General features: G+C 57.6%; 4 protein-coding genes across 9 annotated transcripts in view; 3 read left to right on the top strand and 1 right to left on the bottom strand.

Annotated features, from left to right (window-relative positions):
• Positions 1-14,800: 14,800 nt before the first annotated feature.
• Positions 14,801-16,490, top strand: TRH (thyrotropin releasing hormone). Its single transcript, XM_045534139.1, has 2 exons — positions 14,801-14,990; positions 15,883-16,490. Exons 1-2 carry the CDS (start codon positions 14,801-14,803, stop codon positions 16,398-16,400), a joined length of 708 nt encoding a protein of 235 aa, XP_045390095.1. The 3' UTR covers positions 16,401-16,490.
• A 9,915-nt stretch (positions 16,491-26,405) lies between these two features.
• On the top strand, positions 26,406-41,002 carry RBSN (rabenosyn, RAB effector). The gene is made up of 12 exons (XM_045534732.1): positions 26,406-26,574; positions 28,276-28,416; positions 29,586-29,686; positions 30,626-30,671; positions 30,783-30,944; positions 31,508-31,749; positions 32,852-32,922; positions 34,914-35,000; positions 35,655-35,757; positions 37,037-37,141; positions 38,332-39,282; positions 40,445-41,002. Exons 1-12 carry the CDS (start codon positions 26,427-26,429, stop codon positions 40,586-40,588), a joined length of 2,301 nt encoding a protein of 766 aa, XP_045390688.1. The 5' UTR covers positions 26,406-26,426; the 3' UTR covers positions 40,589-41,002.
• A 3,480-nt stretch (positions 41,003-44,482) lies between these two features.
• MRPS25 (mitochondrial ribosomal protein S25) lies at positions 44,483-53,071 on the top strand. The gene is made up of 4 exons (XM_045534138.1): positions 44,483-44,669; positions 46,779-46,885; positions 49,969-50,056; positions 50,334-53,071. Exons 1-4 carry the CDS (start codon positions 44,536-44,538, stop codon positions 50,524-50,526), a joined length of 522 nt encoding a protein of 173 aa, XP_045390094.1. The 5' UTR covers positions 44,483-44,535; the 3' UTR covers positions 50,527-53,071.
• Positions 53,072-57,757: 4,686 nt separating this feature from the next.
• NR2C2 (nuclear receptor subfamily 2 group C member 2) overlaps positions 57,758-68,366 on the bottom strand; it is a 106,106-nt gene continuing 95,497 nt past the window's right edge. For 5 of the 6 annotated variants that reach the window (XM_045534134.1, XM_045534132.1, XM_045534133.1 and 2 more), the window contains 7 exons: positions 67,094-67,227; positions 65,596-65,773; positions 64,601-64,722; positions 62,082-62,221; positions 61,088-61,225; positions 60,005-60,110; positions 57,758-58,265 (listed from right to left, as the gene is read on the bottom strand). In XM_045534134.1, the coding sequence (XP_045390090.1) occupies positions 58,091-58,265; positions 60,005-60,110; positions 61,088-61,225; positions 62,082-62,221; positions 64,601-64,722; positions 65,596-65,773; positions 67,094-67,227 (993 nt within the window). In that variant the 3' untranslated portion in view covers positions 57,758-58,090. The remainder of the gene's footprint in view (positions 58,266-60,004; positions 60,111-61,087; positions 61,226-62,081; positions 62,222-64,600; positions 64,723-65,595; positions 65,774-67,093; positions 67,228-68,366) is intronic. The other variant, XR_006730602.1, reaches the window with a different exon arrangement.

Here is a 68,366-nt window from a genome sequence, read left to right as displayed (position 1 = left end):
CTGTCACCCGGGCTAGAGTGTCGTGGCGTCAGCCTCGCTCACAGCAGCCTCAGCCTCCTGGGCTCAAGCGATCCTCCTGCCTTGGCCTCCCAAGTAGCTGGGACTACAGGCATGCGCCACCACGCCCGGCTCATTTTTTTTCTATATATATTTTTAGCTGTCCAGCTAATTTCTTTCTATTTTCAGTAGAGACGGGGTCTCGCTCTTGCTCAGGCTGGTCTCGAACTCCTGACCTTGCACGATCCTCCCACCTCGGCCTTGCAGAGTGCTGGGATGACAGGCGTGAGCCACTGCGCCCGGCCAATTTTTTTCTCTCTATATTTTTACTTGTCCGGCTAATTTCTTTCTATTTTCAGTAGAGACGGGGTCTCGCTCTTGCTCCGGCTGGCCTCCAACTCCTGTCCTCGCGCGATCCTCCGGCCTCGGCCTCCCAGCGTGCCAGGTGGATTCTGTTTCTCAAAAAAGCAGCAGCTGATTCAGGAATTCAGACCTCTCCTAAAGCCGAGCACGTCACACCTTAGCCACAACTCCTTTGCACGCGTGGGTCACCTTTTTCTCTGTGACAACCGCCACAGGAGGAGGCGGCAGCCTGCCACCAGCCTGGCTGGGACCCACCAAGCCCAGTGCACACTGTGTCACCAAAAGCCACAACAGGGGGTGGCGAGAAGAAATAAGGGGTCAGCCCCCAGCCCAACCCCAAGCAGGGGGGCTGCTTGAAGACCCCCCCCCCGGCAGATTGGTCTTGGGGGGGGGACTGTCACCCACCAGGTTGCTAGGGAACCAGTGACCCCAACCACCTCCTGCAGCGACACTTGCACACAGCTAAAAAAGCGCCGATTTGCAAAACAGAAACGCATCTCCGGCCTTTCTGGGGGGAACATGCAACTCGCTGCGCCCCCTTTTTCCTTCCTAAAGGGGGTGAATAAAGGGGTCACCGCGAGGCCACCCCCCTGCACGGCGACACCCGCCCCTCCCCCTCCCCAAGGCCAAGTTCAAACACAAGGCGCAAGACGGGTCTCCCGTGGCAACGGCTGGGACCCCGCGGCCGTCGGGGGGCTGCGCTGACCCCTGACCCCGGTCCCCAGGAGCCCCGGGGGGTGCCGGGAGGAACCCCGGGGTCCCGGCGACGGCGGGCCGACCCGGGGGAGGCGACAGGGCCGCGGGGGATGCTGGGGGTCGCGTCCCCGACCTCCCACCGGGGGGGACCCGCGTCGCCGTCGCCGCCCACGGCCGAGGGGACCCGGGCGGCCGCGCGCACTCACCGGGGGGGCGGCGAGGAGCGGGTGGCGTCCCTGTCGCCGCCGCCGCTGTCGCCGCGCCCGGTCCATCCCCCCGGCCCGCCCCCCGCGCCGCCTCCGCGTCCGCCGCCGCCGCCTCAGCCCCCGCGGGAGCGCGAACCGGCGCCCGGGAGCCAGAGCGCGCGCGCGCCCGCCGCCGCCGCCCACAGCCTCCGCCCCCGGCCCGCGGCGCACGCGCACGCACGCCGCAGGGGGCGGAGAGCCGGCGCGGGCCGACGTGGCCACGCCCCTTGCCCGCCCACCCACGCGGTCGCCGGGGGAACGGCGCTTCGCCGCCTCAGGGGGCGGAGCCGGTCTTGGGAGACGTGGCCCCGCCCACTCACGCGGTCGCCGGGGGAACGGCGCTGCGCCGCCTCAGGGGGCGGAGCCGGTGTTGGGAGACGTGGCCCCGCCCACACGCGCGCGGTCGCCCGGGGAACGGCGCTGCGCCGCCGCAGGGGGCGGAGCCGGTCTTGGGAGACGTGACCCCGCCCACTCACGCGGTCCCCGGGTGAACGGCGCTGCGCCGCCGCAGAAGGTGGAGCCGGCCCTCGAAGACGTGGCCCCGCCCACACGCGCGGTCGCCGGGGGAACGGCGCTGCGCCGGCGCAGAGGGCGGAGGGCAGGCCAGGCCTACGTGGCCCCGCCCACTCACGCGGTCGCCGGGTGAACTGCGCGACGCCGTCGCAGGGGGCGGGAGTCGGCCCTGGGCGACGTGGCCACGCCCACCCACGCGGTCGCCGGGGGAACGGCGCTACGCCGCCGCAGGGGGCGGAGCCGATGTTGGGCGACGTGGCCCCGCCCACACGCGTGGTCGCCGGGGGAACGGCGCTTCGCCGCCGTAGGGGGCGGGGCCACGTCTCCCAGGGCCGGCCCTGCCCACCCACGCGGTCGCCGGGGGAACGGCGCTGCGAGGCAGCAAGGGGGCGGAGCCGGCCCTGGGAGACGTGGCCACGCCCACCCACGCGGTCGCCGGGTGAAAGGCGCTGCGCAGGCGTAGAAGGCGCTTTGCTGCTCCACGTCAACTCCGGGCAATTAGCGCCGGAAGCGGATCCTCTGTCGCCCGGGAGTGACGCCCTGGAGCCGGGCGCGACTGAGCGGATTTGCACGCGGCCATCTGGGCCCCAGACTCGCTCTCCCGACCTGCAGTCGCCGGGCCTTCCCTGCACCCGGCCCGGCTGCTGGGGAAGGGCAGCCGCTGCCATTATTTTGAGTCGCATATTGATTATTTTGCATCAGATATTATTTTGCATCAGATATTGCTTTTTTTGCATCAGATATTGATTATTTTGAGTCACATATTGATTATTTTGCATCAGATATTATTTTGCATCAGATATTGATTATTTTGCATCAGATATTATTTTGCATCAGATATTGGTTATTTTGCATCAGATATTATTTTGAGTCGCATATTGATTATTTTGCATCAGATATTGATTATTTTGCATCAGATATTTTGCATCAGATATTGATTATTTTGCATCAGATATTATTTTGCATCAGATATTTTGCATCAGATATTGGTTATTTTGCATCCCATATTGATTATTTTGAATCACATTATTTTGCATCAGATATTGATTATTTTGAGTCACATATTCATTATTTTGAGTCACATATTATTTTGCATCACATATTGATTATTTTGCATCACCTATTATTTTGCATCAGATATTATTTTGCATCAGATATTGATTATTTTGCATCAGATATTATTTTGCATCAGATATTGATTATTTTGCATCAGATGTTATTTTGCATCACATAGATTATTTTGCATCAGATATTGATTATTTTGCATCAGATATTATTTTGCATCAGATATTGATTATTTTGCATCAGATATTATTTTGCATCAGATGTTATTTTGCATCACATATTGATTATTTTGCATCAGATATTGATTATTTTGCATCAGATATTATTTTGAGTCAGATATTGGTTTTTTTGCATCAGATATTGATTCTTTTGCATCAGATATTATTTTGCATCAGATATTGATTATTTTGAGTCACATGTTATTTTGCATCAGATATTGATTATTTTGCATCACCTATTGATTATTTTGCATCAGATATTATTTTGCATCAGATATTGATTATTTTGCATCAGATATTATTTTGAGTCAGATACTGGTTTTTTTGCATCAGATATTGATTATTTTGCATCAGATATTATTTTGAGTCAGATACTGGTTTTTTTGCATCAGATATTGATTATTTTGAGTCACATATTGATTATTTTGCATCAGATATCCCCACTGAAGGGACTGCATGAAGCCACCGGCCCCTCCCTTTATCAATTCCCATTTTTCTAGCACATTTTCCCGTTCCTCGCCAGTGCATGGAGGCTTCTTCCGTGTTGGAGGAGCCGGCAGCACCACGTGGGGACGAGCAGAGCGTCCCTGGCCTCACTGTTTGGTTGGTTCCTGGCGGGAATTCACAGAATCCTGTTAATGGAAAACCCGGGTTTGTGACTCAGTGGCCGCAGGGGGTGTGGACGGTCCCCGGAGGCGGTAAAATGTCATAGACAGCTGCAGCCTCCGGCATTCCTACCCCCCTGCTAAGGACCGAAGTACCCCCCTCTCCTATCCCTGGAGGATGAGGCTGATTTCAGGGGGTCCCAGAAATTGGTGGTTTGGAAAAAAAAATTTTTTTTTTTTTTTTTTTTTGAGACAGAGTCTGGCTCTGTCGCCCGGGCTGGAGTGCCGTGGCGTCAGCCTCGCTCCCAGCAACCTCAGACTCCTGGGCTCAAGCGATCCTCCTGCCTCAGCCTCCCGTAGACCTAACACTCATGAAGTCTGAGATCTGGTAGGGCAGGAAACCGTGAATGGGAGAATCGGGCAAAATTAAATTTTCAATGAGTAAAAAGGTCTATGTGGTGCTAAGAGAACATTTATGGAAAGGGAGTCTCTGATGAATATCGCTGACAAAAGTCTTGTATCCAGAACATGTAAAGAACTTACAACTAAATAATAAGACAACTCAGTACAACAATGGGCCAAAGGTGTTTTAGTATTCATTTCACAACACATAAAAATGGCCAGTAAGCGACAAAAAGATGTTCAACATCTTTGCTCACCTAGGGATTTTTTTTTTTTTTTTTTAAGAATCATCTGTTGGCCGGGCGGGGTGGCTCACACCTGTCACCCCAGCACTCTGGGAGGCCGAGGCGGGAGGATCGCTCGAGGTCAGGAGTTCGAGACCAGCCTGAGCAAGAGCGAGACCCCGTCTCTACTAAAAATAGAAAGAAATTAGCCAAAACAACTAAAAATATATATAGAAAAAAAATGAGCCGGGCGTGGTGGCGCATGCCTGTAGTCCCAGCTACTCGGGAGGCTGAGGCAGGAGGATCGCTGGAGCCCAGGAGGCTGAGGCTGCTGTGAGCGAGGCTGACGCCACGGCACTCTAGCCCAGGTGACAGCGAGACTCTATCTCAAAAAAAAAAAAATCTAAGTTTCTATGAAAGGGATTCCAAGCGTGGGGGCGGTGGGGTCGCCAGATTTAGCCAACAAAAACGCAGGATGCCCCAATGTGGCCGCCCCAGGTGGGCAGAAGGTGGATGTCAGGCGGGACCGTGCAGTTTGGTCCAATTCTGATTTCTACCACCAGAGGGAAGCAGAGCTGCAAAGTTGGAACCCAGGGAGTCCAAAGATGTCATTAGCCGGGCATGGTGGCACCTGAAGCCCCCTCTACTCCAGAGGCTGAGGCAGGAGGATCGCTTGAGCCCAGGAGTTGGAAGCTACAGTGAGCTCTGATTGTGCCACTGGGCTCCAGTCTGGGTGATACAGAGAGTCCCTATCTCAAAAAATCTATATGTGTCATTGTCCCTCTGCCTCCCTGGGGTGGCTCCATTCTCTGCCAAGCGTCCTTCTCCGGGTGGCAACACGGCTACTCGCAGCTCCAGGCAAACGCCCTAAAACAGCCCAACCGACTCCAACCCCCGCCCCCAAAGCGTTAACTCAGCAAACCAAAATGTGACGTGAACCCCCGGACACCATCTGATCCGGTCTGCCTTGGCTTTCACAGCTGGGGAAACTGAGGCCCAGCGGGGAACGAATGGCAGGCAGCATCGCGGCGGTGACGAGAGAGATTCTGGAGTCACACGGACCTGGGCTTGGATCCCAGCTTGGTCCCTCTGTCCCTTCTCACCCTGCTGGGCTGTGTCCCCCCGCCCGCCAGGAAATTGACACCCTCCCCCCGCGCCTTCGGGCTGCTTAATTGTGTGGACGTCCATGCTGCCACCAGCCAAGACCTCGCCCGCTTGTCACAGCCGTGTGGCCGTGCCTGGCTGGGAGGTACATTCATTTACAGACTCAGCTTTTATCGGGGACTTTAGGACCGGGGGGAGGAGGAAGGGAAGCAGCAGGCACGATTGATCCGATTCATCCGATTTGTCCCCCTGGGGTGCAGCTGGGCTTCGGGGCCAGGCTGCCGCTGGGAACAGCCGGCCTCCACCCGCCCTCCGAGAGCTTGGCAAATGTCACCTCGCCGCAGCCTTGGGGGAGCAGGAATCCTCAGCCCCATTTCACAGATGGGGCACTCGAGGCCCAGAGGGGCGGCACGACTTGGTCAAGTTCACTCCGAGAACAAGCAGAGCCAGGGGGCTCGAGACCCTGTGTGTTTGGTCCCCCGTCCTGTGTGCCTGGCAGTGATCGTGGCGTTGAAAAGCAGGATGTTGACGATGACAACAGCAGCTTCCATTGATTTTGAGCTATCGGGAGCCCAGGGTCGCTCCAAGCCCCGTCTACGGACGTCCTTTGTCTCCTGCCAACTCTGGGAATGGGACGAACCAGTCCCCTGTTTGATAAGGGACCCAGCTGTGCTGGGCGCTGAAGGTGTTTGTCCAAGGTCACACAGCTGGCTTGGTAGGCAGGTCCCTGCCCGTCTGTGGGTCTCGGTGCCATTTCAATGCCTCAGCCAGGCCGGGCGCGGTGGCTCACGCCTGTCATCCCGGCACTCGGGGAGGCCGAGGCGGGAGGATGGCTCGAGGTCAGGAGTTCAAGACCAGCCTGAGCAAGAGCGAGACCCCGTCTTTGCTAAAAATAGAAAGAAATTAGCTGGACAGCTAAAAATATATATAGAAAAAATGAGCCGGGCGTGGTGGCGCATGCCTGTCGTCCCAGCTGCTCGGGAGGCTGAGGCAGGAGGATCGCTTGAGCCCAGGAGGTTGAGGCTGCTGTGAGCGAGGCTGACGCCACGGCACTCTAGCCCGGGTGACAGAGCCAGACTCTGTCTCAAAAAAAAGAAAGAAAAGAAAACCACTCTGCAAATCCTCATTCATCGCCCACTTGGAACCAAACGCTACGCTGGGGACACGGGATTGGGGACAGCAGGGGACCAGACAGACATGGTCCTCGCAGAATCAACACCGCTCCGGACCACGGCGGTTAACGGCTCCCCTGTCCCCTGTCTGAGTTGGGAGAATGAAGAGATGGCGGGACTGTGTCCCCAGGAGGGGGACAGCCAGGCAAAGCCCAGAATGAGGGGGCAGCTCACCCTGTTAGTTTTCACCCAAGGGGTACAGCTGAGCCCCCGCCCGTGTCTGACCCAGTTTCTGTCTGTCCCCGTCCCACGGCTGCCGGCCCTGTCCCCTCTGCCCCTCCTCCCCAAGCCGTGCGATTTCGCAGCCCTCCGCCTCCAAGCCACCCCAGCTGCTTCTGTTCTATCTTATTAGTCAAGCGGAACGTTAATTAAATGTGAGAATAATAGACCCAGGGACCAAAAAAAAAAAAATCGTAAAGCCCAAGGAAGAAAAGACGCCCTTTCAAAAGCCTCTGCGGTAGTTGGAACTTTTAATTGTGTGACAGTGAGGAAGGCTGTCCCCCTGGCGTCCCCACCTTCGCAGGCGACTCAAGCAGCGGGCCTTGGCATGCATGGCAGGGTGACTTGGGGACGCTGAGGCCAGGGAGCTAGAGAAACCAATGTCACCCGGGCCACCGTGGGGCTCTACGGGGAGGGTCACCGCCCTGGAGTAAACCAGTCCCTGCAGGAGAATAAGAAAGGCCGAACTACCCACCTCCACTCTATCCCTACCTTCCTGCCTTCTTCCTTTGGTGAACTCCTATTCATGCCTCAAGACCCAGCCCCAAAAACCCAACCTCTGGAAAGCAGAGTTAATCATTGCATTCCCTGGGCCGTGGTAGCACCGTGGGCTGCCGCTCTCTGTCACAGTTCAGCTTCCGGGTCACGTAGTTATTTCAGGCCATTGTTCCCATGGCTGTCCCATCCGCCAACCACACTAGCCCAGACTGGAGCAGCTTTTTCCATGTCGGGGTCCTCGCTCGGAACAAGGCCTGGCCCCGAGCAGGCGCTGATGAACGTTTGTCAGAAGAACCAGTGAGTTTGTCAAGACAAACCCTGGGGCTGATCGGTTTTAAACTTCTTGCAAATGACATCCTGTCTCTGTGTCCAGCTGGCACAACGCAAGCAGACAGGAGTTGCTCGAACTCCCTTCACTGAGATCCAAGATCCTCTGTGGCCGGGCGCGGTGGCTCACGCCTGTCACCCCAGCACTCGGGGAGGCCGAGGCGGGAGGATCGCTCGAGGTCAGGAGTTCGAGACCAGCCTGAGCAAGAGCGAGACCCCGTCTCTGCTAAAAATAGAAAGAAATGATCTGGACAACTAAAAATATATATAGAAAAAAATGAGCCGGGCGTGGTGGCGCATGCCTGTCGTCCCAGCCACTCGGGAGGCTGAGGCAGGAGGATCGCTTGAGCCCAGGAGTCTGAGGTTGCTGTGAGTGAGGCTGACGCCACGGCAGTCTAGCCCGGGTGACAGAGCCAGACTCTGTCTCAAAAAAAATAAATAAATAAAATAAAGATCCTCTGTGATCTCAACTTAACCTCTCTCCTGTGTGTTCCCAGGCCACCTACATTACCGTCACTGTCACAGAGAGACAGGCCTGTCACCGGCCCTGCAGGGCTGCAGTTTTGTCCCTTGCTAAGCAGTGGGGTTATCTCAATTAAACAGGCTCCTAATGAAACGATGAGCCTTGTCATTACACACTCTGCTACCTTCTGGCAAAGCCTCTAATTGCCTGAGCCGTCTTAGGACGGCACCGAGAATTCACAGTCTGGTCCACCCTGTCCCCCTGCAGCTGGGACCACAGGCATGTGCCACCACGCCCGGCTCATTTTTCCTATATATATTTTTAGCTGTCCGGCTAATTTCTTTCTATTTTTAGTAGAGACGGGGTCTTGCTACATTGCCCAGGCTGCTCTCGAACTCCTGACCTCGAGCGATCCTCCCGCGTCGGCCTCCCAGAGTGCTGGGGTGACAGGCGTGAGCCCCCACGCCCGGCCTTGAACGGCTTTATTTCTGCAGGATCCTAGAGCCGGAGGTGCCACCCTGGGATGGCTGCGGGGTGGCAGGGGAGGTCTGGAACTGCGCTTTTTAGATGGACGTTTGCAGGAAGTCCCTTCCCCAGCCGGCCTGTCCCTCTGAGTCCGGAATCGCCCTCCTTCCTCTTCACCTTTCCCAGCCAGCCCCAGGCTGCAGGCCGAGCTGTCCCCTGTCGTGCCCCTTCCATGCACGGGCAGGGGACTGTGACGTGGCCTCGTGAGGCCCCTGGGTGCTCCAGTTTGGTGCAAAAACCTGCAAAACCATCCGTGTATTTCGAGAGCCAGAGACGTGTTGCAAGATGCCCAGGGAAGCGGGGCTCGCAGGGAGGACTTGGTCTACGCACCCTGGTGTGTGTCTCGGTCCCCATATCAGGCTCTGTGTCTGCTGCCCGTGTGACCCCTTCCCCGGCCCCGTCCCCACCTGGCCTCTGTCCCCAGCACGGAGCGCTGACCTGGCTGCCACGAAAGTGTCACGCGTTGCCACATCACCCGAAGCCCAAGCCCCACCCGCGGTCATCCCTACAGCTGCGGTGACCAATTGGTGGCATTTCCGGCTACAAATTAAAAAGTCACTCTTGGTAATAATACTACAGTGGGGCGCTTATCTGTCTGCGTGAGTCCAGCCAGAATTTATGAAGCTTTTGCTTTTTTTAATTTCTTTTCATTTCCTCACCTGTAGGGCGCTGGAGTGGCTCATCCATCATGGGGACGCCGGCCGGGTGACGTGCCACCTCCGCGCCGCGTCCGGGCCACGCCTGTCCCCCTCGGCGCAGACGGCGTCCGCAGCGTCCTGTCGCCACCTCCAGGTTGCGTCCCTGCCCGGACAAAAAGCTTGGTCACCGTCGGCAGGGCTCGAAGTCACGTTTGCGTGGAGGGGTCTTCAAGTTCATTATCAACGGGGCGTCACGCTGACCTCTGCACTTGACCCCGTCCAGCCTTCCCCGGCCTGCTGGGCGCCTGGGAACCCGGCCTTCGTCGACAGTAGTCCCTTGGTCCCCGGCTTTCTGCTGGGTGGGACCAGTGGGGACCGGAGAAGGACAGCAGAGGACAGGAGGAGACAGAGAGATATTCAACCCCCTGGTTCCATCTCTGGGCGGGGTCCCTCAGCTGAAGGCTACAGCGCCCCGTGAAGCCCCCTCTTTCTCTGGGTTCTGGAAGCTTCCACCCCGCCTCCACTCTGCCCTTCCAGGCTGCTAATATGTCACCTCTTACCTTCCCCAGATACCGCACGATCCCTTGTGCCCCGTGCCCGGGCTTTTATTAATAGTCCTTTCGGGGATTTATCCTCAATCTGTGCACTCTGAGGTCACCATCTACTTCCTGGATCCTGAAACATAGGCTTTCCCCCCAGACCCTAGGCAGACGCCCGGATATTGTTACTATTATTATTATTATTATTATTTTTGAGACAGAGTCTGGCTCTGTCGCCCGGGCTAGAGAGCCGTGGCGTCAGCCTCGCTTACAGCAGCCTCAGACTCCTGGGCTCCAGCGATCCTCCTGCCTCAGCCTCCCGAGTAGCTGGGACTACAGGCATGCGCCACCACGCCCGGCTCATTTTTTCTATATATATTTTTAGCTGTCCAGATAATTTCTTTCTATTTTTAGTAGAGACGGGGTCTCGCTACATTGCCCAGGCTGGCCTCGACCTCCTGACCTCGAGCGATCCTCCCGCCTCGGCCTCCCAGAGTGCTGGGGTGACAGGCGTGAGCCACCGTGGCGCCCGGCCTGATTTTCTGTATTTTATTTAGATATGGGGTCTTGCTACGTTGCCCAGGCTGGTCTCCCCAAAGTGCTGGGATCACAGGCATGAGCCACCGCGCCCGGCCCGTAGCCGGGATTTGAACCCACAACTCCCCTGAGGTCCGGGACAGAGGACGAGGCCATAGCGGGGCTCTGCGTGTTGCAGACAACAGAACCCAACGCGAGCTCACTTGCCGGGAAAGTGGCGTTCATTGCTCAGCGGGTCAGATGTCCCCCCCTCCCCCCGGTGACAATGACAAGCTCCCCACGCCAGAGCCGAGGTCCCAGGAAAGAGCGGGTGTCCCCAGGGCAGTCTGGGACCACGTGCCAACCCCTTGGCACTCCAAGGTGGGCAGTGGGACTGGAATCTTCCCAAGGATGCATTTGGCGGGGAGAAGCCAATGGCCCAGATGGACAGATGTCCCCTTCTGCTCCCTGGAAGTTGAAAGGAGGACACAGGTGGGCAAAACATCACGGCGTCCGTTCCGGCCGCCCACGTGGGTCCTCACGGGGTCGTGAAAAGGAGCGACTGGTTTGCGGTGGGGACAGTGGGCACCATCGGGCCATGGTGACGATGCCATCGGCCCCCGCTGGGCCCCTCCTCCTCCCTCCGCCATCACCCCGACCCATGACCCCGTGTCACCGGCACATGAAGACCTGGCCCCCCCCCAACCCCAGCTCTAATCAGCCCGGAACACGGGGACACAGCCTGCTCGTGGCTGACGGCAAAATAAATCCACCCGAACGGCCAAGGCAATTTGGAGCCACTTTGCATCTTCCCCGTGTAACGGGAAGCTATGACAGGGCCGAGGTGACAGGGAGGGGGGGGGACTTGTTATCTCTGGCGGCCTTGATGGATGACAAGGTGTCTGATCCGCCCGCGACTGTCTGTCGGCTTCCGGGCCCTGCCCCAGGAGTCTGAGGCTGCTGTGAGCGAGGCTGACGCCACGGCTCTCTCGCCCGGGGGACAGAGTGACACTCTGTCTCAAAAAAAAAAAAAAAAAAAAAAACTTTCTTTCTCCTTCTTAACCTCCCGAGCCACTTTGCCTCCCCAGGCGTCTGCGTCCCTGCCTGTAAAAGTGGGACTAATAGTCCCTCCTGGTTGATCCTCACAGGTGACGAGAAGGTACCATGAGACGGTGGCCGTGGATGTGTCAGGATAATTGGATGCTCAACCAGGGGGAGGAGCAATAATTAAACGCCTTTGGAATGCCTTGCCAGACCGCTGGTATGCTCTGGGGTATACAGCAAGCACTCCATTAAGGCTCTAGACTGAAGAAACAGCGTACAGTGAAGCAGGAAAACGTTGGCACCGTCTAGAGGTAGGAGGTGCCTTCACTGATGTGGCCCTCGGCCTGAAATATAATTTCTTCTAAGTGACCCTCCCTGAGTCTTCCTCGTCCCTCAAGCTGCAGCTGACGTCCCTTGTGGACATCTCCTGGCAGGCTTGGTGGCCCTGGCTCTGGATTCTTTGTCCCCAGCACCTTGCAGCCAGACCTTCATCCGAGCTCACATCACCCTGCATAGCAACTCGGTTTTGTTTTAGTTTTAGAGATGGGGTCTCACTGTGCTGCCCACGCTAGAGTGCCGTGGCGTCAGCCTCGCTCACAGCAGCCTCAGACTCCTGGGCTCAAGCGATCCTCCCGCCTCAGCCTCCCGAGGGGCTGGGACGACAGGCATGCGCCCCCACGCCCGGCTCATTTTTTCTATTTTTTTAGCTGTCCAGCTGATTTCTTTCTATTTTTAGTAGAGACGGGGTCTCGCTCTTGCTCAGGCTGGTCTCGACCTCCCGACCTCGAGCGATCCTCCCGCCTCGGCCTCCCAGAGTGCCGGGATGACAGGCGTGAGCCCCCGCGCCTGGCCTGATTTTCTGTATTTTATTTAGATATGGGGTCTTGCTATGTTGCCCAGGCTGGTCTCCCAAAAGTGCTGGGATCACAGGTGTGAGCCCCCGCGCCCGGCCTGATTTTCTGTATTTTATTTAGATATGGGGTCTTGCTATGTTGCCCAGGCTGGTCTCCCAAAAGTGCTGGGATCACAGGTGTGAGCCCCTGCGCCTGGTCTGATTTTCTGTATTTTATTTAGATATGGGGTCTTACTATGTTGCCTAGGCTGGTCTCCCCAAAGTGCTGGGATCACAGGCGTGAGCCACCGCGCCCGGCCAGTTTTCCTGCTTTTAAAGTGTTGGTTATTAAGATTTTTTCCCCCAAAACTGTGGGAAGGGAACCCAATCGTCTACGAACTGGTTGCAGCCTATTCGCACGGCAGTTGGGGAATTCTGAAAACCGGCCTCCCCTCTCCCATTGTACAGATGAGAAGACTGAGGCCCAGAGAGGGCGAGACAGTTGTCAGAGGCGGCACAGTTAAGAGGGGAGCCCAGGTGCCACCTGTCCCCCGACCTTTTCCCCTGCCCAGCCCACCCCGCGTATTTGCTCCGTCTACGCGGGCGTCCGCTTAGACAGCAGACCGGCTCCGGAGCTGGGGGCACAGAGGAGCGCGCGCCAGCGTCGCCGCCTGCGCTCGCGCCTCTCGTCCCTGTTCCTGTCCCCCTCCCGTCCCCTCCCGTCCCCGCCCCAGGTTTCCGGAGCCGCGGGGCGGGCGGGGTCCCTGTCGTCAGCGCCCCCTCCCCGCTGACCTCCCCGCGCGCATATAAGCATCGTCCCCATCCAGGACGTCGCCGCCGCCGGCGCCAGCGCTCCGGGACCGCGACCAGGATCCCCGGGCAGGTAACCACCACCCCGCTCCGGCCCCGCGCCCTGCGCAGGGGCGTCCAGACCCCCGGCTTTTGTCCCCCGGGAGCCGCCAGACCCTGCGCACGGCTGGGACCGGGGACCCCTGGCTTTTGTCCCCCGGGAGCCGCCAGACCCTGCGCACGGCTGGGACCGGGGACCCCTGGCTTTTGTCCCCCGGGATCCCCCAGACCCTGCGAACGGCTGGGACCGGGGACCCCTGGCTTTTGTCCCCCGGGGGATGGACCCTGCGAACGGCTGGGACCGGGGACCCCTGGCTTTTGTCCCCGGGAGGTGGACCCTGCGCAGGGCTGGGACCGGGGACCCCTGGCTTTTGTCCCCGGGGGATGGACCCTGCGCACGGGAGGTACCGGGGACCCCTGGCTTTTGTCCCCGGGAGGTGGACCCTGCGCACGGCTGGGACCGGGGACCCCTGGCTTTTGTCCCCGGGAGGTGGACCCTGCGCACGGCTGGGACCCGGGAACCCCTGGCTTTTGTCCCCGGGAGGTGGACCCTGCGCACGGCTGGGGCCGGGGACCCCTGGCTTTTGTCCCCGGGGAGGTGGACCCTGCGCAGGGCTGGGACCGGGAACCCCTGGCTTTTGTCCCCCCCCCAAGCGCTCCCGGGATCCGCCGGACCCTGCGCACGGCTGGGACCGGGGACCCCTGGCTTTTGTCCCTGGGTAGGTGGACCCTGCGCACGGCTGGGACCGGGGACCCCTGGCTTTTGTCCCCCCCCCCAAGCGCTCCCGGGATCCGCCAGACCCTGCGCACGGCTGGGACCGGGGACCCCTGGCTTTTGTCCCTGGGTAGGTGGACCCTGCGCACGGCTGGGACCGGGGACCCCTGGCTTTTGTCCCCGGGGAGGTGAACCCTGCGCACGGCTGGGACCGGGGACCCCTGGCTTTTGTCCCCGGGGGATGGACCCTGCGCACGGCTGGGGCCGGGGACCCCTGGCTTTTGTCCCCGGGAGGTGGACCCTGCGCACGGCTGGGACCGGGGACCCCTGGCTTTTGTCCCCAGGGGGGATGGACCCTGCGCACGGCTGGGGCCGGGGACCCCCGGCTTTTGTCCCTGGGGGATGGACCCTGCGCAAGGGAGGTACCGGGGACCCCTGGCTTTTGTCCCTGGGTAGGTGGACCCTGCGCAGGGCTGGGGCCGGGGACCCCTGGCTTTTGTCCCCGGGAGGTGGACCCTGGGGCCGGGGACCCTGCGCTGTGCCCCGTGCCGGCGGATTCCCGCCCCTGCCCGGATCCCTCCCGGCTGCAGGGGCGTCCGGCAGAACCGGGCATTCAGGGGGTCGGCGTGGTGGTGGCGGCGCGGGCGGGGGGGGGGGGTCCCAATCCGAAGCGGGACGTCAGACATCCAACATCTCCGCGTTGCAATTCGGGTTTTTAGCGAGAGCAGGAGAGCTGGCTTGGGCGCACTTAGCATCGGAACCAGACTCTCCGCCTTGCAAGTGGCATTTGGGGATCAGAACCCCGAATTTCAGCCCAGAAATGGCATCTGAGCGTTGGGATAAGGGCTTTGGCGATGGGGGGTTGGGATGAGGGTGGGCAGGCACCCCTGTGGGCGAGGATGCCCCAAGGTGACAGGCGGGTCCCCCTGCTGTCCCCGCCCCAGCACAGCCAGCCCCGGGGGGGGGGGGTCAGGGGCCTGGCGGGGATGCGCGGGGCTCACGCTCCCTGTCCCCTGACCCCAGACGCCACCATGCCCGGCCCTTGGTTGCTGCTCACCCTGGCTTTGACCTTGACCCTGACCGGCGTCCCCGGTGGCCGAGCCCAGCCCGAGGCAGCCCCGGGGGAGGCCACAGAGCGCCGGGGCCTGGACGACCTCCTGCACCTCCTCTTGCTCCCGGAGAACCTCCAGCGGCTGCAAGGCGACCCGAGCCAGCGCCCGGGTGAGTGGGTGGGCTTGGGGGGGGGCATTACGGGGTGCCTGGCGGAGCAGGGGGGCGCTGGGAGGACCTGGGAGGCAGAGGGGAGCGAGGGAGCAGCTTGGTGGTCCAGCCTCCCGCGTCTCAGAAGCTCAGAAAGCCTCATTAAGCCGAGCACATTCCTTTCCTGCTTCAGTTCTGGAACTTTCCATAGAGAGCCGGCCTTGGGCGGGGAAGCAGATTCTGTGCTGGGGAGAGAGAGTCTCTGTGCGGGGGACAGTTTGCGTTAGTATTTTCAGGCCCGGTGGGATCCCGGCACTCTGGGAGGCCGAGGAGGGAGGATCGCTCGAGGCCAGGAGTTCGAGACCAGCCTGGGCAACAGAGCGAGACCCCGTCTCTACTGAAAATAGAAAGAAATTAGCTGGACAGCTAAACATATAGATAGAAAAAATGAGCCGGGCGTGGTGGCACATGCCTGTGGTCCCAGCGACTCGGGAGGCTGAGGCGGGAGGATCGCTCGAGGTCAGGAGTTGGAGGCTGCAGTGAGCTGTGATGGTGGCACTGCACTGTAGCCCGGGTGACAGACAGAACAAGGGACCGGGACTTCTGACACCTTATTTGACACTTACTTGACCTGCCTAACCAGTTTTTGAGTTCGGTCCTGTTATCACCATTTTACGTAGGAGGAAACCGGTTCAGAGACAGCCGTGCCAGTTACTTTCGACAGTCACACAGCTAGGGGGTGACAGAGCCGGCAGTGGAACCCCGAGAAAAATGCCTCTGATTCTGCGAGGCCCGAGAGGCGGGTGCGAGGCTGTGACTCTGGGTGGCTGTCACCAGAGATCGGCCTCGCCGGGCAGGAAAGCCGCTGTCACCGGGCTCAGGGGTCCCTTACTGTCCTCTTTCTTGCCTCCAGGGTCCCAGATGCTTGAACCCAACTGGCTCTCCAAGCGCCAGCATCCAGGAAAAAGGGAAGAAGAGGAGGAGGAGGAGGAGGCAGAAGAGGGAGTCGAGGAAGAGGAAGAACGGGGGGGTGCCGGGGGGCCCCAGAGACGCCAGCACCCCGGCCGACGGGAGGAGGAGGCGTCACCGTTCGTCGATGGCACCCGGCACAAGCGGCAGCACCCTGGCCGGCGCTCCCCTTGGCCCGGGTACGCCGTCACCAAGAGGCAGCACCCGGGCAGACGGCGGGTGGATCCGAAGGCCCAGAGGAACTGGGAGGAGGAGGAGGAGGAGGAAGAACTGACGCCGGAGAAACGCCAGCATCCGGGCAAGAGGAGCCCGGGACGCACCTGTGGACCCCAAGGAGCCTGCGGTCCGGCGAGCGTCCTGCTGGGGCTTCTGGGTGACCTACGCAGGGGACAGGGGACCGAGCAAAAGCGCCAGCACCCCGGGCGACGGGCGGCCTGGGTCCGGGAGCCCCTGGAGGGGTGACCCCCGATTCCCGTAAAGTTGGGGTCTCAGAATGGCTTGAGCCCCTTCATCACCCCCTGCTTTTCCTCCTCCTTAAGTCCGCGGACAAAAAACCTGTCCCTCCCCACGCCCCGTACAGACATGCACCCCAGCCCCTGCCCTTGCCCTCTTCCTTTACGGACACGAGAAACCCAGCGTCGAAGTCCAAATGCCACTTCCCGTGCTCTGCGTCACAGGCAAGGGGACGGATCCGAGAGCCCCTGTCCCTCCCACCCCACACGCGACCTCCCTTTCCTTAGCCCTGGCTGACATGGTTCTTCTGTCTCTTCTTAGGGGTCCCCCAAACGGGGCGGGGTGGCTCGGGGCAGAGTAGCCAGTGAGGGTGTGCTGGCATTGAAGCTTTGATGTCCAGATCAAGCCTGGTGCCACCCCCTTCCTGGGCATCCTTTTGCGGGAGTGGGCAGAGCCCCGGTCCCCAGCCGCGTCCTGTCTGGGGAAGCGTGTGGCGGTGGAGACCTGCCGTGGTGCTGAGCCGTGCACGGCGGGGAGGGGGATAACCGTGTTGAGCAATCTACAGACATCGCCCTGGAAGCCGTGGCTTGCACTGTCATCCTCTAGGTCCCTCCCCTTGTCAGTGACAGTCGTCCCCGTGATGATAATAAAACACGTACCTAGATAACCGTGCAGCTCTGTGTTTGCGGTTCTGTCATAGCAGCCACGGCCTTCGTCTTTTGCATTGAGGAGGGTCATTTAAAAGGGGACAGGCCCAGAGCTCTACGCACGGCTGCAGCTCGGGGGACTCCAACCGGGGGTCTCTCGGGGACCACTCGGGGCAGCAGGCTGGGCGCGGGACAAGAGGGAGGGGTGGGGACTGCAGCCCACTGATGACACTTGAATTCAAACCCTTTGAGAAACAGCGTGTGAATCAAACAATAACAATAAAACATAAATAGACACAACACTTATGCGTCAGGAACTCTTAGGCACTTTGCATATGTTAATTCTTTTAATTCTCGCAACAGAATTTCCAGATATTACTACTTTTTTTTTTTTGAGACAGAGTCTGGCTCTGTTGCCCGGGCTAGAGTGCCGTGGCGTCAGCCTCGCTCACAGCAGCCTCAGACTCCTGGGCTCCAGCGATCCTCCTGCCTCAGCCTCCCGAGTAGCTGGGACTACAGACATGCGCCACCACGCCCGGCTCATTTTTTTTCTATATATTTTTAGTTGTCCAGCTAATTTCTTTCTATTTTTAGTAGAGACGGGGTCTCGCTACATTGCCCAGGCTGGTCTCGAGCTCCTGACCTCGAGCGATCCTCCCGCCTCGGCCTCCCAGAGTGCCGGGGTGACAGGCGTGAGCCCCCACACCCAGCCTGGAGAACGTTTCTCCACGGACCCGCCTCTCACTCTCACGCCTGTCTTGCTTCGCCCTGAGACGTCACGATGTCACGACTCCCTCTGACACCTTCGTTAATGAATCGTCTCTGCAAACCCGGTTGGATTAATTAGATGCAATCAGGGGACCGGGTCGCGGACGGACTCAGCTCCTGCTCAGGGAGCGGGGGACACGGGAACATGCGGGGGCTCCTTTACCTGAAGGATGTCGGCAATTAGAGCCCATTTCGATCGCCGGGCTACCAGCCGGCTGTGTCGCAGAACATCAATTAGCTCGCTGGCGACACTGCGCTGCTGAGTTCTAGGTTACCAAGGGGACCCGCGGTCCGTGCCAGCATTTTAATGGCTCTTGTCGTCCGGGATCATCTTTTCTTGAATCGTGGCCACGTTCCGGGCGGGGACACTGCCGGCGGGCTGATTAGGTCCCGTCCCTTGTGGAGGGGTGACTTCCAAATCGGCAGCTGCTGGGCAGGCGAGCTTCCCGGTACCGACGGAGGTACAGCCGGTCCGACGTGCTGGAGGTTGGCACGCACCCACGCGAGCTCAGCCTCTCTCTTGGGGCCTGTGGCCAGGGACGTGGCACGGGGCACACACTGGGCTCAGGGTCCCAGGGCAACCCCAGCCCACTCCTGGGAGATGGAAGATTATCTCCCAGCGAATGTCTGGCCTCGGGGGGGAAAAAAAAAAAAAACGCAGCGCCTCCTAGTGGAAGCACCAAGCTAATAATTATACCCGTCGGCGTTTATTGAGCACTTACTATGTGCCAAGCGCTGCTCAAGCTACTCCCCCGGGAAGCGAGTTATTTGACCCTCTCGAGGGGGAAACTGAGGCAGAGGGAGGCGAGGCGACGTGCCCACGCGTCTGAGATTTAAACCCAGGAGGCACAGTCTGCTTCGAAGCCGGACAGACAGACACAGGGCGCGGGCTCTCGGGCTTGATACAGACCCGTGGTTCTCGAAGCCTCTTCTGTGACCCTTTCGGGACATCTCTTTTTTTTTTTTTTTAATTAATTTATTTTTTTTTCAATTTTTTTTGGAACGTCTTTGACGTCTGTACTTTCCTACTACGTATCCACGTGAGGCCACGTTTCTTTTTTTTTGGGGAGGGGGGACAGAGTCTGGCTCTGTCGCCCAGGCTAGAGTGCCGTGGCATCAGCCTCGCTCACAGTAGCCTCAGCCTCCTGGGCTCAAGTGATCCTCCTGCCTCAGCCTCCCAAGTAGCTGGGACGACAGGCATGCGTCACCACGCCCGGCTCATTTTTTCTCTATATATTTTTAGCTGTCCAGATAATTTCTTTCTATTTTTTTTTAGTAGAGACGGGGTCTTGCTCTTGCTCAGGCTGGTCTCGAACTCCTGACCTCGAGCGATCCTCCCGCCTCGGCCTCCCCGAGTGCTGGGGTGACAGGCGTGAGCCACCGCGCCCGGCCTGCAGCCTATGTTTCTGTCTGCTACATCTGGCTTATACCGGCTCCTTCCCCATCCTCCTTTGGAGGAACTTTCTCCAATAAACCTCGCGCACGTCTGAACTCGGTTTGACGTCTGCGACTCAGAGGTCCCCAACGAACGCATGGTGAGAAGCGAATGAGAGAACACACGGCAAGATCACAGACCGGCGTCTGGCCCCCAGGAAGTAAACGTTGGCTGTTAGCAGCTAGGCACAGCCGAATGTCCCCGTCTGGAGTGTCACCCTGGGCTGGCTGCCTCCCTCGCCTGGGCTCCCTTACCCCTCACCGTTGCTCTCAACGCATTTCATTTTTTTTTGTTTTTTTTTCCTGCCAAGGACCATGAAACTCAACACATTTCATGGGAAATGTCTGTATTTGTCTGTGTGCTCACAGACTACTTCTGGGACGACATCAAGGAGTGCCCTGCAGAGGGCCGGGGGACTGGAACAGAAGCATGAAAGAGACCCTCGCTTTTCGCTAAATGACCTTACCGACCTTTTGAATTTGCACCCTGGTATTGTTAATTACTTATTACAAAACTGAAATTCTTTCTTTCTTTCTTTATTTTTTTGAGACACAGTCTGGCTCTGTCACCTGGGCTAGAGTGCCGTGGCGTCAGCCTCGCTCAGAGCAGCCTCAGACTCCTGGGCTCCAGCGATCCTCCTGCCTCGGCCTCCCGAGTCGCTGGGACTACAGGCATGCGCCACCACGCCCGGCTCATTTTTTATATATATATTTTTAGTTGTCCGGCTAATTTCTTTCTATTTTCAGTAGAGACGGGGTCTCGCTCTTGCTCAGGCTGGTCTCGAACTCCTGACCTCGAGCGATCCTCCCGCCTCGGCCTCCCGGAGTGCTGGGGTGACAGGCGTGAGCCATCGCGCCTGGCCAGGGTTTGATTTTTAAAGTGAGTTGTCCTCCAGGGGAATAACAGGCGGTTTGCAGACAGGGCAAAACGGTCCAGGAGGACAGGGACGAGGCAGACAAAGGCTTGGAAAAGCTGCTGCCCAGAAAACGCGGATGGAGAGAGCGAGACCCACTTGGAGCCCGGACAGCGGGCGCCCCCTGCCGGCGGGATTCGCCCTGGGCCTGGGGTCTCAGCTAAGCACGGGGAGGTGGGCCGGCTTATGTAAGCTCAGCCCCAGGCTTCAGAGTCACAGCTAACAAGGGCAAGTTATTTAAAGCAGGCGGCTGGGAGGGACGTGGCAGGCCACTAGGTCTGGCGCGGGGGCTCAGGACGTAGGCAGAAAGACGATGCCCCAAATTCTGGTCCTCAAAATGCGCCCCCCGGGCCCAAACAAAAATAAGAGCCAGCACCCCGGGGTGGAGGAGGCCGTAATTAAAATGCCTAAAGCACTTGGTGATATTCTTGTTTTGCTCCCAGCTGAAGTCTTGCGCGGTCCTCTGTTCATGAAGGTCAAGGTCATTCATAGCACATTAATTCCTTCATGCATTAAATAATTTCTGGCCGGGCGCGGTGGCTCACGCCTGTCACCCCAGCACTCTGGGAGGCCGAGGCGGGAGGATCGCTCGAGGTCGGGAGTTTGAGGCCAACCTGGGCAATGTAGCGAGACCCCGTCTCTACTAAAAATAGAAAGAAATTAGCTGGAAAACTAAAAATATATATAGAAAAAATTAGCCGGGCGTGGTGGCGCATGCCTGTCGTCCCAGCGACTCGGGAGGCTGAGGCAGGAGGATCGCTTGAGCCCAGGAGTCTGAGGCTGCTGTGAGCGAGGCTGATGCCACGGCACTCTAGCCCGGGCGACAGAGCCAGAATCTGTCTCAAAAAAAAAATAACAATAATAATAATAATTTCTGGGTCTGGCCCTCTGCAGAGCACTGAGGGATAACGCAGACGACAATAGCTCCTATTTATTGAGCGCTTACTGTGTGCTCACTATGTGTTCTATGTGCTGTACGTACATTAACTCATGTAATAATGACGCAATTCTCCAAGCAGAATTCTTACCTGCATTTCGTGTGTGAGGAACTTGTGGCACAGAGAGGTTGAATGACTTGCTCGAGGACACACAGCGAGGGCGTGGCTGGGACGCAGGTGACGACAGCAGGGCTCCTTCCTTAGACAAGTTCACCGTCTAGCGCGGTGACAGACCTGGGAAATAGACGTAGAGAATTGGGAACTCACAAAGGATGAGGTGCCATCTCTGGCACTCTGGGAGGGCTAGGGCAGGGCAAAGCCTTGAAACGGGTCTTGAAGGTTGAGTAGGAGTTCGCCAGGCTTAGACGGGGTGGGGGGTAGGAGAAGAGGGAAGGGCACTGGCTGATCTTGAACGAAGCCGAAGTCAATGCTTATTGTTTGAAGGCACCGAGTTTGGGGATGCTTGTCACACAGCACTAGCTGACGGGTGCAGCTTCTAAAACAAGGGACCCTCCTCCCCAGGTTTCCAAAGCCAACGACGTGCTTCTGGGTGTGGATCTCCAGCACCTTCCGGGGCTCCCTCCGGTCTAGCGGAGGAGGGGAGCACCCCAGAAGGCTGCACTGGGGGAGTCCTTCCTCCTATCAAGCCCCCAACTTCTGACCTCAAGCCCCCTCTCTCTGCAGGAGCTCGACTGGGCAGCTGATGCTGCAGCTCCCCCCCACAACCTTGTGGGCTGTCATGCCCATTTTACAGATAGGGAAACGGAGGCTCGGCGAGCTGAATCAACTTGCCCGAGATCAAACACTGGTTCAGCGAGTCCTTCGGCGAACGTATACAGAGGGCCTCTACTATTTGCCAGCAGGGATTTCAGAACCGGGGACACAGCAGCAAAGGAGACAAAGTTCCTGCCCTCTGCAGCTGGCACGAGTGGGAGGGACGTGTCTCACACGGTCGGCGGTGAAGAAAAAGACAAAGCAGGCTGTGGGCAGGGAGGGTAAACGGAGTCACGGTGCCCGGGAAGGGCCAGCGCAGGGAGAGGCGGCTGACGCTCCCAGAGTAAGGGAAGGACGCAAGCGCTGGCCGTCCCTCAAGGGGACAGTCCTTTACAGGTCATGCCCAGGGACCTCACGTGCCCCACCCTGCTCACGGCTCCAGCTGTGACTCGCTGTTTTGACACAGTGATCTGGGAAGGCCTCCCTGAGGAGGTGAGGCAGCCGGGCACTTAGGGGTCTGGGAAAAGAGTGTTTGAGGCAGGGAACAGCACGCACGGATGCCCAGAGGCGGGAGTGTCCTCAGCCTGAGCCAGACCAGGACGAGGACAGCAGCGTGCCCGCAGGCTGTGGGCCAGGGGACGCGACAGAGGTGACTCTGAGAAGCCTCGTGGGCCGTGGGGAGGGTTCTGGATTGTTCTGGGACAGGTGGGAGCGTGCGAGGCGCCGAGCAAAGGCAGGGCGGACCCGAGTTTGGCTCAGAGGCCGAGAGCAGGGGAGGCTCTGGCGTCCGGGGACAGTGGGGGTGGCGGCGAGCTGGTTAAAAGCTGGCCTGGGCCGGGCGCGGTGGCTCACGCCTGTCACCCCAGCACTCTGGGAGGCCGAGGCGGGAGGATCGCTCGAGGTCGGGAGTTCGAGACCAGCCTGGGCAACACAGCAAGGCCCCGTCGCTACAAAAATTTAAAAAATTAGCCTGGTGTGCTCACGCGCGGGCCTGTGGTCCTAGCTGCTCAGGAGGCTGAGGTAGGAGGCTCGTTTGCAGCCAGGAGTTGGAGGCTGGTGCCGCCGCACTCCAGCCTGGACAAGACAGCAAGACCCCATCCCTTGAGACAGAGAGAGAGAGAGAGAAAAAAAAGGATCAAGGGTGACTCCAAGGTTTTTTTTTTTTTTTTTCCTTGAGACAAGGTCTTGGTCTGTTGCCCAGACTCGAGTGCTGTGGTGCAATCATAGCTCACGGCAGCCTCCAACTCCCGGGCTCAAGCGATCCTCCTGCCTCGGCCTCCCGAGTAGCTGGGACGACAGGCATGCGCCACCACGCCCGGCTCATTTTTCTATATATATTTTTAGCCGTTTGGCTAATTTCTGTCTATTTTTAGTAGAGACGGGGTCTCACTACATTGTCCAGTCTGGTCTCGAACTCCTGACCTCGAGCGATCCTCCCGCCTCGGCCTCCCCGAGTGCTGGGGTGACAGGAGTGAGCCTCCGCGCCGGGCCTGCTTTTAGGTATTTTTTGAGGAGGAAAAAAAAAATACAGATAGAGGAAAAAAGCGGCTCAAACCGCAGGAAAACAACGCGCTGCCATAAATGGGTGTCCCCGGGTCCCCACCGTCCCCTCCCTGGAGGCGACCACGGTTACAACCCGCATCCTCTCAACGGAGACTTCCTGAGACGTTACTCTGTCCCGAGCACACTTGGCATTTGTGACCCCTGTGTCCCTTCTCGGCGCGACAGCCAGAGGTCACATCCTGTCCCGCCCTACTCAAACCTCCCCTGGCTCCCACCTCGCTCAGTCCCTTCATCAGCCATAGCGGCGACTCGCCACCGGCGCGCGCTTGTGACGTCAGAGCGCCGCAATCCCCCAAGCCACGCCTCCTCCGGCCCCGCCCCCTTTCAGAGAGCGCCTGCGCAGAAGCGGCCGGCCCGCCCCGCGCGCCGTTGGAAACCGTGCGGCCCCGCCCCCTCTGCGCCCTCGAAGACTCGGCGCTCTCCGGAAGTCCGCCACGCTGCCTTCCGGTGTCCGCGCCTCCGCAGGCGCGCTGGTTGAGCGCCGAGCGGCCGATGAAGATGGCGGCCGCGGCTGTGTGAGGAGCGGCGGGAGGCCCAGAGCACGGGCCCGACGACCGGACAGACGGCTGTCCCCGCGGGCGCGCGCGCGGGAGCCCGTCCGGGACCAGAGGGCCAGGCTCGGACTGAGGGGCCGGGTCGCAGCGTGAAGCCGGTCGCGGCGCGAGGGTGTGGGCCGAGTGTGGTGGCGGTGGGTGTGACGCGCGGGGCGGCAGAGGTGGCTTCTGGGCGCTCGGGGCGGGCACAGTTCCGCCGCCGAGGGGACAGCGGGTGGGTGGCGGCCTCCCGAGTGGTCGCGTCGGGGTCTGGGGTCGTTTGGAGGCGAAGCGTCCGCGGTCCGAGGCGCCGTGGGGCCGTCCGCGGCGGGCCGCGTCGTATCTGTGCGACGTGTGACGTCATCACGCGCGCGCCGAGGGCCGGAGCCTCCCGGGTCGTGCGCGGGGAAGGATGCGACGGGTGCAGGGTCGCGGCGCGGTCGCTGGGTTGTCACCCGCGGGCGTGACACCGGGGGACGCCTAGTCTATGCAGGAGGTGGCGGGGCAGCATTCGGGTTGGATGTGTCCTCGCAGGACACGGGGGTTTTATTTTTATGCTTTTTTTATTTTTATATGATTTATCATGCGGGGGGCTGGTGGGTGCGATCCGGTTTGGGGGTTTGTGGCAGATTTTTATCTTTTGGAGACAGAGTCTGGCTCTGTCGCCCGGGCTAGAGCGGTGGCGTCAGCCTCGCTCACAGCAGCCTCAACCTCTGGGCTCCAGCGATCCTCCTGCCTCGGCCTCCCGAGTAGCTGGGACTACAGGCATGCGCCACCACGCCCGGCTCATTTTTTCTATGTATATTTTTAGCTGTCCAGCTAATTTCTTTCTATTTTTAGTAGAGACGGGGATCTCGCTACATTGCCCAGGCTGGTCTCGAACTCCTGACCTCGAGCGATCCTCCCGCCTCGGCCTCCCCGAGTGCTGGGGTGACAGGCGTGAGCCACCGCGCTGGTAGATTTCTCTGTGGTGTACGGTTCGTTATGTGATTTTAGAGTTCGTTTATTGAATGACTCATAGAGCCTAATTGTGCGTCTTCCTTGTGTGCTCCAGGCACCGTACTGGACCCTGGTTAGACCCTGACTGGGAAAATCCCTGTGGATGTATCTTTCCGAGGTGACCTTGGACGTGACTTTGCCGTGGGCCGGTACGACAGAAAATGTAACTCATTAGAGCCCTGAAATGTTCAAGCACAAAATCCTTTTGTTTTGTTTTGTTTTTTTTTTTTGAGACAGAGTCTCGCTCTGTCACCCGGGCTAGAGTGCCGTGGCGTCAGCCTCGCTCACAGCAGCCTCAGACTCCTGGGCTCAAGCGATCCTCCTGCCTCAGCCTCCCGAGTAGCTGGGACTACAGGCATGCGCCACCACGGCCGGCTAATTTTTTCTACTTACATATTTTAGCTGTCCACTAATTTCTTTCTATTTTTAGTAGAGACGGGGTCTCGCTCTTGCTCAGGCTGGTCTCGAACTCCTGACCTCGAGCGATCCTCCCGCCTCGGCCTCCCAGAGTGCTGGGTTGACAGGCGTGAGCCCCCGCGCCCGGCCAAAATCCTTTTGTTTTCTAAGCAGTGAGAACATGAAGCTCCCTGCTTAGCTGTTACTTACCGGTTTATAAATTCTAATAGGGTCATTGGAGAGAATGTTCTCTACGTACAATTAAAAAATTCAAAACAGATTTTTTTTCTTTTTGACTATTCGGTTTCCAATGTTCCTGTTTAGGCTGAATTTGGGATTTGTTTGTTTGTTTGTTTTAGTTTTTGTTTTGTTTTTTGATGACCGTAAGATCTGCAAAGCTTATGTTTTGTTTTTCCATCTCTGAGTTTTTAACTCCGGTGTATATTAAGAGTATGATATATGCGGTTGAATGAATGATCAAGGTAAAGAGCATCAACTAAAAATCTCTGCTTGTTGATAAGTACTTCAAACATTCTTTCATTGGCTAAGGTGGCATATAGATTATCAAGTTGGGGCTGGGCGCGGTGGCTCATGCCTGTAACCCTAGCGCTCTGGGAGGCCGAGGCGGGAGGATCGCTTGAGGTCAGGAGTTCGAGACCAGCCTGAGCAAGAGTGAGACTCCGTATCTACTAAAAATAGAAAGAAATGATCTGAATAGCTAAAAATATATATAGAAAAAATGAGCCGGGCATGGTGGCGCATGCCTGTAGTCCCAGCTACTCGGGAGGCTGAGGCAGGAGGATCGCTTGAGCCCAGGAGGCTGAGGCTGCTGTGAGCGAGGCTGATGCCACGGCACTCTAGCCCGGGTGACAAAGCGAGACTCTGTCTCCAAAAAACACAAAGAAAATTCTCAATTGTTCCAGATTTGCCTGAACCGGCATTTTTTCTTCTTTCCTTTCTCAGGGCTCCTCCTTGTCCAGAGAGGAACTCTCTTCCAGAGCCATGATGACACTCAGCGACCATCTGCCCACCGCTTGTTCAAGCTAACGCCGCGGGAGTCCTGGTCCCTTGGCAGGAATCAAGGCGCCCCCTGGCATGAGGCCTTCCCGGGGTTGAAGGGGGCACGGCCATGGCGTCTCTGGATGACCCCGGGGACGTCAGGGAGGGCTTCCTCTGCCCTCTGTGCCTGAAGGACCTGCAGTCTTTCTATCAGCTTCAGTCGCATTACGAGGACGAGCACTCGGGGGAAGATCGCGATGTCAAGGGACAAATTAAAAGTAAGAGGCCAGGGTCTCGCTTATCCTGTCCTGTCAGTGAGACTTTAACTCGTGGGATACTTTACCTCATCTGCCACGTTGCCACCAGAATGTGACACTAATAGTGGCAGCAAACAGATAACTAGTGTTTGTCATGTGCCAGGCTTTTTTTTTTAAAAGATCCTTATGTGTTTACTTAATCCTCATAATAGCTGTGTGACTGTGAGCCTCATTTCGCTGACGAGGGCAGCAGACACAGACAGATTAGATAATTTGCCTAAAGTCACTCACAGTAGCGGAGTCTGGATTGGATCGAGCAATCGACTACATATAGTCACTGTGATCTGCCGTCTCCCGCTGGTGTATCTGAATTATCCAACCAGGCCAGGCGCGGTGGCTCCCGCCTGTCATCCCAGCACTCTGGGAGGCCGAGGCGGGAGGATCGCTCGAGGTTAGGAGTTCGAGACCAGCCTGAGCGAGAGCAAGACCCCGTCTCTACTAAAAATAGAAAGAAATTATCTGGACAGCTAAAAACATATAGGAAAAAAAATTAGCTGGGCATGGTGGCGCATGCCTGTAGTCCCAGCTACTCAGGAGGCTGAGGCAGGAGGATCGCTGGAGCCCAGGAGTCTGAGGCTGCTGTGAGCTAGGCTGACGCCACAGCACTCTAGCCCGGGCGACAGAGCGAGACTCTGTCTCAAAAAAAAAAAAAGAAAGAAAGAAAAAAAGTCTAGGTAGATGTAGACAGGAAAGAGCTGGCAGGCAGGGGGCAAGACGGACAAGATTACAGATGTGTCTTTTTTAGAAACAGTTGAGCCAATAAGCAAATTCCCGGCTTCTCAGTCACTCTAGGATGGCTTTTTCCAAACTGGAAAAATACCAGAACTAAGGGACATCCTCTAAAATACGTTAAAACCGTCTTTTCTGACAACAGGGGGAGAGGAAATTGTGATATGTCAGCAAAGGGTCTAGCAGACAGGAAACTGGAGTTAGCAAACAACAATTCATTTTTGCAAACAAGTCAAGTTAGACAGGCAGTCTATACCATTTAACCATTTTAGGAGAAATACAAAAAAATGCCAAGCAACCTCGCCAGAGCGGGAGTAGTCCTTTCAAATGAGGCCAGATAAGAACAAGCCCATGCGTTTTTAAAAACACTTAACAAAGCAGAAGCTGTAGCTAATTTTCAAGCACCTTTTCTTCTACTTACTGTAAATGAGCTAAATGGAAGCAGACCCAGGGTTGGGGCTCAAACCCACCGATCACTTTTCTGTTTTTTGAGACAGAGTCTGGCTCTGTCGCCCAGGCTAGAGTGCCGTGGCGTCAGCCTCGCTCACAGCAACCTCAGACTCCTGGGCTCAAGCGATCCTCCTGCCTCAGCCTCCCGAGTAGCTGGGACCACAGGCATGCGCCACCACGCCTGGCTAATTTATCTATATATTTTTAATTGTCCAGCTAATTTCTTTCTATTTTTCGTAGAGACAGGGTCTACGCTCTTGCTCAGGCTGGTCTCGAACTCCTGACCTCGAGCGATCCTCCCGCCTCAGCCTCCCAGAGTGCTGGGGTGACAGGTGTGAGCCACCGCGCCCGGCCTCCCTCGTGCATTTTTAAACAAAAGATAATTATTTTATCGACTCTTGTTTTTTGAGATTGCCCTTGACCCTTTACTGAGTGTTCTCCGTGGGTTCATTTGTATCCTTTGTCCCATTTTTTTTTTCCAAGGTCTCGTCCAGAAGGCCAAGAAAGCAAAGAACAAGTTGTTGAAACGGGAAGGGGATGATCGAGCAGAATCGGGGACCCACGGCTATGAGTCCTTTAGCTACGGGGGCGTCGATCCATACATGTGGGAACCGCAGGAGCTGGGTAAGAAGATCCATGCATTCGTTCAACAGATGGGGATCGGGAACCTTCTGTGTTCTGGGTAAAGTCTTCTTTTTTTTTTGAGACAGAGTCTCACTCTGTCACCCGGGCTAGAGTGCCGTGGCGTCAGCCTCGCTCACAGCAACCTCAGACTCCTGGGCTCAAGCGATCCTCCTGCCTCAGCCTCCCGAGTAGCTGGAACGACAGACATGAGCCACCACACCCGGCTAATTTTTTTCTATATATATTTTTAGCTGTCCAGCTAATTTCTTTCTATTTTCAGTAGAGATGGGGGTCTCACTCTTGCTCAGGCTGGTCTTGAACTCCTGACCTCGAGCGATCCTCCCGCCTCGGCCTCCCAGAGTGCTGGGGTGACAGGCGTGAGCCACCGCGCCCGGCCTGGGTAAAGTCGTAAGGGTTGGCTGAGGAGGCATCAGGAAACCAGAATGGTCTAAGGGTATCATGGGCATAAGGTCAAGGGCAAGGTCGGGGAAGCAAAGGAAGAGTTGAATGAGTGGAGAGTCCACTTTGTGTTAGGCAGTGTGTTAAATCCTCTATTCGTGTGGTCTCACCGTGTGCCCTGGGAGCCTGCCCCGGGTCAAGTAAACTGCAGAAGTGGGACTCGAACCCAGGTCAAATGAACTGCAGAAGTGGGATTTGAACCGAGGTCAAATGAACTGCACAAGTGGGATTCGAACGCAGGTCTCCGCCCAGCAAAACCTCCACTGACTGGAGGGTCTGTCTCCTCTCACCCAGAACATTCCCTGGCTAGGGAGGACTTCTAGTCTGTGCAACTTAACTTTTCCAAATGAGCGTGTTTTGGGGGCGATGACATTGCTCTAAAATTTACTGGGATGGTTGCACAGCTCTGTGAATATGCTAAAAACCATCGAATTTGCTTTAAATGGCGTATGTGTGTGAATTATATCTCAATAAAATGTTACCAGAAAGATGATGCCAAACACACCGAGCTGAATTAGCTCATCTTCCATCTCCTTTGAGTGTTGAGTGGTAATAATCATTAATATAGTATTTCCTCTCCATAAAATGGGTAATGATTCCTTCCAGTACCTCATTCAGTTTTCACGTTTACGATCCTGTTCACTGTCCACGAAGGCCTCAGGAGGTGACCCGCGTGGTCACGTCACCACCCCTCCTTCCCCCCCTCCCAGGTGCCGTGAGAAGCCACCTTTCCGATTTCAAGAAACACCGGGCTGCCAGAATCGACCACTACGTCGTCGAAGTCAATAAATTAATAATCAGGTTAGAGAAGGTAAATTTTGTGGACTTCAAACACTTTTTCCCCGGAAGTACACATTTGCTGAGGTGTAAAAAAAAAAATCTGCTTTCCCTAGCGTGTGTCATGTATGTTGTATGTATATACCCGACGTTGGCAGAGAAGCGCCCCGCCCAGGGAGGGGCGGAGGATGTGGTGGAAAGTTCTAGATCGGGTTGGCTTTCTCAAGACAATGGCTCCATGCCCAGCTTCCCTTCCTGCTTGGCTGCCAGAAATCCTTTCTGCCTTCAGATTCTGTCCTCCCGTCCCCAGCGGGTGACCCGGTGGGGTGTGGCCTGAGTGTTAGCCCGTCATGGCAAACTGAGGACACATGACCGAGTCTCCCTGTGCCCCCTGGAAATGCTTGTCATGTATAGCTCGGGTGGTGTGTGCTGGGCGTGACAGCAACCGCGGGGACGGCTCTTTCTGGCCACTTTGTGGGGCAGAAACACGTGACCATCTTGTGACTTTGTGGTGTCGAGGATGACAGGTGTGACTTTTTTTTTTTGAGACAGAGTGTCACTCTGTTGTCACTCTGAGTGTCGTGGTGTCAGCCTCGCTCACAGCAACCTCCGACTCCCGGGCTCAAGCGATCCTCCTGCCTCAGCCTCCCGAGTAGCTGGGACGACAGGCATGCGCCACCACACCCGGCTCATTTTTCTATATATATATTTTTAGTTGTCCATACGATTTCTATTTTTAGTAGAGACGGGGACTTGCTCTTGCTCAGGCTGGTCTCGAACTCCTGACCTCGAGCGATCCTCCCGCCTCGGCCTCCCAGAGTGCTGGGGTGACAGGCGTGAGCCTCCGCGCCCAGCCTGTGACTTGAGAAATTCAACGTGCTAATTCCTGCCTGACGTGTCAAGAGGGGAAAACGTGGCTTGGGTACATATATCACCCGACTAATTCCGTCTGGCTCTGTTTCCTCCCGGCCAGCTGACTGCGTTTGACAGAACGAACACCGAGTCCGCGAAGATCCGAGGTAAGTTTTCGAGCTCAGCTTGCGTGCATTCGAGTCTCTGTTCTCGTCCCTGACCAAATGCCTTTTTATACAATGTGCTGCTTCTTTATTGCTGATTTGTTCTTCCCAAAGCCATAGAGAAGTCCGTGGTGCCATGGGTCAGCGACCAGGACGTCCCTTTCTGCCCAGACTGCGGGAGCAAGTTCAGCATCCGCAACCGCCGCCACCACTGCCGGCTCTGCGGGTCCATCATGTGCAAGAAGTGCGTGGAGCTCATCAGCCTCCCCCTGGCAAGTAGGTGACACGGAGGCCCCATGCCCGGCTTATTTGCCCGTCCCCACTGGGACCAGGCAACCTTTCTGCTAAAGTAACGGCCCATGGGAATCTGCATTCATTCTCTCGTTGATTTTTTTTTTTTTTTTTGAGACAGAGTGTCGCTCTGTCGCCCGGGCTAGAGTGCCGTGGTGTCAGCCTCGCTCACAGCAACCTCAGACTCCTGGGCTCCAGCGATCCTCCTGCCTCAGCCTCCCGAGTAGCTGGGACGACAGGCATGCGCCACCACGCCCGGCTCATTTTTTCTATATTTTTTTAATTGTTTAGATCATTTTTTTCTATTTTTAGCAGAGACGGGGTCTCGCTCTTGCTCAGGCTGGTCTCGACCTCCTGACCTCGAGCCATCCTCCCGCCTTGGCCTCCCCGAGTGCTGGGGTGACAGGCATGAGCCCCCGCGCCCAGCCGAGCCTGCTCTCGCTACTCGCCCAGCCAAACCCCTGCGGACTGGCACCCCCTGGTCGCGGGCGGTGGGGCGACGGGAACCTGCGGGGGTGGCTGATGCCCGCGGGTGCTGCGCTTTGCAGACAAGCTCACCAGTGCCAGCAGGGACGCCCTGAGTGCCCACACCAGCCCCAGCCAGTCGCCCGGCAGCGTGCATGGGTCCCGGCGCAGCAGCATCAGCAGCGTCAGCAGCGTGAGCTCCGTGCTGGAGGAGAAGGACGAGGACGGCATCCGCTGCTGCACGCACTGCAAGGACACGCTGCGCAAGAGGGAACAGCAGATCGACGAGAGGGAGCACACGCCCGACGTCGTGAGGCTCTATGAGGTGACCGTGGGGCGCGTGGGCTCGCGTCCGGGGCATCAGGCGGGTTGGGCTCTCTGTCACGCACGCGCCACCTTCCGGAGAAGGCTTGGGGAAGGTGTTGCTTTGAATCCCTTTCAGCTCCTGCTGAAGGGCCCTGCGTGAGTCACACACCTGTTGCAACAAGCTCGTTCCCGCACCCGCCCCTGTGCCCTCGGAAGCAGCAGGGAGGAGGCTTGGGCAGCCCCGGGGCAGGGAGAGGAAGGGCGGTCGCCCTGCGGGCTGGACAGGCTCCGCAGGACGGGCCGAAGCCGGAGAGCGTAGGACGCAGGGGGTCGGAACAGTCCCGGGAAGCCCAGCCTGGGGTTTCAGACTCTAACCTCAAAGTGAGCCTCCCGCCTCGGCCTCCCGAGTCCCTGGGATTAGCCGCCTTGTTTTACAGAGTGAGCTCAGGCACGGTGGCACCCAGCAGAGAAAGACGGTAGCGACTCATTCCTCGTCCCCGTCTTGGTATAGACACCTTGGCTTACGCCCCGGAAGGCCTCGCTGCTCTCAGAAATATCCGGTCAAGGCTGGGTGCAGTGGCTCACGCCTGTCATCCCAGCACTCTGGGAGGCCGAGGCGGGAGGATCGCTCGAGGTCAGGAGTTCGAGACCAGCCTGAGCAACAGCGAGACCCCGTCTCTACTAAAAATGGAAAGAAATTACCTGGACAACTGAAATATATATATAAAAAAAAAAAAATGAGCCGGGTGTGGTGGCGCATGCCTGTAGTCCCAGCTACTCGGGAGGCCGAGGCAGGAGGATCGCTTGAGCCCAGGGGGCTGAGGTTGCTGTGAGCGAGGCTGACGCCACGGCACTCTAGCCCGGGCGACAGAGCCAGACTCTGTCTCAAAAAAAAAAAAAAGAAACATCCAGTCAAAAGCTCCAACCCCACTTGCTTTCCCTCCTGCAAGGTTTTCTGCTTGCAAAGAAGGTCTGTCCATTAGGAAACTGGTAACAACAATAAAAAAAAAAAATTTAGAAAAATGAGCATTTTAAATGCATCTCTGTTGGCGGAGCCCAGTTTCTGGGTCGGCTCTTCTGTGTCTCGAGGGTGCCACTTACCTCCTCTTTTTCGTTGCTAGAAATTACGACTGTGCATGGAGAAAGTGGACCAGAAAGCCCCCGAATACATGAGGATGGCAGCATCGTTAAAGTAAGCGATTCCTCTCTGTGTCTCTAATCCGGTGGCGATTTCTGACATTTGAGGGCCACGCTCCGGCAGACAAAAATGAAACTTCTTAACTGCAGCCACGGTTTTCTCCTGGGACCAGCTGGAGAGAGTTTTCACATCAGTGTTTCAGCCGGGTGCACGTTACCGTCCCCTGAGCTTGTGAAAATACGCAGCCATGTTCGGGTGAGCCTGGCTTTTCCGACTGAGCAGGTTCGGGAAGGGGCTCGGGCGTGAGGCCGTGCGGCCGAATGTGGCATCTGGAAGGAGCGGAGGTGGGACCGTGGGTCTCACGCTCCTGCCACTTCTGTGTGGCACTGAGGTGTCAGGGCTCAGAACAGACATGGCCCTTAGGGCTGGGCTTGGCAGACTCCTGCCCACAGACCAAATCCAGCCGACTGTCTGGTTCTTTGTTTTTTTTTTTGAGACAGAGTCTCACTCTGTCGCCCGGGCTAGAGTGCCGTGGCGTCAGCCTCGCTCACAGCAGCCTCAGACTCCTGGGCTCAAGCGATCCTCCTGCCTCGGCCTCCCGAGTAGCCGGGACTACAGGCATGCGCCACCACGCCCGGCTCATTTTTTTTTTCTATATATATTTTTAGTTGTTTGGTTAATTTCTTTCTGTTTTCAGTAGAGACGGGGTCTCGCTCTTGCTCAGGCTGGTCTCAAACTCCTGACCTCGAGCAATCCTCCCGCCTCGGCCTCCCAGAGTGCTGGGACAACAGGCGTGAGCCACCATGCCTGGCTAATTTTTCTATATATATTTTTAGCTGTCCGTATAATTTCTTTCTATTTTTTAGTAGAGACGGGGTCTCGCTCTTGCTCAGGCTGGTCCTGAACTCCTGACCTCGAGCGATCCTCCCGCCTCAGCCTCCCAGAGTGCTGGGACAACAGGCGTGAGCCACCGCGCCTGGCCCTGGGAGCTTCATTTTTGTGGGAGCACAGACCATAATCAATAAATCATAAGACGATTCCAGACATGATAGGCGCTTTGAGAGAAATAAAATTGGTTGATCTGATGGAGATCAGAGGACTCCAATTTCAGATTTTGGCTCACTGTGTTAATTTTCCACGTGACTCAGAGATGTGGAGAGAAAGCCTGTCTTGTCATTAACAGTCCGATGTTCTTTTTGTTAGCTGTGCGGCCGTAGATAATGAAGCTGCCTCATCGAATATTTTCCCACCTTGGATTATTTCTCCCACCCATTGCTGAGGCTGGATGAGCAGCCGAGAGAGCTTCCGGAATATTTCTCTCAGCCCGTAGGCTAGTTATCGAGGGTTTCAAAATGGAAAACGACACTTGGAATTGGGCAGTCTGTAGGGGGTGACCGACTTGTAAATGAACAATGACAACATCGGTTATAACACTAACTGCTGCTGTTCCCCAGAGGCTTGGGATAAGCCACCTCTGGCCTTCCCTAATGTCCCCACTCCACCCTGATTTGGAGTCACATGCTTTTGTCACATCAGGCGCAATTGTCCCTGAGACAACTCAGGAGCGTGGGGCAGTTTCTGCGAAGCCCGCTGGGGATTTCTTGGTCAAATCTCCAGTCGTTTCTTTCCTTCACGGGTCATCTTTGAGTGAGAAAAGCCACGCGGCTTTCTGTTCTAACGGAACGGAACCAACTCATTCAGTAAACCGCTTCCCACATCGCGTTGGCTGTAGCGACATTACTGAGGGAGGGGAGGCCAGAGAAGTTCAGTCGCATGTGCTTTGGTGACCAGCACGAGAGCTCGTCCTCAGGGTCCTGGGCACGAGTCTGTCCCTGCGGCGTCCGCAGACGAAAAACAGCATCCGGGTGATCCGTGGATTCCAAGGAACAGATACCGCGTTGTATCAGAGTCCGAATGTCCCGGACTTTGAGAGAATTAATTGTGTTTGCCTCCGTGGGGCCCCAAACCTTTTGCGTCCGTCTACACTCTGCGCTCCATTCAGTGCAGCGAAGCTCAGACCAGTCGTCTCTGTGATTTGTCCTCAGCGCCGGGGAGACAACCTACAGTCTGGAACACGCCAACGACCTCCGGGTGGAAGTGCAGAAAGTGTACGAGCTGATAGACGCTCTCAGGTAAGGGCCGCGCGGGGGCGCCTGCCCTGCGGGGAGAGCGGAGAAGGTGCCGTGCTGATGCTGTGGTGGCGGGGACCAGCCGGTGGCCCCCCGCGAGTCCTGGTGACAGTAGGGGAGGAGGCCGAGGAAGGCCCGAGCTCTGACTCTTGATAGAGCTTTGTCACTTTTTTTTTTTTGGAGATAAAGTCTCGCTCTGTCGCCCGGGCTGGAGTGCTGTGGCATCAGCCTCACTCACAGCAACCTCAGCCTCCTGGGCTCAAGCGATCCTCCTGCCTCAGCCTCCCGAGTAGCTGGGACGACAGGCATGCGCCACCGCGCCCGGCTAATTTTTTTTTTTATATATATATTTTAGCTGTCTATATAATTTCTTTCTATTTTTAGTAGAGATAGGGGGTCTCACTCTTGCTCAGGCTGGTCTCGAACTCCCGACCTCGAGCGATCCTCCCGCCTTGGCCTCCCAGAGTACTGGGATGACAGGCGTGAGCCACCTCGCCCGGCCAGAAACGGGCTTTGCCTTCAAGGACACTTCAGTGGCAACAGTTCCTCATCTCCCCCCAGTCTCCTGGCACGCAAGCCCAGCGACCCCAGAGACTGTCCGCCCTTGTTTCCGGGGCTGGCGGGGCTCATGACATCGACGTGTTTGTTCCAATTCAGCAAGAAGATCCTGACCTTGGGCTTGAACCAGGACCCTCCACCACACTCAAACACCTTGCGGCTGCAGAGGATGATCAGATACTCAGCGACGCTTTTCGTGCAGGTAAAGCTGTCCCCGGGGGGTGTAAGTGTTCCCCTTGGCCTGCTCTTCTGTGTCCCCGGAGGCAGATTCCTGCCAATGGCTTACCTTTTTTTATACGTTTATTATTTTTTAAGATCGCGAATGCATGATGCCTTTTTCTCTAATCCAGACTAGAGAAAAGTCCGGATTTCAGGGACCAGTAAAACTACTTACAATCTTATGTCCCCAGTGCAAGCACTCATCATGGGGGTAGATTTTCTTCTTCTTTTTTTTTTTTTTAATTTAATTTAATTTTTTTTAATCCCATTTGCATTTTTTGTGTCCAGTAGTTATGACGCGTGCACGTTGGCCTCACTGTGTTTCATGTCACGAGCATGTTCTCACACGGCGTGTAAACAGCTGTCCTTTGAACGCTATGGCATACTGCTTTGACCGTATGCGTCATCTTTTCTGTTGCCGGTCCCCGTTAGCCGGGCACCTGGTAGACTCTAATTTTTTGCTGTTCTAAGCGTCACCGCAGTGCTGTTTCTTACTCAGGATAAGCCCCCAGGGGGCCTCCCGGGCCATGCATGGTTGGGAGGAAACAGCCGATTGTTCAGAGCTTCCTAAACCCAGATTTGAGGTCAGATCCGAGTTGTGTCTTTGTACTTCTGGAAGCCCCTTCGGAGAGAGTCGCAGTCAGCCACCCCTGGGGCTCCGTGACTAAGAGATCGAACACACAGAGTCCTGTTGGGTTAGTTGCTAACACTAGCGCAGGAAAGACAGCCTTCTCTGCCTGGGATCCCTGACTCCATTCAGCCGTCGTTTGTTGAGCACCTACTACGTCCCGTGCCGCGTTCTAGGTGTTGTGCATCCCAGACAGCCATTGCTGTTCTCATAAAGCTTACGTCCTAGAGAGGGGGACAGACAGTGAACAACTGAAATCTATGGTATGGAAGGTGGTGACAAGCTCCGGTAAAACAGAAAGCAGGGGACGGGGGCAGGGAGGGCTGGGAAGGAGGCTCAGGGAGGGAGGTCAGGGACAGGGCCTCACGGACAGGCCCCTAGAGACACGTGGAGCCAGGCGGGAAACTGGGATGTCTGACGTTGGTCATCGCGTAAGGAGAACGCAGGCCTGTTTGGAGGTTGGCCCTCTGGCCCCAGTGTAGGGGTTCATTCCTTTCCCGCCGCCGTCCATCTGTCCCCGTCACCCTCTGAGGACAGAGTGGCTTGGCTTCCTCAGACTCCCTTCCGGGGGCTCAAGGTGCGTTTGTTTTTCCTAAAAGGCTCTAAATGTGAAATTCTCTGTGACCCCCGACAGGAAAAGCTGCTCGGTTTGATGTCGCTGCCAACCAGAGAACAGTTTGAGGAGCTGAAGAGGAAGAGGAAGGAGGAAATGGAGAGGAAGAGGGCAAAGGAGAGACAGGTGAGTGAAGCCGGGGCGTGGGGTCCAATATCGCCGGGCTCACGCAGACTCTGTCTCCAAAAAAAAAAAAAAAAAAAATTGCAGAGGACCAAGAAACTAGGAAGCTCTTTGCAGAACACATGGGAATGTGTGATGTTAAACACAAAACAATACGCGTATTCCCATCTCAGGAGGTTCCATTATAGATGAGGGCGGTAAACCTCAGAGTTTTACGGAACAGAATGTACCGCCAGTGAGTCTGAGATTGAGAAAATGTTATCCCCTTATTGTTATTGTTTCATGTGTGTGTGTGTGTGTATATATATATACATACATATTTGTGTGTGTGTGTGTGTATATATATATATATATATTTTTTTTTTTTTCTGGAGACAGAGTCTCACTCTGTTGCCCGGGCTAGAGTGAGTGCCGTGGCATCAGCCTCGCTCACAGCAACCTCCAACTCCTGGGCTCAAGCAATCCTCCTACCTCAGCCTCCCGAGTAGCTGGGACTACAGGCATGCACCACCACGCCCGGCTCATTTTTCTACATATATATATTTTTAGCTGTCCAGATAATTTCTTTCTATTTTTAGTAGAGACAGGGGTCTCGCTCTTGCTCAGGCTGGTCTCAAACTCCTGACCTCGAGCGATCCTCCCACCTCGGCCTCCCAGAGTGCTAGGATGACAGGCGTGAGCCACCGTGCCCGGCCTAATTTTTTATATAGAAACAGAATTTTAAGTTGTCCAGATAATCTCTTTCTATTTTTATTAGAGACAAGGTCTCACTGTTGCTCAGGCTGGTCTCGAACTCCTGACCTCGAGCGATCCTCCCGCCTCGGCCTCCCCGAGTGCTAGGATGGCAGGCGTGAGCCCCCTCGCCCAGCTTGGACCATGCCATATTAAATACAAAACAATATGCGTATTTCCATCACAGGAGGTTCTGCTATAGATGAGGGTGCTAAGCTTCAGAGTTTTAAGGAACAGAATGTACAGCCAGTGAGTCTGAGATTGAGAAAACCTTATCCCCTTATTGTTATTCAGTATATGTTAACATAAGGCACCCTCCCACGGCCGCCACGAGAGCGTGACCCGTGTCAGCAGTTGGCTGCAGGCGTCTAAGGGGGGATTGGGACGTCGTGGCAGGAGGACACGGGGGCCGCCACCCGCCTGGTGACCCGTCCCTCCTCTCTGGTCCCGTGTCCCCCCAGGCCGCCCTGGAGTCGCAGCGAAGGCTGGAGGAGAGGCGGGCGGCCAACGGCGAGGCGGCGGCGGCGCCCCGCAAGGCGGAGGGCTGGCTGCCGCGGTCGGGGCCGCAGGGCCAGGCGGAGGACGCGGACCCGCTGCTGCAGCAGATCCGCAACATCGCGTCGTTCGTGCGCCAGGCCCGGGCCGCGGGCCGCGCCGACGAGGTGCGGACGCTGCGGGAGAACCTGCGGCAGCTGCAGGACGCCTACGAGCGGCAGCAGACGGAGCGGGCCCTGGAGCTGTCGCGCCGCGAGGCCGAGGCGGAGGAGCTGCAGCGCCAGCAGCTGCGGCGGCTGCGGGAGCGGGAGCAGGAGCGGGAGCAGGTGCGGGAGCAGGAGCGGGCCCGGGCGGCCCTGCACGCGCGCACGCGGTCGCTGGACTTCCGGCCGGAGCCCCCCGGGGAGCCCCGCGCCCGCCTGGCGCCCGCGCTGGACCTGGGCCCCCCCCCGGCCCCGGCGCCCGGGACCCCGGAGCCCGTGCGGGCGCGCCCGGCGCGGGCCCTGCCAGACGGGGCGCCCTGCCCGAACCCCTTCTGCCAGGACGAGCCCCCCGGCCCCGCGGCCGGCCCTCCTGCCGCAGGTGCCCCGGCGCGCGCCCCGAAGGAGTACAATCCCTTCGAGGACGAGGACGAGGACGAGGAGGAGGAGGAGGAGGACGCGGGGAACCCCTTCGCTCGCCCCGACGCCGCAGCGCGCAACCCCTTCGAGGACGAGGACGACGAGGAGGAGGAGGAGGAGGACGCGGGCCCCCAGCAGCCGCCCCGCAGCCCCCCGGCCCCCGGCGCCAACCCGTTCGAGGCGGACGGCGACGGGGACGCGGAGCGGGAGCGCATAGACGAGGAGCTGCTGCTGCAGCAGATCGACAACATCAAGGCCTACATCTTCGACGCCAAGCAGAGCGGCCGCCTGGACGAGGTGGACGTGCTCACCGACAACCTGCGCGAGCTGCGGCGCGCCCTGGCCCGGCAGCAGGCAGGGGGCGCGGGCTGAGCCGGGCCGGGAGGGCAGGCCGGGTCACGGCCAGGGGCACGGGCAGGTCACGGTCAGGGGCACGGTCAGGGGCACGGGCAGGTCAGGGTCAGGGGCACGGGCAGGTCACGGGCAGGGTCACGGGCAGGGCACGGGCAGGGCACGGCCGGGGAGCAGCAGGGGCGGGCGGGCTGGATGCGCAGGGACCCGGGCGCAGCCAGAACCAGGCCGCGCGCCCCGAGCACGTGCGATGCGTTTCCACTACGGTTCAATAATAAAATGGGGCTAGGACAGGAAGAACCGGCGCCTTTGCTGTTTTTCCTGGGTTTTTTTTTTTTTTTTAAATTGGGTTTTTTTTTTTTAATTGGGTTTTTTTTTTTTTTTTTTTTCCCCTCGCTGCTTGAAGAGACTTTACATTTTTACTACCCAGTCTTCGGTCCTTACGCAGTATTATCTGCCCTTTCTTTAGCCAACAGAGAAAAGGATTCCATTGAAGCTTTTTTTTTTCTTTTTTTTTTTTTTTTTTGGAGATAAGAGTCTCGCTCTGTCACCCGGGCTGGAGTGCCGTGGCGTCAGCCTCACTCACAGCAGCCTCAGCCTCCTGGGCTCCAGCGATCCTCCCGCCTCAGCCTCCCGAGTAGCTGGGACGACAGGCATGCGCCACCACGCCCGGCTCATTTTTTCTATATATATTTTCAGTTGTCCAGCTAATTTCTTTCTATTTTTAGTAGAGACGGGGTCTCGCTCTTGCTCAGGCTGGTCTCGAACTCCTGACCTCGAGCGATCCTCCCGCCTCGGCCTCCCAGCGTGCTGGGGTGACAGGCGTGAGCCGCCGTGCCTGGCCTCTTCCACTGAACCGTACTCTGCTCTGGCAGAAGTCCGTCCTATAGGTTATGGGTTCCATTTCACCCAGGGCTACCTCTGCTCCTGCCTGTGCAGGGGAAGGGGAGGGCCTGCTGTGTAGAGAAGATTCTAGAAGACCCAAGAAAGCCCAGCACCTCTTCTTAAGAGGGATAATGTCTCTCTGTGGGACCTTAAGCTCCCAGTGCAGGAGTATCAATGTGATTGGCAAAAATCACTCTGATCCGGGCCTTTTGAAAAAACTTAGGAATCGGTGATCCGGAAGCTTCTGTGGAACCTCGTCAGGAGAAGGGGAATCTTCCCGGAGTCAGAGGACAAATTAAAATCACTTCCAAGTCTATTCCATCAGCAGCCGCCTTTCCTGGTTCATCCTGACCCCGGGCACCGATGAGCTGTTTTATTACCAACGTGTAGTTTTCAGAAACCAAAATGTCGGAAGAAGCACCAGCCCGGATCATTCCGGTATCACCGCAGTACTTGAACCCCTCACCCCTGAAGCGCAGAAAGGGAAAGTTGTGCATTTGGCTCCGGTGCTTTGGTTTACAAGAGCATCATCCTTAAGTGACACCTGACATCGTGCTAGCCACGTGTGCTCCGCTCCGGGTACAGTGTCTGCAATTACGCCTCTTAATTAACGAACAATAACCCACCACTAGTCACTTTAAAGTCCGTAACCAACTGGGGGCCACACTGTCACGGGTTGCCAGTGTGACAGCGGGAATTCGTTTTGTTACATTCTGGTGAAGACGCCTCTTGGTAATGGGGACATCTGAGCTCTCTTGGTATAAAAATTATCTGTATCTGTGTCGATGTTGCTGTTCACATTTGTTTTTTTGTTTTTTTTTTTGAGACAGAGTCTCACTCTGTCACCCGGGCTAGAGTGCCGTGGCGTCAGCCTCGCTCACAGCAGCCTCAGACTCCTGGGCTCAAGCGATCCTCCTGCCTCAGCCTCCCGAGTAGCTGGGACCACAGGCATGCGCTACCGTGCCCGGTTAATTTTTTTCTACATATATTTTTAGCTGTCCAGCTAATTTCTTTCTATTTTTAGTAGAGACGGGGTCTCACTCTGTTGCCCAGGCTGGTCTCGAACGCCTGACCTCGAGCGATCCTCCCTCCTCGGCCTCCCACAGTGCTGGGATGACAGGCGTGAGTCCCCGCGCCCGGTCGCTGTTCACATTTCTTTAGCCCCTGCTGGGGTTTTGGCTGAATGAAAAAGACCCGTATGGGATTGTGGGAACGGGGAGTGAGGGTGTGTGGAGGAACCTTCTAGAGTTCGGGTTCTACTCACAAATAAGGACGTGTCTGCTAGAGGCCAGCCCTGTTCTTCGGGGAAGTTGGCGACCAGGCGTCCTAAATGCTGCCTGACACAGGCCCCTTTTGTTCCCCGGGGTCTGTGACCTTCCCGCAGTGAGTTACCCTGGAGGGCCCCATGGCTGGGTCCTCCTCCCCCTCAGTCTGTCCCTTCTGGGGCTGAAGAGGAGGCGACTCTCTGCCAAAAAAAGCAGGTCGTTCCAGAAGCTAATTGGCACTTTCCATCCTCGTTGCTTTTCTTATGAGAGCCTCTCTCTTTTAATTAGCTGGTGATTTCAACTAAGACTAAACTTACCCCCTTCCCTGAAACTAACCCGAGGTAGCAAATAAGTAACTAAGAGCGTCGAGAAACACACAGGAAACATTTTTTTCAAAACTATTAAAAAAAAGCCCAACTCACACCGAATATAACTAAACCAAACTAAAACGAGATAGCTCGGATTTGACTGAATTCTTCCACGCCCGTGTTCTTCCGTGAGTCCTTCCAGTTAATTCTTACACGGCAGGAGTTAGAATTCTCTCCCCTTCAGTCGTACCGTGTTCCGGACGCCACGTTGGATTTGCAGAGAGGGGGTGACAGCAGGGAGAAGTTGGCCCGTAACTGTGACCACAACGTCAAGCTTTTACCTCTTCGATATTTCACCCTCCCCGCCGTCCTTGGAGACAAACAGCACCATCCAACAAGGCCTTGATGTGGCCTCACAGATGTCCCCAGACACGGATCACGATCACGTAATGGAAGAGACTTTGGGATTCAGGCATCCAATGAAGTTGGCGTTTCCCTTTCATGCCTTGTTTGTATTGTCCCCCGTCTAACACGCTAAGGACACTGATCATGCGTGTAGCTCCCTGTGTCTTTGCTGTCCAGATGCTAAAACGTACCTCTGGGTCATCACGAGCCACGCGGTAGGTTGGACGTCGGCAGAGTTGGTGATGGGGCTCGAGCTGACAAGCTGGTCCCTGCCAGGTTCCAGACGGTGACTGTCAGGTCAAAGGTCAGTTTGCATGTGTGACTTTGGAGCCTTGTACTGGAATCTTTTTTAAAAAAAAAATAAAATAACAGATGTTCGTGGGTTGGGGGTGTGTGTGTATGTGCATGTGTGTTACTAGTGAAAATCACCACGTGACATCCCTTCCCCTTCCGATGGTGACATCGAGGATCAGAAGACAGTCCCAGCTCCTGTGGTAGCTGTCTCGTGAAAGCCCCCGAACGGGGACAGGTCACGGTTCCAGTTCTGTCCCTATTCCCAAGTTGTCCTTGCAGTGTGGGTTAAAATGAACCGTTTTACACAAGCCTGATGCAAAATCCTCACCCCCGTTTTCACACCGGTGGAAACTGAGACTCGGACATCGAGGAAGCTCGTGGTGTCGTGTGTGCCAGGCACGCGTCTGCCCGTCCTCACCTTCCTCCTTCGGGTCCCCCAGAGCGCGTGTGAAGCAGGTGTTCGTGGGACACATGAAGAGACAGGTTAGTCTGCCTCAGTCTACACAGCTAGTCGGTGGGGCAGTGAGGATTTAAACCCAGGTCTGCCCGACTCGCTTTGCCGTCAGTAGCAAGGGGGGTGTGAGCTGGGCCAAGTGGGCGGTCAGGTGCGAGTGCTCAGGCTCAATGTGACAAAAGTGGGCCAGGGGGAGTGCGGTTGGGTGCAGCTGCGTGGGTTTCTCATGGTGACTCCACTTGGGCCTTTGAAATGGAGCCCGTCCAAAACCTAAGGCCGGAGAGGATCCCATTGGGTGCTCACTGTGGGTCAGACGGAACGCAAAGTATCGGGCGTAGTTTCCCACAGTTAACTTTCCCAACAACCCCAATTTACAGAGGAGGACAAAAGGGGTGAGGTTTCAGCTCGCTCAGGGTTGCACTGTTGCGATTCCAACCATGCAATGTCTGACCCCAAAACCCAAAGTCTGCTTCGTACGTGGACGCCCATGGGATGGGGTTTTTCATGCATAGTTAGCACTTCCTGTGGACCTTAAGATTTTTTTTTATCCCACTTGGTTCTCATGGCGAAGGGCTTCGTATATAGAGAAACTCCTGCCATGTTGCCCAGGCTGGTCTCCTGGCCTCAAGCCCGCCCGCCTCAGCCTCCCCAAAGTGCTGGGATTACGGGCATGAAACCGGCCTGGTTGTAACAGAAAAATCTTGAAAGAAGGGAGAGAGAAAAACCCATCTTTTGTACAGAAAAACAAAGACAAGAGTGACAGCTGACTAGTTGTTAGAAACCACGCAAGCATGCCATGCTGTTTTGGTTAAAAAGAAAATAAACCGAAAAAAAAAAATAAAAATTAAAAATAAAAATAAATAGATAAAATAAAAAATAAAAAACAGGTAAATAAAATAAAAAATAAAAAAAATAGATAAAAAAAAACCATGCAAGCAAAAAAAAAAAAAAAAAAGCAGGGAGTTAAATATTTAAAACGTTGAAAGAAAAAAAAAAAAACCCACCAATCTCGAATTCTGTTATGTGAAAACTTCAGCTCTGCTGCTGATTCCCTGTTGCGCTGTCGTCTCACTGACCTGAGCTGGAGCCTATTTAAACATAGCTTCCCTTCCTGAAAAAATAAATAAAAAGTAAGAGTTTTTTTGCTCATTGGGAAAAGCCCTCACCATAAATACTGACCGGGGGAAAAAAAAAAAAAAAAAGTAAAGTTTTCTGTACTTTAAAAAAAAAAAAAATTTCCCGCACGACCGGAAATGACGACATTTACACAGCCTGAAAAGCCAAATCTTCCCGGGGAAGGGCGTCCCGAAGCCAAGGCGCATGCGCAGGGGTTGGGCCACGGGCATGGACTACGAGTCCCAGGGTGCTATGCGGCGCGCGCACGCGCGCTGCCGGCCCGGAAGCGCCTCCGGGGCGCCTGCGCGCCGGAAGCGGCATCCGGCGAACAGGAAATGGAATGCCGCGCGCCGGAAGTGGCAGTCGGCGCGCCGGAAGTAACGTCGGGCGTCCCGCGCTGCCCGCTCTCCCTCGGGCGCTGCCGTGCTCGCGGCCCGCGTGGCCACCCCGTGTCGCCGCCGCCGCCGCCGCCATGCCCATGAAGGGCCGCTTCCCCATCCGCCGCACCCTGCAGTACCTGAGCCAGGGGGACGTGGTGTTCAAGGACTCGGTCAAGGTCATGACGGTGAACTACAACTCGCACGGGGAGCTGGGCGAGGGCGCCAGGTCGGTGGCGGCGGGGACGACCCGGGGCGGGGACCCCGCGAGCTCGGTGCTCCCACGCCCGGGTGACCGGCGACGAGGGGACTTGGGGACAGCAGGGCAGCCGGGACGAGCGGGGGGCGGGGGACAGCGACCGTCCCCTCCCCGTGTCCCTGCTCCGGCGCGGGGGACGCGGTCACCCCAGGGAGGCCACCAGCCCTCCGGACGCCCGGCGGGGACACGAGCCCCGGCGACAGGCCAGGCGGGGCGGGGTGTCCCGCAAGGAGACGACCCCGGTCCCCGCCACGTGCCGGGCTGAGGTCGGGGGCAAAGGGGACAAGCGACAGCTGCTGGCGTCGGCCGCGTCCCTCCCGCGGGGTTCTGGAAGCTTCTGGGGGTCCTCTGTCGCAGGGTCCCCGCGGACGCTGCGTGTCCCCACCCCCGGGGACGGGGAGGCTCAGGGGGCTCAGGCGAGTGGCCGGGACGGGGGTCGTGTCGTGTCAGCTGTGGCCGGTAGGGGGCGAGCCCGGAGCGGGGCGGGGACTCCTGAGTGGCAGGTGGTGGCAGGGGCAGAGTTTGAACTGACTTTATTTTTTTTTATTTTTCATTTTTTTTTTATTTTTATTTTTTTTTAATTTTTAATTTTTAATTTTTTTATTTTTCATTTTTTTATTTTTATTTTTTTTTAATTTTTAATTTTTTAATTTTTTATTTTTTATTTTTTTTATTTTTTGCTTTTTATATTTTTTTGAGACAGAGTCTGGCTCTGTCGCCCGGGCTAGAGTGCCGTGGCGTCAGCCTCGCTCACAGCAGCCTCAACCTCCTGGGCTCCAGTGATCCTCCTGCCTCAGCCTCCCGAGTAGCTGGGACTGCAGGCATGCGCCACCACGCCCGGCTCGTTTTTCTATATATTTTTAGTTTTGCAGCTAATTTCTTTCTATTTTTAGTAGAGACGGGGTCTCGCTCTTGCTCAGGCTGGTCTCGAACTCCTGACCTCGAGCGATCCTCCCGCCTCGGCCTCCCCGAGTGCTGGGGTGACAGGTGGGAGCCACCGCGCCCGGCCGATTTATGTTCTTAAAGAAGCGTCTCCTCATTTCCGTAACTTAAAATCTTTAATGATCTAAGAGGTGAAAAAGCACCATTTTAATTGACACGACTCTATTGGGAGGGAGTTGGGAACCTCCTCTTCATACGAGGCTGGGCTGTCCGGGTGTCTCGTTCCGTGAGCCGCCTGTCGGTGAGTGGCCTTTGCCTGTTGTCGTGAGATGTCATCGGTTAGATGAATGATGTGTACAACTGTTTATCGAGGGAATTAGCCCTTTGTTTTGTTTTTGTTTTTTTTTTTTTACTTTTTTTAAAATTTATTTTATTTTTTACTTTTTAAAATTTTTTTTTTTTTTTTTTTTTCCCATTTCACAGAGGAGAAAAGCCCTTTGTTCTATGTTTTGCACACGTTTTGCTTTTGGTTTGGCAAACGTTACATTTGTTTTTGAAACGTTTTGCGGTGCAAATGTTTTACCGTAGCCAGAGTTACATTCTGTTTTAAACCTCCTAGGTTTGAACGTGTTCCTCTCCTGTCAGATTGTGAAAATACTGCCCCCCCCCCGTGTATTTCCGTGGCTTCCTTTAGTTTAAAATTCTGGGAGAGCCTAGAGGCGGTGCCCACCCGGAGGGATGCAGCCCCGGGAACTATCTGCGCACACATGTGCCCCGTGTATCCGCACAAATCAAGATAATTACAGTCTCGCTCCGTCACCCGGGCTGGGGCGCAGTGGTGCCATCGTAGCTCACTGTGACCCCGGACTCCTGGTCTCACTCGATCCTCCCGCCTCGGCCCCCCAGAGTGCTGGGGTGACAGGCGTGAGCCCAGCCCTTGTGGTTGTGCCTTCGTTTTTTTTTTTTTTTTTTTTACTTCTATATTGGTGAGTTTCGGGTTCGCGTGCAGGGCGGGTTGGGATACGGATTTGTGTCCCCTCCAGTGACTCCCCCTGGGGTCCCAACCCCCGAGAACACACTCAGGGAGGATCCCTCTGAGCTGTTTTTTCTCCGCCTTTTTGTGGGGAGCGGGGTCCTCGAGAGAATCCGACGGAAGCTCCAGACTTTGTCACAGGTCACGTCTCTTTGCTCTGGCAGGAAATTCGTGTTCTTCAACATCCCGCAGATCCAGTACAAGAACCCCTGGGTGCAGATCATGATGTTCAAGAACATGACGCCGTCGCCCTTCCTGCGCTTCTACCTGGGTGAGTGACGGGGCCTTGCCCAGGCCGGCGTCATTCCCTGCGTCAATGTCCCAGGGTACTGACGATCGGTGGCTGAATTCGAGACAGACCCTCTCGCGGCTCTGCGGGCAGCGTCCACACAGCCTGCCTTTCCGGATGTGCCGGAGAGAATCCACTTCCCGCCGTTTGTGTCTAGTCCCCGTGGGTCCCCGAGCACGCTCTTTCTCTCGTCACCTTGCCCCTCCGTCTGCAAAGCCAGCGACGTGGCGCGTGTGGCCATCCTTCCTAGCTAGCGTCACCTCTGACCACAGCCCGGGCAGGTTCCGACTTTCACGACCCCCGTGATTGAACTGGGCCGACCGGATTATCCAGAATAATCTCCCCAAATGGAGGTGCTTAACCTTAGCCACATCTGCAAGTCCCTTTTGCTGTGTGTCCCCAAGTTCTGGGGGATCAGGACATGGGCCTGTCTGGGGACCCTTAGTTTGCCCACGGTGTTAAGTGTTTTGAATGTCATGTGTCCTAACCAAAGTTTTTATCCCCATTTCTCTGTGATGTGCCTTTCATGAGCTGTTGGCCACGTATGTATCTGGCTTTCTTTTTAAATTTTTTGTAGAGATGGGGTCTTGCTACATTGTCCCGGCTGGTCCACTGATTTTTGTAACGAGTTTGTCTTTAACAGTGTGTTTTGAAGGGACGTTGTCATTTGGGTGAATTCCACGTTGCCCGTCTTTTTCTTGTATGTTTGATGCTCTTCGTGTCCCGTCCAGGAAGTCTCTGGCCGCCCCAGGGCCTCCAAGAATGTCCCCTGTGTTCCCTTGAGAGAGATCCTAGTTTCAGATTTTCACGTTTAGGCCTGTGACGGACTTCGAGTTGTTCTCGTGTATTAAGCGAGGGAGGGACTGAGGTTCCTTTTCGTCTTTCAAATTTGGGCTGTCTGGTCGTGCGTCGTGGCACGTTTACTGAGAGATCGCTCCCCCCCACTGAGCGTCCTTGTCACCTTTGTGGGAAGTATCCGGAACACGTAAATCCACAGCCGGAGAGCGGCTGCCCGGGGCCAAGGCGGACGGAGACTGTGGGGTAGGGACAGGGTTTTCTGTTTGGGAGGGTGAGAAGTTTCTGGAACTGGACAGTGTTAATCTTGGGAACAGGCACTGAGATGGGGAAGTGAGAGTCCAACGTTACTGAGCTGTCACTTTGGCTATTCCAGGTCCCTTAAATTTTTCCATAGAACCTTGAGTATCTGTCTGGCACTTTCTAGAAGGAAGCTCGCTGGGGTTTTGACCGGGATTCCCTGGGACTCGCGTTTTAGATCACACTTTGTGGAGACTGGAGGTTTTTAACAACGTCGAGTATGTTCTGTGACTGCTGCGAAGAGTATTTTAAAACATTGTATTTTCCAGTTGTCTGCTGGTTGGAAGGACCGTTGATTTTTGCGTGTGGACCAAATTTTGTGTAAGGTTGTGTCTTGAAAATTTCCTAAATTCACTGACTATTTCGTGTGGTTTTTATTTTCTAGATTCCTTAGGATCTTCTCTATATCGTGTCATCTGCAAATAGAGACAGCTGTCTTTCTTTCATAGTTTATTTATTTATTATTGATTGGTCTTAGTTCACTGGCTACAGCGGCAGTAATAATATTTTGCATTTCTGCCAGCAGTGTGTGGTAGTTCCCAGTTATTCTGCTTCCTCACGAGCACCTGATAGTGACCATTTTTTTTAAATTTTGGGCCGGGCGCGGTGGCTCACGCCTGTCACCCCAGCACTCCGGGAGGCCGAGGCGGGAGGATCGCTCGGGGTCAGGAGTTCGAGGCTGCAGTGAGCCATGGTGACGCTCACTCACCTGGGGGAAAGAGCAAGACCCTGTCTCAAAAAAGAAAGAAAAGGCCACTGTAATATCTTGTTGTGCTTTGAATTTGCATTTTCCTAATGACTAATATTGAACATCTTTTCACGATTATTAGCCATTGTAATTTGTTTTTGATGACGTGTTTATTCGAATATTTTGCCTATTTTTCTTAATTGGATTGTTGCATGTTTATTCGAATATTTTACCCATTTTTTAATTGCATTCTTTATCTTATTGAGTTGTGAGAGTTCTTTGTATATTGTGGATACGAGTCCTTTATTAGGTGTATCCATCGTAAATATCTTCTCCCAGGCTGGGGCTTTATCATGTCTTTTTAAACCGCAAAATATTGAATTTTGATTAACTTCAATTTATTGAATTTTTTTTTTTTTTTTTTAGTAGAGACGGGGTCTCGCTCTTGCTCAGGCTGGTCTCGAACTCCTGACCTCGAGCGATCCTCCCGCCTCGGCCTCCCTGAGTGCTGGGGTGACAGGCGGGAGCCACCGCGCCCGGCCTGAATTTTTTTTTAATGTCATATCTAAAAGAATCTTTGCCCAGGTAAGGTCATGAGGACTTTCTCTGATCTTCTAGAAGTTTTTCTAAAAAGTTTTAGCTGTTACATTTAGGTCTCTGATCCACTTTGAGGTGTTGTCTGCCTTTTTTTGTTTTCCCCTCTATCTTGTGGAGTAAAGGTCTAAATTCATTCTCGTGCGTGTGACTGGCCGGTTGTCCCAGCACCGTTCGTTGACAGGACTGTGTCTGTCGATTGAATCATCGCGGCGTCTTTGCTGGAAATCAGTCGCCCGCACAGATAAGAGCTGACGTCTGGGCTCGTTCTGTGCTGTCGCGTGTCTGTCCTGACGTTAGTGTCGCCCACAGGCCTTTCAGCGTACGGTGAATCCGAAACTGGAAAGGGAACCTTCTCCCCTTTCCTTGTTTTTCAAAACTCTGCAGCTGTTTTGGGGCCTCAGCATTTCTGTGCGGATCTCGGGCCCGACGTGGCCGGTTTCGGCGGAAATGAAACCTGCTGGGCTCTGGGTGGGGACTGGATTGGATGTGTCCATCAGCGCGGGGGCAGTTGGCCCTGTCCCCAGTGTCTCTCCCTTGGCATAATCCGCTTTTGCACAGGTCTAGACTTGGCGTCTGTCTGCCCGGGTCTGAGAGGAAGAAGGGCGGGTCGTGGGACGTGTCAGCCGACAGGCGCATTCATTCTATTGGGAGAAGGTTTCGTCCTCACCCCGTGTCCCGCCCGCAGACTCCGGGGAGCAGGTGCTGGTGGACGTGGAGACCAAGAGCAACAGGGAGATCGTGGAGCACGTCAGGAGGATCCTGGGCAAGAGCGAGTGAGCGGCCGGCCGGCTCCGGGGACAGCAAGCTGCTCAGCCCCAGGACTTGGGGGGACGGGGGGGGGCCGGGCGGGGATCGGGGTCCCCCGGGTCTGACTCTCGGCCGCCGGGAGGGGGAGGAAGGGCGACCCCGGGGGAGGTGGGGGTCGCGGGGGGCTGGAAAGCGGCCGACGCTTCTCCCCGGGGGCATCGCGGGTTGCAGCCGGCAGGTGTGTGGCCCCGCGGGTGGTGGCCGAGCCGTCCCCCGTCCTGACGCCCTCTGTCCCCTCCGCAGGGAGACCCTCGGGAGGGAGCAGCAGGAGCGGCAGCAGCTGTCCCACCCGGCCAACTTCGGGCCGCGCAGGTACTGCCTGCGCCAGTGCATGTGCCAGGTGGAGGGCCAGGTGCCCTGCCCGGGGCTGGTGCCGCTGCCCCGGGAGATGACGGGCAAGTACCGGGCTTCGCTCAAGGCCGGGGCCCGGGACTGAGCCCCCGGGACGGAGACGCCGGCTGCCCCCTCGCAGTAAAAGGTGCCCGTCACACACGGTGACGCAGGACGCGGGGACACGCTGCCGGGTGACCCTCTCCGCTCCGCGGCTCAGGAGAACACTGCTGCTTTGTTGCGGTTTTTCTTTTCTTTCCTCTGTTCCTCTTCGATCCAGGGACTGGAACGTAAAACGCTTGTCACTCCCTCGGGTGGCTCGGGGCTGGGACGGTGTCCGGCCACGGCGTGTTGACACCCGTCTGGGTCCTGCGACCGTCTCCCGGTCCCCGCTGGGTTCACGTCTCTCTCCAGACCCGACTCTGGGGAGCGCAGGGCCGCTGGGGTCCAGTCTGGCCGGCCGTGTAGACGCCACTCCATCCGCGTCCACCGGGTAGTTGTCAGAAGTTCAAAGGCAACTGCGCAGCGCTCACCTTGGACACCGGCACTGACTGGTGTTTGCCTCCTGGGGGTGCATGCTCGGACAGGAGCCCTGGTGGCAGCAGGCCAGCCTCGCTCAGGGACGGTCCCCACGGCCTGGTCACTCCTGCAGTCGCGGCTGACGGAGGTTGGAAGAGGGAGCGATGCATTTGTCACCGAGACGCATTTGTCACCGAGCATCTTCCCAGCGGTCTCTCCGCGTACGTAGCTGGTTTCACCTCCCGGAAACGGCGTCCTGCAGGGTCCCCTGAGGAGCAGGTTCCTCGAGTCAAAAGGGAGGGACCAGCCGGACGACAGATGCCGGAGGCTCGGCCAGGAGCCTGGCCTGCACGGGGTTAGAGGGGGACGGGGGACAGAGGAGTCACAGGGGCAGCAGGGCCCTGGCCGAGCCCGGAAGCTCCCCCGGGCCCTTACCTGGCTCGTCCACCTGTCACGGGGGCGCAGTGGCAGCTCTTGCCGCGGTGACGTGTGAACCCGCAGCGTGCTTTGCGTGCCTGCCGGAGAGTCACGTTAACTCGGGCGACTTTCGATCCTTGTGCATGTGACACTCACGTCCCGGGGTGGGGGGTCTCGTGCAGGCCTGCGCTGGGGGGCGCCCCTGGGGTGCTAGGCGGGAAGGTGGCGGGTGTGTCGGGCTGATTCACAGCGGTCACAGGTGTCCCTGCAGGGACAGGCTTGCTGAACGGGGTGGAACTGAAGTTTGGCACTCGGAGAGCAGGGAGGGGACGCTGTCCCCGGTTCCCGCTGGTCCCACGCAGCTGACGGAAGTCCTGACCGTGACTCCAGCCGACCGGCCCTTTTCCACTTGGCCGCCAGGAAGCTCTCAGCGCCTTGGGTCTCTGTCGCCCCAGCCGGGGTCTCTCCCTGTTTCGCTGGGCAGAGGTGAAAGGCGGCTTTGAAACGCACAGAAGTGGGAGAAGGTGAGTGGAGACGGAGGTGGCTGCGAGGACTCTGCAGGTGACACGCGCTCCGTTCCTGCTCTCCTGAAGTGGCCGCTGTCGGCCCCGCCGTCCCCTCTCCGCTCCGGCCGCCGGCGAGTTGCTGTGAGCCCGACTGGACACCTCGGCATCCTCACCCGGGGCACGAGAGGTCAGATGACACGAGGCCCAACTTCTGAAACTGCAAGAAGACACTTTTACCCTCGAGAGCAAACGCCCCTGCCGGGCGGTGTCACTTTGTCCTGCCGGGACTTACCACGGCCCGTGAGCCTCCGTCAAGGGCTAAACCCGCCTCGGCCGCCGCGGCCGGGGCACGAGCGTCACACACCTGCCACCGGGCTCCCGGGGACATCCGGGGAACCAAGGCGTCACCGCTATGGAGAGAAATGACGAGCAGGATTCGCATTAAGTCTTCAACTCACTTTTAATAGTATAAACCTCAGGTAGGTAGTAGTGACTCAGCCACGACAGTAACGCCACGCGGGGGGAGGCAGCCTTGGATGAAATGCACACGGCTACTTCATGCACCGCGACACGCTATGTACAAAGCACGACAATGCAGGTTCCCCCTCCAGCCCGGGGACATCGGTTAGATAGAAAATTCAGTTTAAAAAGAACATGCCTTTTTTTTTTTTTTCCTTTTTCTTTTTTTTTAAACGCTGTCACATACAAAGTGACCTCACGGGGCGGGTGGCGGAGGAGGAAGCGGCGGCTTCCGGCAGGTTCTGAACCTGGACTTCTAAAACGCAAACGGGAGAAACAATATTTGCTACACCGGGGAGGGCAGAGGCGACAGAAACGGTCCCGGGAAACACCTACCAGCACCCGGATTTCCCTGTGCGACAGTCGCCTTTTGAAAGGGCGACATTTTTAACGGAGGTCCAGACTCCGGGTAAAAACCACGGTCTCCGGGCTGTGAAAAACGTGCAGCTTCTCAGCTCGGTTCCGACGCTGCTTTGCCGGGTCGCCGGGGGGGAGCGGGGACCAGGAAAATACCCCAGCGCGTGAGTCGCCAGCGGCAGCGGCCACGTTTGGGTCCCTGCGCGCTGTGGTCGTTGAAATGACAACGGATGATGCGTCCCTAAGGAAAAGCCATTTCTGTTTACCGTTCGGTCTGCTGCTATTTCCGGATCTTATGCAAATATTAAACTTTTAACACAGGCAACGCGTAAACGCCGAACGGGGCTTGTTTTTCTCTCTGTGCTGCGTGTATGAACGTGGCGACGCCGGAGTCACCGGCCTCTGAGCAGTAAAAGCCTCTGACGCTTCTCTGACCCCCACCCCCGACCTCTGACCCCCGACCGGGGGCCTTTGTGCTCGGCGCCCGGCTGAGCTGGGAAGATAAATGGACCCGAAGGCAGACTTTCATGTTAGAGACTATTTCAACTAGATTGTCAGCACAGCTGGGGCCGGGGAGGCCGGTCGGGGAGGCTGAGCGGTCGAGGTCGGGGAGGCCGGTCGGGGAGGCTGAGCGGTCGAGGTCGGGGAGGCTGAGCGGTCGAGGTCGGGGAGGCCGGGAGGAGCTGCAGGCCGAGGGACCCACCCTGTCACAGAAGGCACTGAGTACTGGGGTCTCAGGGAGTCATTTCCGAGCTTGCTGAAACCAACAAGAGCGACCCGCGGATGGCAAGTGTCCTTGGTCACCGGCCATCCCGCCTCCCAGGCCCCGGCCCCCAAGCGAGCGCGGCGTCTTGGCCCAAAGCCCGATTAATCGGGTGGACATTTCACCGGGACAGACCTGGACGGGTGGGACAGTGACAGCTCCGACCAACCCCAGGCTCCTTCCCGTGAGGCCGAGCGAGAAGCGGGTTAGAGATTCCCACTGGGTTTTGGACATTTGGGGACAAAGTGGTCTCCAGCTTCCCGGCCCTGGTCTGAGCCCAGGGGACACCCAGAAACATCACCACCACTGGGAGGGGCAGGGTCAGCGAATCTGTCCACACTCGCGAAGCCGGGCCGCCGGGTGCAAGTCTGTGCTCGCCCGCGCTACGTACACTGTGCAGAGACGCCATCAACACAGGGACATCTGTCCGGCCGCGGGCCACGCACGGGGGCAGGTCGGGACCCCAGCCAGCCCTGTCCCAGCGAGCGGCCGCCTTGGGACAGTGACACCAACGCTAAGATGTTTCCAAAAATCCGCACGACAAGAGGGCGGGGGTTGGACGGAGGAAGCACGGGGGGTCGGGGGACACCTGCCCAGATGCCTGTGACCTCACAGCCCTGCCCTCGCTGGGCACAAAGTGCAGTCAGACGGGGACACTCTGTGTCCCAACTGCCACTGAGGGAAGAGCGGAAACGTCCCCTGCGACCCCATCGCACACAGAGCCGGTCACACCGGGGAGGGGCCATGAGCTGGACCCCACCGACCGAGATCAGGCCACGGAAGGTGGCCCCGCGGACGCCGGGCCGGCTCGTCCCGCAGGGGGTGGGTGGGGGCGGGGGCTGCTCTGCGGGACTGGGGGTGGGGGGGACCCGGGGATCAGGACCGGCGTGTTCCCGAGTGAGAGCACCGGGCACAGCGGGGTCTGTGCGAGTCTCGGCCCCTGCTCTGGCCTGGGGGACAGGCAAAACTGACTGTGTGTGCGTGTGTGCGTGTGTGTAGTGTGCGTGTCTGTAGTGTGTGCGTGTGTGTATGTGTGGTGTGCATGCATGTGTGCATGTATAGTGTATGCATGCATGCATGTGTGTGCATTGTGTAGTGTGCATGCACGTGTCCACGTGTGTGTGTGTAGTGTACATGCATGTGTGTAGTGTGGATGCATGTAGTGTGTGCATGTGTGCATCCATGCATGCGTGTGCATGTGTGCATGTGTAGGGTGCATGCATGCGTGCATGTGTATGCATCTGTGCATGTATGTAGTGTGCATGTGTGTGGTGTGTGCATGCGTGTGTGCATCTGCACTGTGCATGCATGTGTGCATGCGTGCATGTGTATGCATCTGTGCATGTATCTAGTGTGCATGTGTGCATGTGTGTGGTGTGTGCATGTGTGCAGTGTGCATGTGTGCAGTGTGCATGTGTGTGTGCATGTGTAGTGTGCGTGCATGTGTGTTGTGTGGGTCTAAACCACATGTGGCCGCCACCTCAGGGAGCCCAGAGTCCCCGCCGTCACCGCCCTGGCTGGTGGCCCGACTGTCTCGGGAAAAGCACAGGTTTCACACTGACGCCGCGAAGCCACCACACGGTCCTCCCCCGTGGGGGCGGTCACAGGACGTCTTACAAGCGACTCCGCCTGAAATGAAACACAAAACCCAAAACGAGGACAGAAACCGCACACGGCAGGAGCCAGACAGTAAATGTCGCGGCCCCCGGTCCCCACAGAGACGTCACGGGGGGAGGGTGGCCCGAGGCCTCCTTAGACGCCTGCCAGGAGGAGCTGGAAAGGCGGGATTTGCTTCAGTGACTCGGTCTCGCCAAACCTCTCCCTGTCCCGCCCTACGCTCACGCGTGACGGTCCCCACCCACCCCAGCATGCGTGTGTCTGAGGCCAACACCGTCTGAGATGCTTCTGGAAAAGAGCCCCCTCGACCACGAAGCGACAGTGCCTGTCGCCCGTGCCCGAGCCGTGTGCCTGTCCTCGCCCGGGCGGGGTGGCCGCCCTCCCGAGGCCCAGAGTGTCACAAGCCCCCAACGAGGACCATGAGCCTCGCGGAAGGCGGAGCCCGAAGGTGGGGCCGGGCTGTGTTTAAGCCATTCCTGACTTGGGCCGACTTTCCCTGACAGATCTGGCAGGAGGGGACAGGGACCCGCAAAGCAGTCAGGGGCTTCAAGCGAGTCCGGGGCGCGAGGCTCGTGACCCTCAGAGAACGGCCACAGGGAAGGAAGCCAGGACGACGGGACCCGGGACACCAGCGAACGAGCGTTCAAAGCGCCCAACGGCCCCCGGGCGTCGGCCACCGCGGGCGAAGGGACCCTCGGAGCAAGGCCCGGTTGGCACCGGCGAGTCCCCAGGCCGCGTCCTCCCCTGCGAGGCCGAGTCGCCAGACCCGACCCGCGACGGCCGCGCACGCTCGAGTGTCGGAGCACAGAGAGGGGCAGCTCCGTGTGGGCGGCACAGCGGGCCCCGGGGGACGCCCTGGCGAGAGGGACCCGCACCGGCTGCGGCTCCACCGTGAAACTGACAACACTTCCGGGTTGGAAACTCACCGATCAGCGAAGCGGGAAAAACCCAGCCCTTCGCGGCACTTTCAAGACCCGCAGACGCTGTCGCTCGGCCCCCACGGGGGTTCAGAGGGTGGAGATGCCGTCCCCAACTCGGTCCCACTGACGGTGACCGCCGTAAAGTGCTGCTTAGCGCCCCGGGACTGTGACACTGCTCAGCCTGTCCCCACGGGGCCGGAGGGGACCCGGGAGCAGGATCTTTCTGAATAGTCTCCGACCAACACGTTCACCAGACACAGATTCGACCCGACCCGGAGCGGTTTACCGTGGGCTCCACACGCAAAGCAAAGGACAAAGCCCTCGGCCTGCTGTCCCCAGACAGGACAAGCCACCGACTCACAGCCCCGGGAACTCGCGGGAGCTCTGGTCAGACATCACCTCCTGCTAAACACGCTACTCCCGGCCACTCTGGCTGCTGTGACTTAGGAGAGAGACCGTCACCTCGGGGGCCGGGGGTTGTCTCGTAAGGAGCAGGGGCTTCTGCAGCCGTCACTGAAGACGCCCCAGGGTGGCCCGTGGCAGCCGCCTTGGAGAAGCCAAGCGCGCCGCGTGCAGTGACCTCAGAAGACCCGAGTCTGGGGAACATTCCGGAACGTCCCCGATGCTCAAGGTCAGCAGGAAGAGACTGTCCCAAAACATTCCACAGAGCCTCCCCGGCCCCGGTCATCGAGACCCCGAACTAGCCCTTCCCGGGGGGCCGGAACCTCCGGGGACGGACCCGTGACACTCCAGGTGGGCCACACGCCTCCCCGCGGACAACACGCCACCACCCAGACCGCGAGACGCACCCCCACGGTTTCCAACAGCCCCGTTTGCGGAGGGTCCCCTGTGTCACGCGTGGTCGGGGGGAACTTGGGGACATTTTCAGCTGCTGCAGGAATTTCAGGGCTCGCTTGGCCGTTAACGTCTGACTAGACCCGGCTCTGAAAAAGCAGCCGTCGGGCGCGAACCCCACCTTCTAGAAGAATCTGCAGACGCCCAGCCGTCGAGCGCGAACCCCGCCTTCTAGAAGAGTCTACACATGCCCGGCCATCGGGCGCGAACCCCACCTTCTAGAAGAATCTGCAGACGCCCAGCCGTCGGGCGCGAACCCCACCTTCTAGAAGAATCTGCAGACGCCCAGCCGTCGGGCGCGAACCCCACCTTCTAGAAGAATCTGCAGACGCCCAGCCGTCGGGCACGAACCCCGCCTTCTAGAAGAATCTGCAGACGCCCAGCCATCGGGCGCGAACCCCGCCTTCTAGAAGAATCTACAGACGCCCGGCATAGACCAGGACACAGCAGTCAGGGGACGTGACGAATGTCAACTCCACGGCTGGAAGCTTCCGGGTCGTGTCCCCGCCGACCCTGCCACCTGCTCCCGCCCACGGCGAGACGCAAACAAGCCACATGTCACCCACGGGGACCCAGCCCGACACCAACACACGCACGATCGGGAACGCCACCTTCTGTCCTCACTCCGAAATGATTGTCTCTTGTGCCCAAAGCGACCTTTCACAGCAATCGGTAGGGTTGCGGCGAAACACACACGCGGTTCCCAGCGGCCTGCCCACGGGTGACAGACACGTCACCGCCACTGCGTGGGGCCGACAAGTGCTTCGAAAGTGCTAATGTCATTACGCTGGTCATCAGTAGCTATCCGTTCCAAGGACATTCTTGTTTCTAGCTACATATACACACATACTGTTTTCTCTTAGGTTCTTTTGAGTTTCCTTTAATACTAAGTCTCTGACATTATAAAACTTCACTTTTTTTTGTTTGTTTCTTTTGTTTTGTTGTTTTTTGCCCTTTGAGAGAACTTCTAGGTACAAATCGAGTTTTCAAAGATCGTTCCGGAAATCGGCGGCTTCGTCAAAAGGCATGAGAAGGTGGCTCGGGGGCGGGACACTTTCCCACGAAGTCTCTCAGCTGCTGTCGCCGGGGCGGGGGGAGGGGACGGGCGAGGACGACGCGGCCGACCCGGGAGACTTTTGCACACATACCGACACGCCGCGCCGGCGTCCGTCACGCGCTCCGTGTCCCCGGCGGCCACTATAGGCTGGCGCCCGTGATCTGCCCGTTGTACTCGGCCGTCTCCATCTTGAGGATGTAGGGGATGATGCTGTCGATGGACACGTTGCCGATGAGGCCGGTGAAGAACAACTCCTCCGTGATGCTGGAGCTCATGAGCCGCAGCGCCGGCAGCCGCACCAGGATCCGGGCCAACCTGCAAAACCGGGACGCGGTCGGCCCGGGGGCCCCGTCTACACCGCACGGAGCCCGACCCGAGCTCCGGGCCCCACCAGCCACCGCCGCCCGGTTCTCTGGTTCCCACGGTTCCGCTTACGGGAGTTTAGCGTCTAGAGAAACGTGCCCTACGCGGCTCACGGCCGGGCCGTGGGTGTTGGCGCTGGCAGGGACATGTGTTCCGGGCTGTCCCCACTGCCAGCAGCCAGTGGGCGGCATTACACACAACGCAGGGAAGGAGCTTCCATTTCAGAGAAAGCGTGGGGGGGGGGCTACACCGCGACCCGGCCCTGGGAGGGGGTCCCTGGACACTGGGGGGGTCCTGCACGGCCAGGCCTGGTCCCGGAGGAACGAGGGGAGCCGTGTGCAAGACACCCCGAACTGGAGACAGGCAACGTTTGCACCGGCAGGGAAACGTCGGCCACGGAAAACGGTGACGGGGAGACTGTTACGCCTGCTGTGTATGACACGAAAAAGGGTCACAAAACCTTTGGTGTTGAGGGTCTCATTACAGCAAATACACCAAGAGTTTCTAGAAGTAAACGCACAAATTTTTTTTTTTTTTTGAGACAGAGTCTGGCTCTGTCACCCGGGCTAGAGTGCCGTGGCGTCAGCCTCGCTCACAGCAACCTCAGCCTCCTGGGCTCAAGCGATCCTCCTGCCTCAGCCTCCCGAGCAGCTGGGACTACAGGCGTCCTCCAAAATTTTCGGGGGACACGGTAGGGAGGAAATAGGAAATCCTTCACTTGAAGGGACCCCAGAAATTCCCGCAGGCCCCGGCGGGCCGGGAGAGTCACGGGGGCCGGCACGTTCCGCCTTCGGGTAGATCTGGACGACTTTCGCGCCCAGATCCGCAGGAGAAAGGCTCGTTTTTATTTATTTCTTGCCGCTCACCCGTCACAAAGAACATAGTCACTTAAATCTCGCCCACATCGAGGGACTTGTCCGTCCGTTTATCTGAAGGTAAAATCAGTACTTGGTACAACTCGCCCCCCCTTCACAGGGCCAGACTCGGTTCTGTCAGCGAGAGCTGCTCTGTCACCACTAGTGCCACCGCCGAGCGGACGTTGGGCAGAGGGGCGGGTCTCAGACCACTCCGGACAAGGGGGACCCCCACGGGAACCCGAGCCTCACCCACAGTGTCAGCCCCAGGGCGGGTGACATTCTTCGATTAAGGACAAGCAGTCTGAGGCCTCCCCGCAGTCACACGGCCCCGGAGCCGTGACCCTCCACACCTGGCGCTGTCCCTGCCCTGTCCCCACCTCTGAATTCAAGCACTAAAGTGTCGGCCGGGCGCGGTGGCTCACGCCTGTCACCCTAGCACTCTGGGAGGCCGAGGCGGGAGGATCGCTCGAGGTCAGGAGTTCGAGACCAGCCTGAGCAAGAGCGAGACCCCGTCTCTACTAAAAATAGAAAGAAATTATCTGGACAATTAAAAATATATATAGAAAAAAATTAGCCGGGTGTGGTGGCGCATGCCTGTAGTCCCAGCTACTCGGGAGGCTGAGGCAGGAGGATCGCTTGAGCCCGGGAGGTTGAGGCTGATGTGAGCGAGGCTGACGCCACGGCACTCTAGCCCGGGTGACAGAGCCAGACTCTGTCTCAAAAAAATAAATAAATAAATAAATGTGTCATCTAACGGAGGCTGTGCCCGGCCGCCGGGGAAGGCGACAGCATCGACACTGGAGGCGACGGGGGCAGCCGGCGCGGGGGTCTCACCGGTACGTGTCCTCCGCGTAGGTTTTCTGCACGTAGTCCTGCAGCTCCATCTGCGCCTTCTCCTGGAACTTCTCAATCTGGCTGGTGCTGGTCAGGCCCGGATGGTCTGGAAACGGGAAGACCCCCCCGGCCCCCCCTCCGTATTGGCCAAGTTCCGCCCGCGGGCGTCTCCGGTCTCTAATTTTCAGTCACACTCGCGACAGACTTTCCCCAAAGCACAACAGGTGGGACTTGGGGGCCGGCCTAGCTCGGACGCTACTGGGACACACTGGCCTCTGCCCCGTTTCCATCCAAGGCCGGAAGGTTCCGGGCAGGGGGTCAAGGTCGGGGGGGGGCGTGTAACCCCCGCCGGGGTGGGCTCTGGACCCCTGGCTTCTTACTACTCTACAAGACTCGGCGACTTTAATGAAACTATCGCATAAAATCAGCAATTGCCATCGACTTTCTAGAAACTTGATTATATCCTTTCTCTCATCCTCCATTAGCTACTTTGTCGTTCAGGAGCCGAGGCCCGGGGAGGAAGGACAAGAGGAAGCTGTGTCCAGCCCCGGCCGTCGAGGACAACGGTCACCCTACGCAACCTCGCCACGGGCCCCACGGTCACCGCCGAGGGGACCGAGCGCGTGAGGCCAGCCTGGCTGTCTCCCACCGCCCTCCCCGCTGCCTCCTCTTCCTCTCCGGCCGCTGTCCCTGCCCTGCGGCCACTGTCCCTGCCCTGCACCGTGTGCAGCCTCGATCGCCACTGGATCATCTCTGCTGGCGTGAATGGAGCCCGGGAATCGGCAAAGAGCCGGACCAAAAAAAAACCACACTGGCTGGTCTCACACGCGCGTTCCGTGTGCTGCGGTCCCGTTAATCACGACACAGACTAAAGGTCCCCGATACATGACAGCCCCGGGGGCTCTGCAGCCCGTGTCTTCGGGGCTGGCCAGCCACGCAGGCGGCCCGAGGACACGGGGGGGCCGACACGCAACCGGGCAGGGCTCTGTCTACACCGCGGGGTGACGGGACAACACGATCACGCTAGGAAATGGCAGTAGACACGGGAGGCAAGGTGTGGCGAGTCCCCGCCGCGGAGCTTACCGGGGCTAAAGAGAACTATAGCTTTAAGGTATGCGTACTCATAGCCGTCTATATCCAGCCGGCCCATGCTGTTGCAGAACTCCTGCAGCTTCCAGATGTGCTCCATCACCTGCTTGATCCGCTCGCCCGACAGCTTGTCTGCAGGGACACGGCGCACGCCCTGAGAGGGGCTGGGGACAACCCTGGGGCCCGCCTCGCCCAGGGCCCACGGCTGCCAACACACGGCAGAAGCATTCCTCTTTTTTTTTTTTTTTTTTGAGACTGCTTCTCGCTCTGTCGCCCGGGCTAGAGTGCCGTGGGGTCAGCCTCGCTCACAGCAGCCTCAGACTCCTGGGCTCAAGCGATCCTCCTGCCTCAGCCTCCCGAGTCGCTGGGACAACAGGCATGCGCCACCACGCCCGGCTCATTTTTTTTTATAGATATATTTTAGTTGTCCAGATCATTTCTTTCTATTTTTAGTAGAGACGGGGTCTCGCTCTTGCTCAGGCTGGTCTCGAACTCCTGACCTCGAGCGATCCTCCCGCCTCGGCCTCCCCGAGTGCTGGGGTGACAGGCGTGAGCCCCCGCGCCCGGCCCATTCGTTCATTTTTGAGGAGCTTCTGGGGTGAGGCAAAGACGCCTTCGATTAGGGGGTTGCAAGACCCACGTTTCTGCCCCCGTTTTGCTACTTCCCGTTTCCTTTGGGGCAAGCAAACGGCCTTAGCAGTGCCTCAGTCTCCCCATCGGAACGAATGAGGTACCAGCCCCACTTTATCGGGGCGTGAGGATTTGTGAACTATCGTACATGAGAAAAGAAAGGGACCTGCCAGCGTGCATGAACACAACCTGGGATTATTCTGCAGACGTCACTAGACGCGTGTCAGGAACTTGACTCGTGAAACTTTTCCCGCTTCTGGGAATTTCCACGCTCTCACCGGCAAAGGCCCCTAAGTTACCGTCCCGCCTCCCCCAGCCCGCGGGAGCCACCCCTGACGTGGCCCCGTCCCCGCCCTACCTTCCTGGATGCTGTTCTGCAGGTGGTTGACGATGGCGGCCAGGATGGTGGACAGACTCATGACCTGGGCGCACTGCGCCAGGCCGAGCGTGAACAGCTCGTTCCAGCAGGCCCGCACCAGGCTGGTGTTGCAGTCCTGCCTGCGGGTGTAGACGGGGCCCGGTCAGGGGCGGGCGGCGCTCGGCGAGGACTTGGGGTACACGAGCTCAAGCCCCCAGTGCCCCCCAACGAGTGGATTCTGGATTTGGGGTACACGGGCTCGAGCCCCCAGCACCCCCCCAACGAGTGGATTCTGGATTTGGGGTACACAGGCTCAAGCCCCCAGCACCCCCCGAATGTGTGGATTCTGGATTTGGGGTACACGGGCTCGAGCCCCCCAGCACCCCCCAAACATGTGGATTCTGGATTTGGGGTACACGGGCTCGAGCCCCCAGCGCCCCCCGAATGTGTGGATTCTGGATTTGGGGTACACGGGCTCGAGCCCCCAGCGCCCCCCGAAAGCGTGGGTTCTGGATTTGGGGTACACGGGCTCGAGCCCCCAGCGCCCCCCGAACGCGTGCATTCCGGTCTGCGGCGTGTTCCGGATCATTCTCCAAGGAAACGGCGAAGCCTGACTGTTGTCACTGCAGCTCCTCTGAGGCTAAACGATTCCCTTCCAAAAACAATCTCTGCATTTAAGGAACGAGGGATTCTAACACGTCCGGCCAAACTGCCACGCCCTACGCCCTTCTATGTCCCCAGTGGTCCCCGCCTGGCTCTGCCCCGGGGGACAGGCGTCTGCGACTGAGGTCCCGCAGCCCCGGTCGGGAGAGGCTGCAGGGCTCAAAGGACAGAAGCCAACGTGGGCTCCGAAGGCCACAAATGCGCCCCACAAAGGCGGGAGGGCCGGGCCGGGACGGAAGCAGGGGGACGGGCCGGCTGGGGCTGTCCCCAGCCCCCCCCCAGGTCACGGTCGCTCAGCTCACTGCAAAGTGGCACCTTGTTATTCTCAGAAACGCCAGATGCACCGTGTCCCTTTCTTGTCCCCAGACCTCAGAAGGCCCGAGACGCTGGGCTGTTGGGCCAGGCCGCTGGCTCTGGTTTCGCCACGGGGGCGACAAGAGCCCGGGCTGCCGTGGGGGCCGCTTCCCTGCACCCCTCGCGCGCGTCTGGCATTTTATCCCGTTCAGGAAACACGACCGAGACCCCCTCAAAAGGTGGTCGCGTGTCCTGTCCAGCCCGGGCTGAGAACCCCAGATCACAACGCGGAAAACATTCGGGGCGGCGGGGGGGCGGCTTTTTAACCCCACTTAGAAACCCTCAGCTCCCCACCGGTACCGACAGCCACAGCGTCACCAACAACATGCTCGAAATCACGCCACCTCCCGGGTGGCAGCGAGGGCCAGGCCGGTCCCCCTGGGAGTTAACGACAACCTTGGCAACACACGTCCTGACTGTCACCTCCTCCCCAGTTCTCAGACGACCCGGAGCCAGTTCTGGCGGCCTCTCCCTTAACCGTGGAGCGAGGCCACCATGTGACAACTGCCTGCCACCTACCCGGCCACCTACCCGGGCCACCAGCTCCATGCCACCTTCTACCGGGTCCTCCCCGGGCGCCAGACGCCGGGGAAGGTGCCTTAGAGGCCTGAGCCCCTCGCGAGGACTCGAGGAGGAGGAGGAGGAGGAGGAAGCCGGAGGCTCAGGAAGGGACAGGGACTGGCACGAGGCCACACGGCCGGGACCTCCTGCTCTGACGACCCAGCACCAGGTCCCTGTGCCTCCAAGGCAGCGGGACAAACCCGGGAGACCCGGCCTTCGCCACGTGTGACCTACGGACGTTTGCTTTGTCACAGGCACTGTCACTGCGCTTCCCTTCCGGCTACGCTGTGGTGTGAGCCACAAGAGACGCTCGGGGAAGGAGGGGGCCGGGGCTGCAGGGACAGCACAGGGTCGCCATGCTCGGGGCCCCGTCCCACCGCGGGGACGTGCTCGCGGGCGACTGGGACTCGGTGGCCCCCGTCTGAGTCACACCCGTCTGACCGAGGGGCTCAGGCACGGCCTCCTGGCCGGGCTGCAGCCCGAGAGTCACACTGTGCGGGTTTTTCCTTTTCTTTTAGGATCATAATAAAACGCCTTTACTTTGCACAGAATAAGCTAAAACAGAACACAGTCGGGGCGGACGTCCACGACAGAAGACGCCTGAAATTTTTCTAAACACGTGGCTGGAAATCGAGTCACAAGATCCTCAATAACCCAAGCACATGAGGGGAACAAAGCGAATAAAAATTGGGGCGTATTTTCTTCCCGAAAGGACATCCCCGGTGCCGATTTCATAGGTCGCTCGTTTGCGTGTGGTCGATCCTTGCTCTGTCACCCGGCTGCAGCGCAGGGGCGTCACCGGGCCCCACCGCAGCCCCCCAACCCCTGCGCTCCCCGCGCGGGGCGTGTGTCGTGGGAAACTCGGGGTCCCAGCACAGCCAGACCGCAGGGGCCCTCGGGGACCCCACAGGCCGGGCCACGCGCGGGGAGAAGCCACTTACCCCAGCGCCTGGAAGGCGGGGATGGAGCGAGCCCAGTGCATGGACAGGAAGAGCAGGCGGGACGCCGACTCGCAGATGTAGTGCACGTTCAGGTACTCGGGCATCGGGCTGGGCATGGTCAGCTGCAATCGAGAGGTGGCGCCCGGAGCGCCAGGTGAGCGGGGACCGGGCCCGGCTCGGCCTGCCGGCCCCCTGTCCCCGAGTTTTAAGCTCCTGACGGGAGTGTGTCCCCCGGCAGCGGGGCTGGCCCTGACTCTGTGTTGTCTCGCTCAGCACACCGGAGTCCGACGGCCCCTGGGATGGGGTCACGGAGCGCGAGTGGGGACCCCCGGGTCACCCGCACAAGACACGCTTCTCTCCCGTCGTGTCTAATTTTAAAAAAAACCAGAAAGCCGGGCTGAGCCCCCACTGGCGACCGGCGACCTTTAGCAGCTCTGAGCAGGGACTGGCCGGATCTCTGTGGTCGAGGGTGCTCAGAAAACAGGCCGGGCGCGGGGGCTCAGGCCTGTCACCCCGGCACTCGGGGAGGCCGAGGCGGGAGGATCGCTCGAGGTCAGGAGTTCGAGACCAGCCTGGGCAAGAGAGCGAGACCCCGTCTCTACTAAAAATAGAAAGAAATGAGCTGGACAGCTAAAAATATATATAGAAAAATGAACCGGGCGTGGTGGCGCATGCCTGTAGTCCCAGCTACTCGGGAGGCTGAGGCAGGAGGATCGCTTGAGCCCAGGAGTCTGAGGTTGCTGTGAGCGAGGCTGACGCCACGGCACTCTAGCCCGGGTGACAGAGCGAGACTGTCTCAAAAAAAAAAAAAAAAAAAAAAATGCTTCGTAACGGGTCGAGGGTTATTCTAGAAAACAAAACCCCGCTTGAAGTCACGATGTCCAATGTCACAGTGTGGAAATGAGCTCCCTCCGAGGGCTGAGCTCTGAGGCCGCAGACCGGCGTCGGGGACAACCCCCGTCCCGGGAGCAGGGGGCCGGGCCCAGGCCACCCACCTTGAACGTGACGTGCGTGTCCGACAGGAGGGGGCCCTCGACCTCAATGATGGGTGTCGACTGGTCCCTGCTGATGACGTGGATGCCCCCTCCGCCCCCGGCGTCCACGCCGTCCGCCAGGCTCGGGGACGACGAGCTGTCTGTGGTATTAAGTGCTTTAGCTAAGGTATCGAACGCCCTGCGAGCAGAAACGAAGCGAGCGAGTGCTGTGAATCCGCAGCTTTGGGGGGACCAGAGCCCCGGCCGAGACGGGACGTAGCAAAACGACGCACTGGGGGACAGATGATCAAACCCCAGCTGCGGAGGCAGGGCTAGTAACGGAAGCTTCTGTGTATCTGTCTACACAGCGACCCGGGCACGGAGCTATTACCCATCTTCACATTTTTCACGGCTACACTGCAAAGGTAGAAACCGTCTCCCTTTTACAGACGTGAACACTGAGGCTTCCGGGTATTGAACAACGTCTCCAAGAGCAGCCACGCCGTAAGTGCTGGGACCAGAATTCTACCTCATTCGAACCTAACCCTCTTCCCCCGGGACCGAGACCTTGTTTGCTATCGGACTGCAGGGGAACAACGAGGACAAAAGCGCTCGTGGGGGACCCGGCCTGGCCCGACACGACAGGCAGGAACGGAAGGGGCAAAGCGCCAGAGCCGGGCTGCGGAGGAAAACCGAGCTCGGCGGCAGTGACCGACGTCTGGGTCCAGCTCGTGCCATCTGCCAGCTGGTGTCAGTCTGGCCACCCCGGTGGATTTGTGCTCTGAACTCGCTACTTAGAAAAAAACACACGTGAGAAAAATAATGCTAGGCCGGGCGCGGTGGCTCACGCCTGTCATCCCAGCACTCTGGGAGGCCGAGGCGGGAGGATCGCTCGAGGTCAGGAGTTCGAGACCAGCCTGAGCAAGAGCGAGACCCCGTCTCTACTGAAAATAGAAAGAAATTAGCCAAACAACTAAAAATAGAAAAAATTAGCCGGGCATGGTGGCGCATGCCTGTCGTCCCAGCTACTCGGGAGGCTGAGGCAGGAGGATCGCTTGAGCCCGGGAGTCTGAGGCTGTTGTGAGCGAGGCTGACGCCACGGCACTCTAGCCCGGGTGACAGAGCGAGACTCTGTCTCAAAAAAAAAAAAAAAAAGAAAAGAAAACTAAGGCTAAACCAGAAGCAGGAAAGAGATAAACTACTAACATGCAGGTGCGTTAAACAGTGACTAACACAAATAACATCTGCTCCCTGAACGGAGCCCCCCACTCTCACTTCCAGAGAGTTCCTCGATTTCCTTTGCCACAGTTTGGAGTGAAAGACAGTTCTGACTGCTACAGACCACGTCACGTAAGCGGGTCTGTGTTCCCCGAGTTAAACTCTGAAATGAGACAGACGGGCAGGCTCCTGAGGACAATTTTACAGGCCCTGATCAGACACAGCGTGGGTACCCAAATGCCACACAGCGACCGTCCCTGCAGGTCGCGGGACGGGGGTCTCCACCCTCGTGGGCGCGTACCGAGTGATCTCGCTTGCAGACTGGTCCTCTGGCTGGATTTCTGATGTGTCACCGTTGTTCAAGGACTCGCTGAGGTTGGCAAGGGACGTCACCACATTTGCCAGTGTGCCCAGAGCTCCCTGGCTCGTTTCGGCCTGTGGGACGGAAAGCGGTGACATCGAGAGTGAGCACACATGCAAATGACCCTCAGGCCACAAACAGCTTCTAGGGCAGGGTGACAACAAAGGGTGACAACCAGGGAGGTCCGTTCGGTGATGGGACAGTTCTGTGCTTTGGTTCTGGTGGTTTTTACACACAAGCCTGCACCTGCGATAAGACGACAGAAGACAAACAGGTAATACACCGGCCTTCCCTAAAATTAAAATCTGTGCTTCCAAAGACATTGTCAAGGAAGGAAAAACACAACCATAAAACAAACAAACAAACAAACGAAAAACCGAAAAGCCAAAATCCACGGGACGGGAGAAGATGCCTGAAAATCACGTATCCGAGAACGGATCAGTGGACAGAACGGCTAAAACAACTCAACAGCGAAAAGACAAATTAGCTTGATTTAAAAACGGAGAAAGAATCTGAACAGATACGTTCCCAGGGAAGATACGCCAGTGGCCAGCAAGCGCAGGAAAAGACGCTCAACTGTCACTAGGAATGCAAATCCAAGTCACATGTGACCAGCAATTCCATTCTTTTCTTTTTTTTTGAGACAGAGTCTGGCTCTGTCGCCCGGGCTAGAGTGCCGTGGCGTCAGCCTCGCTCACAGCAGCCTCAGACTCCTGGGCTCCAGCGATCCTCCTGCCTCAGCCTCCCGAGTAGCTGGGACGACAGGCATGCGCCACCACGCCTGGCTAATTTTTCTATATATATTTTCAATTGTCCAGCTAATTTGTTTCTATTTTTAGTAGAGTCGGGGTCTCGCTCTTGCTCAGGCTGGTCTCGAACTCCTGACCTCGAGCGATCCTCCCGCCTCGGCCTCCCAGAGTGCTGGGGTGACAGGCGTGAGCCACCGCGCCCGGCCAGCAATTCCATTCTTAGAGTAGCAACAGCCCCCGTGTGCATCAGCCGATGAGGGGATGGATGGCGTGTTACCTGGCAGGAAAATGGCAGGAAACCGGTCCCTGCTACAACACGGACAGAGCTTGAAACCTCACCCTAAGTGACAGGGGCCAGTCACAGAGAGCCACACACTGTACGATTTCCTTTACATGAAACGTACAGAACTGGCAAAACCGGAGAGTCAGAAAGCAGATTGGTGACTGGCGGGGATGGGAAGAGA

Source organism: Lemur catta, chromosome 21 (genome assembly GCF_020740605.2).
Source record: "Lemur catta isolate mLemCat1 chromosome 21, mLemCat1.pri, whole genome shotgun sequence".
Lineage (NCBI taxonomy): Eukaryota > Metazoa > Chordata > Mammalia > Primates > Lemuridae > Lemur > Lemur catta.
This window is presented reverse-complemented; position numbering and strand designations above follow the sequence as displayed.

Coding starts and splice junctions, on each gene's coding strand:
- MRPS25 (XM_045534138.1), top strand. CDS start 44,536: ATGCCCATGAAGGGCCGCTTCCCCATCCGCCGCACCCTGCAGTACCTG. Junction 44,670..46,778: donor GAGCTGGGCGAGGGCGCCAG/GTCGGTGGCGGC, acceptor TTGCTCTGGCAG/GAAATTCGTGTTCTTCAACA. Junction 46,886..49,968: donor CTTCCTGCGCTTCTACCTGG/GTGAGTGACGGG, acceptor TCCCGCCCGCAG/ACTCCGGGGAGCAGGTGCTG.
- RBSN (XM_045534732.1), top strand. CDS start 26,427: ATGGCGTCTCTGGATGACCCCGGGGACGTCAGGGAGGGCTTCCTCTGC. Junction 29,687..30,625: donor TAATAATCAGGTTAGAGAAG/GTAAATTTTGTG, acceptor CCTCCCGGCCAG/CTGACTGCGTTTGACAGAAC. Junction 35,758..37,036: donor CAGCGACGCTTTTCGTGCAG/GTAAAGCTGTCC, acceptor GACCCCCGACAG/GAAAAGCTGCTCGGTTTGAT.
- TRH (XM_045534139.1), top strand. CDS start 14,801: ATGCCCGGCCCTTGGTTGCTGCTCACCCTGGCTTTGACCTTGACCCTG. Junction 14,991..15,882: donor CGACCCGAGCCAGCGCCCGG/GTGAGTGGGTGG, acceptor TCTTGCCTCCAG/GGTCCCAGATGCTTGAACCC.